This window comes from Castor canadensis, chromosome 1, assembly GCF_047511655.1.
Source record: "Castor canadensis chromosome 1, mCasCan1.hap1v2, whole genome shotgun sequence".
NCBI lineage: Eukaryota > Metazoa > Chordata > Mammalia > Rodentia > Castoridae > Castor > Castor canadensis.
Genome location: NC_133386.1, coordinates 188287176 through 188359264, shown reverse-complemented (window position 1 = coordinate 188359264; position 72089 = coordinate 188287176). Strand labels below are relative to the sequence as shown.

Below are 72089 nucleotides of genomic sequence, written 5' to 3'. Positions count from 1 at the left end.
CAGTTTATTAAGTTATAACGTAGGAAATAATCAAGGTTGTCTTTGATTGGATCAGTTCTTTATTGTCATCTCTGTCCCTGTGGAATATAGTCTGAGGACATTAGCCTCCTGGCCATTCCTCCTTGATTTCTCCCCATCCTATCCTCCTTCAGAGACTAGAGAAGTTCCCCAATTGGGAAACATTTTATGTCACATTCAAAAATCACAAAATTGGTCTGTGTCTAATATGAGATCTGGGGATATTGGCTGAAACTAAAGCAATGTATCAAAAAATTTATTTTTCATAAAAAATTGAATATATTAATTTTGTACAACTGATGTTTTGATATACATACACTGTAGAATGGCTAAACAGAGTTAATTAGCAAAAGCCTTACCTCACATATTTATCATTTCCTGTGAAGAGAACACTTAAACTCCATATTCTCAACAGTTTTCAAAAATATAGTCTCTGGGCTGAGGCTGTAGCTCAGCAGTAAAGTGCTTGCCTAGCATGTGCTAAGTCCTAAGTTATATTCCCAGTACAAGAATATAACCCTTATTGTTAACTGTAACCACCATGTTGTACAAGAAATTCCTTGAGATTATTCCTCCTATCAATGTGTACTTTGGTATTTTTTTTCAAGTAGCTTTCTAACTTTTGCTTCTGGTAGCTGCCATTTAAAAATATCAGCTCTCAACATCAAAGAATGCAATGTAGAAAATATTTTCTAAGAATTCATATATAATCTAGGTTGTTTATGTATTAAAGGCCTCTATTCATGCTTTGCAGAGACTTTTTATAGATAGTTAAGTAAGGAAAATACCTGAGTTTAGGAAAGAGAACATGGTAGACTGAGATTCTTTTCTGTAGATGATGGTGGGGAAATGATGTATCTAAAACTAACAGGAGCAGCCTGGCATACACCTGTAATCCAATCACTTATAGGACTGATATAAGAACACCACAAGTTCAAAGCCAGTCTGTTCTACATACTGATTTCTAGGCTAGTCTGAGTTAGAAAGTGAGAACCTGCCTCAAAATACCAAACCAGTCAACAATCCATCCACCAGTCATTCAAACACACCAACCTAAAAGTAGAGTGAATATTTTTGCTGCAATGAATTTTTGGTAATCTTTTGTAAACAGTGATTATGACTTCACACTTTCAATGTTTTTTTATTTATCATTTAGTAAATGTGTTACAATATAAAGTGTTATGCTACACTGCTCTGAAGACAAAGAAATGTTTTCATCTGTAGACGGATTACAACTTCCGCCTGCCAAACTCCTGCTTATCTTCTAGACTCAGCTAGTGTGTCATCGTATGAAAAGTGACCCATTATTCATGCAGGAATCATTAACTATTCCAAATGCATACCCCCAAATCTCCCAATATCACTTCCTTTTGATCCTCAGTGTAAAGTTGTTACTTGACAATATATCTTTTCTCCTTGAATCCTAGTCATTGGTCTTTTAACTGGTGTACATCCTAGTTTCAAGTAACAAAACATGAACAAAGAACATGGAAGTTTTTCTCAGTAAGTTATATCTGTATAATTTAAATTTTCAAATTACTAATCATGTATATGTGTTTCCCTCCATCCTGAGTAGTAAAATGTCAGAGAAAGGCTATATGAAATAAGAACATAATATCTAATACTGAAAACAAGAATGGAAGCCCAGAAACTAGTTAGGAAGATATTGCAATCATCTATGTAGGAGAAGAGGAGATAATGCCTTATGCTCTATTTGAGTCCTGGCTTCAATTCGTTCTCTCAGTTCAGACGCTCAACTCAGACCCATGTATCTCCTGTGGGCTCTGTGAGGTATCTCGTTATTCACACTGGGTATCTGCATCTTGATTGGGTGGGACTGGCTTATATTTTTGTACTTGTCACAATGTGCCTCCCACACCTGGCCTCCGTGAATTAGATGTTGACATTAATGGGATGTGCAAAATATGACACTAGAAACATGGACACTGAAATGCAGCAGAGATTTTACAGAAGAACCATCTTCCTCCACGCAGGGAAGAGAATTTATTGTCATTGAAAGTACTCACCATCACTGCATAATAGCGATACAGAGGTGTTATGAGGATTTCATATCCTTGCTTACAGCTGTTCTGGGCTCTTTATCTGATGGATTGACTCCTTTGGAAACATTTTAAAATCTAATAGAGTGTGAATAAAGTTTCCAAACACCAAGTCTTGTAAGCAGATTGTAGGTGCAGGATATAAAAGAAAACATGCAATTAAAAAAATTTCACCTTTTTCTGTTTTTAATTTTTAATTTATTTTAACTAATAAAGGAAAATATAAGATGTATATATCCTAACGTGTTACCATATAATGCTCCACACATTAAATAATATTTAAATCAGATTAAAGATATTATCTCCTAAAATTGTTATAATGCCTTTATGGTGAAACTTTCCAATCACTTTCTTCTAGCATTTTGAAATGTGATTGTTATCTATAATCACCCTACTGTGCACAACAGAGCTTCTTGCTTCTATAATATTGTAATTCAATGCCATGATCAACCTTTCCCATGCCTTGCTGTAGTGCCAGGCCTCTGAAAAATGTTGTACATACACACATGTACGTAGTTTTCTCTTCAGAATTCATTCATGCTACTTATCTTAGAGTTTCTTGTTCTTCCTTTTTGTTTTTTAATTGAGGCAAATACATACATAACCTATATTAATCACATCTTGTTTAATATTAACAGCATGTTAACTTCTTTTGCAGCATTTCTAACAATTTTTAAATAATGTTCTTTTAAGCTATGCTATCCTTTAAAAGCTTATCCTTTTGCCTCAGAAATTCCTTTTTCTGACTTTTCATGTCTACACAAATTGTAATTTTTCATTATTATGAATATATTTTATAAATGTGATCCAATTTAAATTCTATATTTTTCTTATGATTTACATAATATACATATGATCACATTTTACTTAAATAATAACTTATTTGTTGTCAGTGTCACATGAATTAATTTTTGTCTTAAATGACTTGTTATATCTATAAATTATTCAAAAAATTTCTGTATTTTAATGGATCTTATAAATATTTATTTTAACCTCTTTAGTATATAATAGTTTGCAAGAATCCATTAACCCATTCAGCACACATATTTTAGTTTTTGAAACACTTCTCTCATTAGAATCCTTGGTCTTTTCCTTGTCTGACAAAATATTCCCATATACTATCTGTGAATTCTTCCATCACTTGTAATATTCCTAAAGAATTCAGCTTCTTGATTTTGGGTTCTTAAAATGTGCTTCCTACTCATTAGTACAGAATAAATATAGGAGAAGAAACTTTTTCAGATTTTCCAGAACTGCTTCTAATTTTTCACTCATATTATGAACTTAGAATTCTAGGCTCTTTGTTCTTTCATATATATAACCCTGAGGGTCATCAGAAGGATTCATGTTTTAATTACAATGTGCACTTGTGCTATTAGCTGTGGTCATGACAAGGAACGGCCTGATAACTCAGCTTCTCTGGAGCTTACATCCCAGTGAGGAAAGGTATTTGATGAAGACAAATGAAGTAGACAGTTGGTGACACAAAATAAACACAAAACATGTTATACCAAGATTGATAACAAAATGGAAAAGTCATACAAAGTGTACTGAATATCTCTTTTTGCCACTTTTTCCTCTTCATTCTCCTGCTCTGTATCCAAATCATTTTGTTGTATTTATACTTTTCTGTTATATTTCCTGTAAGGGAATGAGGTTGAACAATGAATCCTCTATGATCATTTTCTATCTATCTTTTCAGATGCTATTCTCCATGCTGGAAGGGATTAACACTGATCTGTGACAGGATATGGTGATATAATATCTTAATCTATTTCCAATGATGGCTAATGGCAATGTGTGGAGTTTGAGAGTTCAAATGTAAGATTAATTATGGATCTTTCTGATCACCCTCAGGAATTTATACAAAGAGAAGTATATAATATATTATATAATATATACTTTATATTTTATATATTTTATACACACAAAAAGAACTAGAATTCCAAGTCCACACAGTGAACAGAAAATAAATCAAAGTAGATCTCTTAAATCTTTGAATTTTTTCTTAATCTTCTCTACTCATGGTAAATATACCATTAAAAACCTGATTATAAGGTTCAAAAAATGATTTAAAAAATTAGCAGTAGTGGAATAGTTGTGAGACATATTATATGGAGATTTGGACCCACAAGTGTGAGACTGGAACTTGGATTTCCTAAACCCTCCAGGACTTCTAAAAATTCAAAAGATATTTATATCCTTGACAAGGAGGGCCTTGAGTGAATGTATTTGCCAATCTTCATCTGGATAAGTTTCCATCCTCTGCACAGACTGTGTCAGATATGGAGTCCTAAACAAGAGTTCCATATATTGTTCTGTCATAAAGCACAGGTTGGTTACTTGTTTCATAATGTCCTATATTACTGATCTCCATGTCTGATTGAGGCTTCTTTGGTCCCCTCTATAATCATCTCCATCAGAAGGAAAAAGCCCTGGGTGACTATGGACACATGTATGGCAGACTACCCTTCTCCTTTTCTATATGGAGATCTTTCTGTTTTGCTTTCTTGCTCTGCACTACTGTACTTCAAATCCTGCCTGATAATGGTAGGTGATAGAATTCAGGACATTTACCACCTGAAACTTTTGTCCAAAAACCAGAACTTACTCAGGCCCTCAAATTGGAAAAAAAAAAGGCAAAAAGATAAATGTTTATACTGACTCTAAACATGACTTCCTACTGCTATTTTCCCATCTGGTGTTCTTGGAGGTAATGAGGATTTTTAGCTTGTAAAAAACCTCTCATTAGATATGGCCCTAAAATTCTGGACTTACATCAGGAAATCCAGGATCCTATGGAAGTAGTAGTCATCCACTGTCAGGGACACTGAAGAAGTAACTCAGAAGTCATACAGGGGAGCTCTAATGCTGAAAAAGCTATACCAAAAAATAGGGAAATGGCCCTTTTCCTTCCAACCTGAACTTGCCTATAAAACCTTCACACATATGTGTGTAAATTCATACAAATGAACATTAATACAAAAATGATACCCTTTGAAAATGTTCCAGGAATTGGGGGAGTGTGATGAAAGAGAATGGTGGAGGGGGAGAATTCAACTCTGATATATTCAATACATTGTAAGAACCTTTGTAAATGCCAGAATGTACCCTACCAAGCACAACAATAAATGAAGAAAAATGAAAAAAACAAAAAGTACCTACATACACTGCTCAGGAACATAACCAGGTTTAAAACAGATTCTTACAAATCCAGCATGAGACTAGAAAGATAGAAGGATTTTTTGAATTCCTCAATGCTTCCATTAATTCCATTAAAGGTTTACATGATTCTTGCAATCATTGGATGGAGACACTTTCAACTGGCCAGAAGTCTCTTTCCTGGACTTTTGTAGCTTCCTGAGTATATCCAGAGCTGAGTGACAAAGTGAATTCAAAGAATTATTTGGCTTTTTTGAGAGTCAAGATCTATGCCCAGCCCACTTTGCTTTAGTTATTATTATTATTATTATTATTGCTCCGGTGTTATGTTTTTGCCCAGGCCAGCCTGAACCACAATCCTCTTATTTACACTTTCCACATAACTAGAATATCAGGTATGAGCCACCAGATCGAGCTTCTTGGTTGAGCTGGGGTCTGGCTAATTTTACCTGTTCTATCCTCAAACCACAATTTTCTTGATCTTTGCCTTCCAAGTACTTGCGATTACATGTATGAGCTACTGCACCCACCCTGTGTTAATATATTTTTAAGAGCTTTAGTAAGACTGTCCTTATGGAAGACCAGGTTTTCATTTGGCCCTCAAGTTACCCTCTTTATCCTGTCAAAATTAACCTGCTTGTTAGCACATCTTTCCATTACTTCCTGGAAATATTGAATTGTTGTTAGAACCCATTGCACCACCTGGCTGACAAGGGTGTTAATTGTAGGGTAGTTCAGTGCTGGGCATAGCATTTGCTCCTAAGGGAAACTTGATATTAAGAGAATGTTGGTCATCAGCATATTGCTGAACTGTGGACCAAATGTGAATCCTTTCAGAAGAAGAAGGGGGAAAAAAAAAAAAAGTGTTCTTTCCAGGTAAAATCAAAAGTAAGAACTTTGTCTCTAAATACCTATAGAAATCTAATTGGGTCCTAAGAGAATCTGCCTATTTTCGCTCTGCATTGTTTTAGATCCCCAATTGTAAAGGAACCATTCACTCTTAAAAGCCTTTGTCCTTTAGCTGATATTTCTACAGGGGGCACATCAGATATTCAAGGATGGTGGGAGGTGGAGTAGCCACCCTAGGAAAATTTGTAGACCTAGGAGTCTAACACAGGATTCTCTCCTGTGGACTTAGCTTGACATGTCTTCCATTTTCTTGTGACCATACAGGCCAAAAGGGGGTTGTGTGTGATCCCTGTTAGCATCAGACATTCCCAAGTAAGCAAGACTTAAAGATATCTGATTTATCTCTCAATTGCATAAAGATCTGAGGAATCTTACACCACTTCTCTTCTCTTATACAAAATAAACTAGGGGATGGATGTTAGTGTAATTTAAAATTCCCTTCCCAGGCCAAATCTCTATTATCTAATTGTTATTGAGTTTAAGACTCAATATAAAATTACACTAAGGTCTTCCTAGTAAGAGAGCCCTTAGATAACCATTTTCAGGGTTAAAGGATATATTCCAGGGGGAATCAACCAGAATTGAAGGGGAGCTTCTTATGGTCTTTATTGAAAAAGAGAAGGGGACAATAGAAGGGACTTGCTCCCTCCCAGAGGAATCACTGACAGGAAAGAAGCTGGTATCCAAGTGAACAGCACTTTGCTAAGTTTGACATCTTACAGTACATTCTGTAACCTAGAAATGGTACTACCTGGAGTGTAGAGTCTTCTTCTTACTCTAGAAAGGGTGACTAGTAATTACTACAGAGTCTAGGCTGGAGTGCCCTGCTTTTGACATCCTTTTGGATGTGCACACAGTCAAGGTCCCAATTTCCTCTATAGGAAGTTGTTTCAGCTAATTTAAGGCAGGAAAAACCTGTGAGATTAAGGATTTGGCCCTGGAGTAGCTGTATTTGTTCCATTTGTGAACCTAGCAAAAGGTTCATGTAAGACTCAAGGTTAGACTACTATTGTGGCCCCATTGGGTATGGAAACAATAGATCAAAGGCCTGACATGTGTTACCAAGAAATAGAAATGAAGGTTCAGAGATTCCAGAATGAGGTTATAGAAAGGTCTCCCAATTTGTTTAAATGATCTTGATAAATTAAGCAATATTTGCCCAGGGAAAGGGAGAGTGACAAAAGTGGGAACACATATCCTCCCCCCATGGTAACTGAAAGAAAATTCCAAAAGAATTATGAGAAGTACTTGCAAGTGCCAGGCAAGGATATAGTCAGGATTTATTTAGAAAAAATAGATTGGGGCTCAATAAAAACATGGAAGGTTTTATAGCAGGATTTAGTGCGAATCTTTAAGAGAATGACTATAAGCTCTACAGACATTTTGCTTTTAGTGAGCAGGTGGGCCTAAGTCAATCTGTCTGGGTCCATGTCCCAGTTAACCTGGCATGGAGCTCTAAATGGTGATGAGTGACTCATAGCCACAAAGAACAATAAGAGTGCCTTTCATCATCAAAACAGAACTGGAGACAGAGAGAGAAAGAGAAAGAGAGAGAGAGAGAGAGAGAGAGAGACTGCTATGGAATGAACAGAGGAACAGTGTGCCCCTGCATGGTTAGAGTCTTGAAACTCTCCTAAACCAGAGAAGATGATGTGAGCCACAGCCTGACTGTCACTTGACTCTGTATGGCATGGAGAATTTTCCTGCCACCATAGAAGGGAAGCCATGACAAGCCATGTGGACTGAATTTATGCATTTGTTCCATTATAAAGCAGTGAGAACAATAAAAAGAAAGTGAGGAGGACAGAAGCAATCAAGCTCAGGAAAGAAAGACTTGAAATTTACTGACTGTCCAGGAAAGAATTTCACCTTAAGTTTGCTGTGGAGTTCTCTTGACTATCATGTTGGGTAAAACTGTCAGCAGAAGTGTTGTGTAAGTAGGCCCTTGATCATGGGTTCTTCATTCTCAGCAAATATTTCAGGTGCAGACACACAGAGGAGTTCCACAGAGCAAAGTTTGTTAGAAGCAAGTAAAAGCAAAAGAAAGCATACCTTCAGTGGAAACTGTTGGTAGGATGCTAAATCAAATAGTCAAGTGCCTGAACACTGGGGGTGTCCGTTTTTTTTTTTTTTTCTTTCTACAATACTGCTTAATGATTATGCTAATGGGTTGTACATGACTGTGGAGTTTAGGAACAAAATGGAAGGCTGTTTTTAGAAAAGGTTGGCTAGGGAGGATACTACCTTACAAGATCCATTCAGAACCAATATGGAGACTTGTAAGCAGCAAAGACCTGTGTCTTTGCTTGATCTTTTTACAGTGTTTTTAGGCTTTCTGAAGAATTGGAGTGAAAGCCACAGGGCGAGGGATTCACACAAATGACAAGGTGAAAGAGAGGTATAAAAATCTGGGTCAGAAGACTAGAGAGGGGCTGCCATATTTTTGTTTGCCTGTTGTGGTTTTTCCTGTTCCTAGTGGGTGGCAGTAGTTGCTGGGGCCACTCAGTCTGACCTTATCTCCTTACCTAAAAGACCTTCAGAATGATATGGAATGTTTGGTGTCTTTTTCTTTTCTGTTAACCTGATAATGAAGTTCATGTGTATTGTAGCATTTATTGCTGTGTTATTCTCTTTGTGATTGAATAATACTCCCTTTTGTGAACATTTTGCATGTGGTCATCTATTCCTAGACACTGGGATTGTTTTCAGTGTTTCAAATAGTATTGTTACAAACACTCAAGTGCAATTCCTTGTCTGACCATCTTGATTCTTTCAGTTTTATACCAAGGGTAGAGTTCCTGGGATATATATTAGGTTGATGTTCAAATATTGCAAAACAGCCAACTGCTTCCCTTATAGCTACATCATTTGTCATAACCAATAGCAAGGCATGAGGGATTCAGTTTTTCTATATCCTTGACAATGTGGTGTGTTCAAATTATTTAAAAATAATGAGCCTAATTGTGCCAAAAGTGTCATGTCTTTGTGGTTTAAATTTCCATTTCCCTAATAGCTGTCTGTGTTAAACATCTTTCATGTGCTTATTGGTCATTTGTATGTCCTTTTTGAGGAAATGTTTATTCAAGTCCTATGCCTGCTTTAAAATTGAGTAGTTTATATTTTTGGTATTGAATTATAATTTCTTTTTTAACTGACCAACAATTTTATCTTATAAAAAGCATTTCTTAGATAGTTTTTACTTCTTATTAAACAATGAATAAAATTGTGATATATAAGCATACATTTAAAACATGGAAATTCAAGCAATATCTTGATGTGCATGAACATAAACATCAGGAAAAAAACATTACAGCATCCAATATAACTAAAAGGACCTGGACTTCATTTGCAAATTCCTTAATTAGAAGGGGATACTTTTATTGATGGAAAATAAATCTAATAAAACTAATATATGAAAACATGATTTACAAAGCTAAAATACTTATTCAATTCTTCTACACCCTAATGAGGTTCATATTAAATGAAAATAAAATATTAGATGTCCATCAATGTGTAAAAAAGGAAAACAATTACTCAAATATGATATACAGATTTGTATTCTTTAAATCTGTTCCCAGAATAGTAAATTGATTTAAAAAAAATACATTTCAACTACTCTCTAAGGTCACTAACAATACCAGGTTTATCACTGGAAATGTCATTTATTTCTCCTGTTACTTCTATCACTATAGTACAATATAATCCTTGCATTCCAATGCTTTATTTTCAAATTAAGTAAAAAGAGAAGAACTTAAAAGGTAAAGTTCTAGATATAAAGTTGGTATAAGGCTCAGTAAATACTAACCAAACATGTGACATTTTTCCTCACAGAAAGAATGAACATCAAATAATTTATTTTGTTTTCTTTTGTAAACTTGCTTTATATTACTCTGATCTTTCCAATTTTTTTTCCAATAAGGAAAACTCAGATAAATATAAAAGGGTGGAAGATTCCAAGATGGTGACTAGAGGGAGGAGGCAGAAAGCATGCTTCCTAAAGTAAAATCTTGGAAAGATGCTGGAGATACACCTTACAGGAAAAACCACCAAGGGGTGGTTTATTTTTGAAAAAATAAACAAGATTGACAGACCCCGGGCAAATGTGACTACAATGAGGAGAGAAAAAACCCAAATTAGTAGAATCAGGAATGCAAAAGAAGAGATAACAACAAACACCATGAAAGTCCAAGAAATCATCAGAGACTGCTTCAAGAACATATATTCAAATGAATTTGAAAATCTTAAAGAAATGGACAGATTTCTAGATACATATGGTCATCCAAAACTGAACCAAGAGGAAATTAATCACCTGAATAGATCTATAACACAAAATGAAATTGAAGCAGCAATCAAGAGTCTCCCCAAAAAGAAAAGTCCAGGACTTGATGGATTCTCTGCTGAATTCTATCAGACCTTTAAAGAAGAACTGATACAACACTCCTTAAACTGTTCCATGAAATAGAAATGGAAGGAAAACTGCCTAACACATTTTATGAAGCCAGAATTACACTTATACCAAAACCAGGCAAAGACACCTCCAAGAAGGAGAACTATAGGCCAATCTCCTTAATGAACATTGGTGCAAAAATCCTCAACAAAGTAGTGGCAAACCGAATTCAACAACATATCAAAAAGATTATTCACCATGACCAAGTAGGCTTCATCCCAGGGATGCAGGGGTAGTTCAACATACAAAAATCAATAAACGTAATAAACCACATTAACAGAAGTGAAGACAAAAACCACTTGATCATCTCAATAGATGCAGAAAAAGCCTTTGATAAGATCCAACACCATTTCATGATAAAAGCTCTAAGAAAACTAGGAATAGAAGGAAAGTTCCTCAACATTATAAAAGCTATATATGACAAACCTACAGCCAGCCTTATACTTAACGGAGAAAAGCTGAAACCATTTCCTCTAAAATCAGGAACCAGACAAGGATGTCCACTATCTCCACTCCTATTCAACATAGTATTGGAATTCCTAGCCTGAGCAATTAGGCAAGAAGAAGGAATAAAAGGAATACAAATAGGTAAAGAAACTGCCAAAATATCCCTATGTGCAGACGACAAGACGGTATACCTTAAAGACCCCAAAAGCTCTACTCAGACGCTTCTAGACATCATCAATAGCTACAGCAAGGTAGCAGGATATAAAATCAACATAGAAAAATCATTAGCGTTTCTATACACTAACAATGAGCAAACTGAAAAAGAATGTATGAAAACAATTCCATCTACAATAGCCTCAAAAAAAAATCAAATACCTAGGTGTAAACCTAAGAAAAGATGTGAATGACCTCTACTAGGAAAACTATACACTTCTGAAGAAAGAGATTGAGGAAGACTATAGAAAGTGGAGAGATCTCCCATGCTCATGGATTGGTAGAATCAACATAGTAAAAATGTCTATACTCCCAAAAGTAATCTACATGTTTAATCCAATTCCCATCAAAATTCCAATGACATTCATTAAAGAGATTGAAAAATCTACCATTAAATTTATATGGAAACAAAAGAGGCCATGAATAGGCAAGGCAATACTCAGTCAAAAGAACAATGATGGAGGTATCACAATACCTGACTTCAAACTATATTACAAAGCAATAACAATAAAAACAGCATGGTACTGGCACAAAAAGAGACATGAAGACCAGTGGAACAGAACAGATGACCCAGATATGAAACCACACAACTATAACCAACTTGTCTTTGACAAAGGTGCTAAAAATATGCGATGGAGAAAAAGCAGCCTCTTCAACAAAAACTGCTGGAAATACTAGTTAGCAGTCTACAAAAAACTGAAACTAGATCCGTGTATATCACCCTATACCAATATTAACTCAAAATGGATCAAGGATCTTAATATCAGACCACAAACTCTAAATTTGATACAGGAAAGAGTAGGAAAGACTCTGGAATTAGTAGGTATAGGTAAGAACTTTCTCAATGAAACCCCAGCAGCACAGCAACTAAGAGATAGCATAGATAAATGGGACTTCATAAAACTAAAAAGCTTCTGCTCAACAAAAGATATGGTCTCAAAACCGAAGAGAACACCCACAGAGTGGGAGAAAATATTTGCCAGCTACACATCAGACAAAGGACTGATAACCAGAATATATAGGGAACTTAAAAAACTAAATTCTCCCAAAACTAATGAACCAATAAAGAAATGGGCAAGTGAACTAAACAGAACTTTCTCAAAAGAAGAAATTCAAATGGCAAAAAAACACATGAAAAAATGTTCAACATCTGTAGCAATAAAGGAAATGCAAATTAAAACCACGCTAAGATTCCACCTCACCCCTGTTAGAATAGCCATCATTAGCAACACCACTAACAACAGGTGTTGGCGAGGATGCGGGGAAAAAGGAACCCTCTTACACTGTTGGTGGGAATGTAAACTAGTACAACCACTCTGGAAAAAAATTTGGAGGCTACTTAAAAAGCTAAACATTGATCTACCATTTGATCCAGGAATACCACTCTTGGGGATATACCCAAAAGACTGTTACTCCAGAGGCAACTGCACATCCATGTTTATTGCGGCACTATTCACAATAGCCAAGTTATGGAAACAGCCAAGATGCCTCAGCACTGACGAATGGATTAAGAAAATGTGGTATCTATACACAATGGAATTTTATGCAGCCATGAAGAAGAACGAAATGTTATCATTCGCTGGTAAATGGATGGAATTGGAGAACATCATTCTGAGTGAGGTTAGCCTGGCTCAAAAAACCAAAAATCATATGTTCTCCCTCATATGTGGACATTAGATCTAGGGCAAACACAACAAGGGGATTGGACTATGAGCACATGATAAAAGAGAGAGCACACAAGGGAGGGGTGAGGATAGGTAAGACACCTAAAATCTAGGTAGCATTTGTTGCCCTTATTGTAGAGAAACTAAAGCAGATACCTTAAAAGCAACTGAGGCCAAAAGGAAAAGGGGACCAGGAACTAGAGAAAAGGTTAGATCAAAAAGAATTAACCTAGAAGGTAACACCCACGCACAGGAAATCAATGTGAGTCAATGTCCTGTATAGCTATCCTTATCTCAACCAGCAAAAACCCTTGTTCCTTCCTATTATTGCTTATACTCTCTCTACAACAAAATTAGAAATAAGGGCAAAATAATTTCTGCTGGGTATTGGGGGGGGAGAGGGCGGGGGCGGAGTGGGTGGTAAGGGAGGGGGTGGGGGCAGTGGGTAGAAATGAACCAAGCATTGTATGCTCATATGAATAATAAAAGAAAAATGAAAAAAAAAAAGGCAAAGCTTCATACTGGGAGGAGCAGGTAAAGGACAGTAGAGTCCGCACAACATCCAGTGTCCCATCATAGAATAACATGTCACTCCGGAGAAGTGGAAACTTACATAATTTTCTAGATAACATGGAGAAATCCTTGTCTATGTTTGTTGCAAAAAAATTGGTAATTTTGGTGCAGACCAAGTATTAATTGTTCTGAACAAGTTCTAAAACTATGTGATCAAAGTTTCAAGCAAAAGCTATTATGAGCAATGACAAAGCAATCAGAAGTTTGATGGAATAAAAATAGCCAAGAAGAACCTTCTTAAAACACAATGAATCCTGAAAATGGGTATTTTCGTGCACATGGAGAAAAATGAAATCTGAGCAGATGTTAGGAATTCTGGAATACATTCTCTAGGAAGCATTAAAGACAGGCTTCATCCAAGAAGTGTACACCTCTGCCTGTGAGACTGTTGACTGGAAGCTAAAAGGGAATCGGGTGGCATTCTGATTCTTTTGGGGATCTGCTGTGGCTTGGAGGCAGCAGGCCTGTCAATGTGGCAAACCTAGGAATTCTCCATCCATGTCCTGTGTGAGCAAAGACATTGTGGGACCTCAGTAGAGCTAAGTAACTTAAAAAAATTATAGAGAACCACAAATAAATCACAAATAAACTATAGCAAACACAAGAAAGATTTTCAGTGAATGAAGATATGGTTCAGGAAATTTTATATTTAAATAAAGAAAAAGTATGTGACAAAGCATGACTAGAACTTTAAAAAATTCTGACATTTGATGATCAAGAGACTAAACCTAAGAGTCCATTGGACAGAAGAAGGAGATCAGATACAAACTAAAGCATAGAAAACATACTCCATGATAGGTAGTGCTGAAACTTTGCCAAATCTAGCAAAAGATATAGATCTCCAAGTACAACAGGCATTTAGAATCCAAAATACACATAAACAGAAATGAACTTATCAATGTTATATTAGAGTGATGAGGAAAAACCTGTAGAATAAAGAAAATACTGAAAGCTGTAAGAAAAAAAATTACTAACTTGCTGACAAAGGAAAACTCACCAGAATTAAAGACCTCTCAACAGAACTCTAAAAAGTAAAGATTGTAGAATGTTATACTTCAAGCCCCTGAGAGTAAATAATGACCAACAAAGACTACTATACCTAGCAAAGTTGTCCTTTAAAGTTGTTGGAGAAATAAAGTCCTTTCAAAATGAGCATAAAGTACTTCATGATTACAGACTAAGCACTGAAGAAGACACTTAAAGGAATCCTACAAACAGTTAAGGAAGAATGAGTCACACAGAGCACTCAGGAAAGAACAAATTTACAAGCAAGACATTGCAAATGAGAATTAGGAAAGTATCAAGCATATTTATCTCAACTGGCCAACTCTTCAGACAAACAATGAGAAAAAAATTGAGGAATCAGAAAATAATTTTTAACAATGACTCAAAATATAAATAATCTTACATTTCTAATTAAAGGAGGCAGACTGGCTCATTGGATTAAAAAATGTGAATCAAATATTTGGTGCCTTTGGGAAACACTTTAGTGGCAAAGACACACAGACTGAAAGTAAAAGGATGGAAAATGATATACGAAGTAATGGAAAAGTAGAAGTGGTTATGTTTATATTGCACAAAGTGGAGTACAAGTCACAATTAATAGGGAGAGAAAGAGAAGGTCACTACATATTAACAAATGGCGCAATCAATCAAGAAGGTATCTTGATTGTAAGTACATATGTACTGAACAATACCCAATTTCATAAAACAAATACTGCTGGACATAAAGGGTAAGGCAAGCCTGGAAGCAACAGTAGTGACTGACTTCAATGTTCTACTCTCATCATGAGATACAGGATCCAAACAAAAAAATCAAAAAGGGAACTTCAGATTAAAAATGAACCTTAGATAAAATATCCACAGCAGAAATCTATTGACTGTTCCATCCAAAGCTGCAGAATACACATTCTTTTCAACAGCCCCTGAAACCTGCTCCAGTATAGATTACATTGTAAATCCTAAAGCAAATCAGAACACATACAAAAAAAGAAATGGTTTATTATAATTTATCAGATTATAATTAGCTAAAATTAGAAAGAACATCTATAGAAAGTACACAGACATAGGAATTGAACAATACAAGTTTGAATTAGCAGAAGGTCATCGAATAAATCATGGAGGAAATTTTAAAAATTCTGTAATGAAATGAAAATAAAATCAAAACTTTCCAGAACCTTTGGGATACGACAAATGCAATTCTAAAGAAAAGAGTTTATAGTGATGAGTGTCTACATCAAAAAAGCATAAATATCTCAAATGTGGTAACCAAAGATGTACTTCAGTATCTTAGAAAACCAAGACCACACCAACGTCAAAATAAACAGAAAGACATACCAGATATCAGAGTATAAATTAATGAACTGAAAACTAAAAGAAAAATGTATTGAATCAATGAAACAAAATGTTAGTTCTTTGAAAGGATAAATGAGGTTGACAGACCCTTATCCAAACTAACTAAAAGAAAGAGAAACAAAGTTAGACATGAAGTATAACAAATGAACCATGAAATAATAAAAATAACATTATATGTCAATATTTAGTAGAATATGACTTGGGTCTTAAATGTTTGACCTAATTCTGTCAATGTTTGTTTTTATAACTTCGTTTATGTTACTGAAATGTATGATCTTAGGTTTTGTCAGATAACTGAAACATTACACAAATTGCACATGTAAATAAAGCTTTAAAAGTAAATTTATAATGATTGGGAGTAGAAATCATGGATTTTATTTAAAATAAACATAAATAATTGAAAATTTCCCAAAATTAGAAGTTGGATACATGATAGATGAGAGGTAACAGATAAAGCTGTGAATACCCAGAAAATATATGTCAATACAATGGAGAAATCAGTCCCTCAGATATGTAACACCTAAAATCTATTTGGAATGAATGTTTAATTGATTCATCATATGAAATGTACATAAAATACACTCTATAAAAATGACTATAAGCCCAAACTATTTTCAACATGCAAGTAATTTTATTCAGCCTTCATTTAATTGTTCTTCAAGTTGTATTCTAACTCCTTTAAGAAAATATAGAAAAAATATTTATTCCACCATATTTATGCTCATTTAAAATTTTATCTGGACTCCTTGAGTAATGAGAAGAAAAATGGTGAACAAGATATTTCAACAAATCTGAGTTACTGAAGTAATATCTGGTAAGTTTAATTGCCCATGTGATGTGAAGTTTTCATCCCATTTTGAGGGATTCTCTGTACCTCAACAGCTTTCAACATTTAAGACAACTCCAAACCCTCTTCTAAAGTGAGTGAGATTATTCTTGAGAAAGTTTCATAGGTTATACCCAAGTTCTGAAAAAGGAGTTATTAAAGAATTGTTATCATTTCTGATATTTTCATAAATAGAATAATAGCATGAAATACTACACTGGTGTACATTAAGTCAAATGTTTCATTTCTAAAAATTTTTGTATCTTATCTTTGATTACAAACTGTCATACTGGAGGTTTTCGAAAAACGTATTAAGGATGTAGATCAAATCTTATTCAGATTGCTATTCGTGTCAAATAATATGTATATATTACAAAACACATACACACAAATACAGACAAAGTATTCAATATTTTATCACATTATCATAGCAAAATATTCACTGCATTTTTGACTCAGTATAACATTCTTTAAATCATTGATTTCATTTATGATGATTTCCCCCCACATAAAGGTCCTTCTTCAAAGAAATGTATCTCTACATATTCAGATCTTTCTCTTTTCCAGGGCCAAATTCATATACTTTCTTTTCTCAAGTCAAAGTTTATGTCAAAAGCTCTATAGTGGAATTGAATTTTCTTATTCTGTGGTCATTATTTCCCATCTTAGCAATGACCACATACTTCATTGGCATGATGTCAACATTAATTTTTCAACATTGTGGGCAAAAATCATGTCATATCTTAAGTGATATCTGTTCTCTTATAATACAAGTTCATGGGTTTTAGAAGCCTAATCAAATTCAGGTATCTTATAAGACAGAGGTATAGAATATTTACAGAATTACTTAAGGTATTCAGCATGATTATCTTCCAATTTTTACAATCGGATTCTAAACTAAAGTATGTTATTTGGATTTTTAGATTAAATGTTAAAGATCAGAGATATTGCTGATACTCAAGGTTAATGTCTTAAAAATAGCATGCACAACTATTCTATGATAAAATATTAACTCTATTACTTTACATCAAACTTAATGAAATGCTTTGAAAGACAAACACCATCATAATGATGCTCAAAATATATTTTAATATCAAATATTTTGCTGACTATATCCTTGACATACTTATTTCTTAGACTATAGATCAGAGAGTTCAAAGTGGGAATCACCACTGTGTAAAACACAGAAGCCACCTTCATTATGAGCCTGGAGGTTTTGGAGTTGGGCACACAGTATAAGAACAGGATGGTGGCATGTAAGATTAAGGTAATGGTAGACAGGTGTGAACCATTCGGATGATGGTAACAAAAACGACAACATATGAGAAGAGAAGGATGAGCAGTGTACCGAAAGCATTTAATGTGGCAAAAATGAACAGTAAGTGTTTGACAAAAGTATCAGAGCAAGAGAGGGAGAGCTGTGAGGAGAACTCACAGAAAAAGTGATCGATGGCATTGATACCATGGAAAGATAACTGTAGAGCAGAGCATGTCAAAATCAAGGAACACACCTCCCCCCATGTGACACATGCACCAGCATGACACAGAACTTCTGGGACATGACAACTGTGTAGAACCGAGGGTTGCAGATGGCCACCACATGGTCATAGGATACTTTTACTAATAAAAAGGCTTAAGTTACCACAAAGGTACAAAAGAAAAGGTATAGTACAATGCATCCTATAAAGGAAACAATTCTGTCTTTTGCAATTAGATTCAATTAGATTCACCAGCATCCTGGGAACAATGGTGGAGAAATAGCAGAAATCCACAAGGCAGAGGTGGCTGAGTAGTATATAAGGTGTACAGTTTGGGGTTAATTTTGATTGTGACAATCATCAAAATATTCCCCAACACAGTGATACTGTTAGATGGCCAGAAAAATTAAGAAGAGTGGGACTTACAGTTTTGAGTAATCTGAGGAGCCCAGCATGATGAATCTGGCACCACTATTATTTGTATCTAACAGCAACATAGTTTCAGATTGTCAGAATACGAAAACCCTGAAAATAAAGACAATAAAGATCTGAGAACACATGAATCTATGATTTTTGTCTCTCTGTATACCTTGGAGGATGAAATTTATATCACCCTCAGAAGTGAGAAACTTATTATCTCACAAAAAGTGCATGTCTAAAGTCATAAAATATAAATATCGTGAAATTTTCACAAGAACAATATAATTATTGAGCTAAAATTTAAGTTTTCATAAGTTAATTTTAGTGCTTTCAGGTATAAGAAAATGAGAATGTAGATTTATGTTTGTTTTAAATTAATTCTTCACTTATATTTTCAGCTCTTATTTTACAACATCAGTTCATTAAGTATTACCTGAATGTTATGCCAGATTATGACAGCCATGTAGTCAGTAACAAAAATCAGAAATGTCTAAAGCAAATAATGTTTATATTATATATTCACTCAGTGCCCTTAAATGTCAAAAACTGTGCACAATATTTTCCTACATAATTAATTATATTCTGGACTTTAATATCTGTTTCTTTGTCTTACCCAGTCAGTTTGATTTCAAATTAAACCTTAATTTTTTTCCAGACAAGATTGCCTTCAACTCAGGTATTTCTTCTTTACAGTCTTTTCAAATTTCCCAAAGGAATAAAAACATAGAGATATTATAAAGCTATTTTACTTTCCCTTCTTTTTCTAGCGATGAAAAATGAAGATGGGGACATTTTGTATTTTCTAGTGAACTGAAGTTGCAAAACATTCTACACATCCAGGTTTAGAGCCCTGATCCCTACACTTCTAGCACTGCATCAGTTGTTGCACAATAACACTAGTTCTGAAGAAGTAAGCTACCTTTCTCCCAAGTTGTTTTCTGACGTTAATGATGATCTTTCTTTAGACTCTGGAAACTAATCTGCTGATGATAAAGTTAGGATCTCTTCTGGCTGGGAGGCATTCTTACATGGATACTTACAATCTTGTACACTGGAACCCTAGACTGTCTACTGCTCCATTCTCTAGAGATCACAAAATTAGCAATTGAAATTATCACATTTCTCTCATGCAATACTATTTAAGATTATATGTGTATATATTTTAATTGACCAACAGCAATTATATGCTCTTATCATATAATTTGTGACATTTCAATATGACTGTGGAACCTACAATGACCAGATTAGGATAATTGGTGTGCATTACCTCAGATATTTGAATTTTATTTTTGTTGGAAACATTCAAAATCCTTTCCACTAGCTACTGTGAAATATTCATTAATTATTTTTAGGTATATTTGTACTACTATGCTACGTAACATTAAAAATTATTCCTTTGGAATGGGTGGCATACTTCAATCATAATTCACTTGCCTAGAAAGCATGAGTCTCTGGGTTTTATACCTATTCTCACAAAAAAAGTCATTCTTATTATTCAATTGTACTCCTGTGTGCCATCCAATCCCCACTTCTCTACACTGTTCTTAGACTCTGGTAACCACTGTTCTATACTAGCAAAGGATCACATTTTTTTCTTCCCTGTACAGATAATAGCCTAATGTATTTTTCTTTCTGTTCCAGGCTTACTTAACTTAATATAATTTCTTACAGTTCCATTCATATTACTAAAAATGACAATTCCATTCTTTTTATAGCTAAATAACAATCCATTTATATATATATGTATATACACACATATACATGATCTCACATTTCTTTACCTACTCATCCATCAATGGATGAAGGTTGATTCCATATCTTGAATATTATGAATATGCTGCAAAAAATGAGTATAGATGTCACTTTACACATTGATTTCTCGTTTTTGTATATATATCTATCTATATGTAGATATATGTAGACATATATAATCTTATAGTGGGATTGCCGTTCATATGGTTGTTCTACTTTTAGTGCCTTTTTTTGAGACAGAGTTAATGTAGTTCAGGTTAACCTTGAACTCACTATCATGTCTCCTCCTAGTAAGTGCTGGAGTTATAGGTCTTTACCATCATTACTACCTTATTTTTGAGTAAGTTCTTTACTGTTTTAATAATAGTTGTATTATTATACCTTCACAAGAGTTTATCAGAGTACCCCATTCTAAAGTAAATGATAAAATAGAGCAAGTTGCCTTTACAAACTTTTCCAGAATATTTAATAAACCAACTGAATAGTGAACATTCTTCTTGTCAGCACAAGGAATATTCTCCAGAACAGACCATACATTTTTCAACAAAGCAACTCTCAAAAGTTTCAGAAAGAAGTGAAATAGCAAATGTGATTCCATAGTACATAAAAAAGATTATATACCATGGTCAAGTTGGATTTATTCCAGGGAAGCAATGTTGGGTCAACATAAAAAGTCTAACAGCACATCAGCAGAAAAGGAACAGAAATGTGTATGTCTCTACAGATGTTGAGAAAGCATTTGACATAATTCAATGCTCTTTCATGATAAAAAATACCTCGAAGTTGGTGTAGAAGGAATATATATCAACATGGTGAAGTGCACTTATGAGATATCCAGCACACTTGATGCTATAAAGGGTAAAACGGAAATAATTTTCTCTAAAATCATGAACATAGTTTGATATAATGCTGAAATCTTATTCAAATCATGGACAAAAGAATGAAATCAAAGGCATCAAAATAGGAAAGGAGAAGCTCAAGCTATCTATTTCTAGATAGCATGTGTTTTTTTTAATAGAAAAACCAGAAGAATCCACATACAAAAGTTAGAACATATAAAGGAATTCAATAATTTTCATAATACAAAGTCTATATACACAAATCAATGATTATCTTGAGTACTAGTAATGAACAAATAAAAAAGTATCCTTACTTGAAATAGCTAGAAGTAATGAATGACTTGTATAACAAGAATTACAAAATACAAATAAAGAGGAAACAGAAAATGTGAAGACATCCAATTTATATGGATTGGATTAATTAATATATTGATACAAATGTCCATCCTTCTAATTGAGATCTATGGGTTCAGTGCAATCCTCATTAAAATAAAAATGACATTCCTCACAGAAATAAGGAAACAAAATCTTACTGCAATTTGTATCAATCACAGAAGATGTGAAGTAGTCAATGCAGTTCTTACTGAAAGAGCAAAACCGTAAGCATTACAATACTTGTCTTAAAAACATTCTCCAAAGTCAGAGAAACTAAAGCAGAATAGTACTGAAAGCAAAAATAATACCTAAGCAAATTGGCTACAAGAGAGTACATATTAATAAACAACCATATTTATAACCATTGATTTTGTGCAAGGACAGCAAGAAGAAAAGGAAGGCCTGTTTAATAAATGTCCTTGAGGAACGAGAAATGCACCTCTAGAATTAAAAAAAATAACTAGGCTGATATCTCTCCATATATAAATTCAAGAAAATTCATGAAAAACTTAAATTTAAGAATTAAAACTATGAAATTCATAGAAGAAAATGTAATGGACAAGCTTTATCATAATGACATGAGTAACATTTCTATTACCCAAAAGCACAGGAAACAAAAGAAAAAATGACAAATGTGATTAAATAAAAAGTAAAAATCACACACGACAAAGGCAATGAAAAACAGAGTGAAGAGACAACATTCTGAATGAGAGAAAAATTTGCAAACCACTCATCCAATTAAGGATAATTATCAATAATAAAACCAACTTAACAGCAGGAAAAATTTTTAAAAATCTGATTTTGAGAAATGAGCAAATGATTTGAATACAGGTTTTCCAGAAGACTATAAAATGGCCAGCAATGTGTAGATGCCAAAGTCCCTCAGTATCAGAAAATTTCTAATCAAAGCCACAATGAAATATTTCTTCAACCATTTAGAATGGCTATTATCAAAAAGACAAAAAGTAACAAGTGCTGGAGAGGCCAGAAGTAAGTAGAATTCTCAGGCCATTGATGGCAATGTAAATTAATAAAGCATTGTGAGTTAAGTGATGGACCGTACTTAAAGGAAGTACCATGCTGTGTTTCCTATTATGACTCTGTGGTGTAATTTAAGGTGATATCTCCCGTCTTCCTCCTTTTGCTCATGATTTCTTTGGATGATAGGGTTCTTTATGGTTTAATTATTGTATTACTTTTTCTATTTTTGTGAGAAATTTCATTGAAGTTTTGATGAGGATTTCATTTAAATCAGAAAATTTCTCTCTGTAGGATAGCCATTTTGACAATATCAAATTTGCAGATCTATGAACAAGGAAGTCTTTCCATCTTCTAGTGTGTTCTTTAATTTATTTCTTCATTGTTTTATAGTTTTCATTGTAGAGGTCTTTCACCTCCATAATTAGGATCAGTTATAATTATATATGTACTATAAAATTATATATCATGTCATAATCCATAATTAGTATTAAAATATACATTAATTATAAAATACCATATTTTACATATAACTTGCTATTATATTATATATTATACAAAATGGATTACTATGATGCCACAAAAGTAAAAGTCTTCTGTTGGCATCAATGATGTTAAATCTAGTAATCCACTGACAGAAAAAAATATTGCAGGTTCCTTCCTGTATGTGGAAACTAAAATGTTGACCTTGTAGTAGTAGAGAACATAAGAGTGAGTAACAGAGCCTGGACAGTGTGTGGGGAACATGGAATTGGAGAGAGGATGGGTAATAGGCAAAGGAATGTATTTGGATAATATAAATTCCTCTTGTAGTTCTCTAGCCAGATTGAATAACTATGGTTGATAAGAATTAATTTAATATTTCAAAATAATTATTACAGTGTATGTTGAATGTTTCTAACACAAAGGATTGATAAATATATATGATGATACAGATGCCGGTTACCCTAATCTTATTTTTACACCTTGTATGCATGAATTAAAATGTCACAAAGCGTCCATGAGATTTACATTTTATCTATTTTAATTAAAATATATGTGATTACCAGAATGGTTGTATTAGATATGGTGATTTAATTTTAATTGTTCTCTTTGTGACCCCTAGAGAATGGTGCAATAGGCTAGTCCCTAGTGTTCTCTCCCCAAGGTGGTAATTATAGACAAAAGAATGCAAGTATCACTCTAATCCAGGAGAGACCCTAAACTTAATATTAACAAATTTATTTTATGGTTCACAAGAAAGATTGACATTAATTTCAGTTGGAAAAAAAACTTGACAGTGAAGATACTGATCTTTTGAAACTATAAAATTCCTAAAGAATAGATATGAACAAGCAAGGAACAGGAATGATACTTTCTCTAAAGGGTTGTGCTAAAGAGCCTGGTTCAGCTAAACTCCTAAGCAACGGTACCATGCAAAACAGGAAGAGAAAAGCACTAAGCATTTGGGTAATATCTATTGTTTGGGTTCTGCAAGTTTTTGGAAGCACATGATATGGAACAGAATAATGTATGAAACATATTGACATAAGATAAACTAATGAAAAAAATAAAAGTTAACAAGTTTTTATTAAGACCATAAAACAGGAAGCAAAATTGCAAGGAATTTTGAGGGAAAAAATGCAAAGTTATATAACCTTATACAAACAACTCACTAATAACATTTGGATCACAAGACCCATTATATTAACATAAACTTACTTTAATATTCATTTTAAATGAGTTAGGTTAATAGTATATGTTATTATAAAATATGATTAATAGAATTTCTGACTTCCTGATGAATTTTCTTTCAAAGTTGCTCTTAAACCCAAATTTATGAATATTAGAACATAGAGGGCCATAGAATTTCTTAGTTTTGCATATATTTTAGCAATTTTAATGACAGACTATTTGAAAATGATTTGCTAGGTTGCATGACCAGAGACAGTTTTAACAGAAAAAAAACAGAAAAACATTCCTGGTAAGGTAGGATCTGAGAGGTTTGGGGTAGGTAACAATGAGAGGAATATAACAATTCTTTTTTATTGCTATTTTCTTAGGAAATATTTCACAATGCTGTATATCATAAAATGTTCACTCTTTTCCCTCACAAGTAATATATAGACATGTTGAATATCTTAGTGTTATGAAGAAAAACAAAAGAGGTATTTAGAGATTAATACAGGCAAAGAGAAAAAAAGAGTGAGATAGAGACCAAGGCAGAAAGACAGACAAATAGAAAAACTATCTTAGGAACAGGAAGTTTCTGTTATAGACTTCACTATAGTTTGTTTCTTCCTGGTTAGGAAATTTCCCTAAATTCTATTCTATAGTGTTTCCCTTAATGCTACCTTTTAGAATCTCTCTGTAGCACATATATTGCCATTGTATTATTTCTAATAATTTAGAATTCCTAGTTTGGTTATTGAAAGTATGATCATTAATAAAGGACACACGTTAGTACATGCCACAGCATGAATCAGGGTCAAGGTTAGAGGAAAGGAAATATGGTTAGAAGTGTGAGGATAAGAGGTATAGACATAAATATGTGGATTGGTATTTATCTAACATGCAATTTTAAGCTTCTCTGACTTTTTGGGCAACACTAGAATAAAGAAGTAAACTAGAATATCTTTATTATCTGTTTGAATTTTATCATCTGCATGACAATGTGCTAAATTAATACTTAGAACAGCCTATGGTGATATGAATAACCTCTGAAAAAAGTAATTATGATATATTTGGAATCAGATTTATTAGTACAGACAGCAGTTAAAAGTGCCTCTCCTTCACAATGAAAATTTGGACAGAAAAAATATACTAGATGTCTTGAAGGAAGAGATAAGAGATATATAGGGAGAGGAAGAGAGAAAGAAAGAGAGAGAGCGAGAGAGAGAGAGGGAGCGAGAAATGTAGTCAAGGCTTTACTATAGTTAGATACTCTTGAGTGGGGTATACAGGAATTAAGAATAAAGGCAGAATATCATAATAAAAAATGTAGTTTGGAAATTTTGGACATTACTGATTACAGGACTGAGAGAATCAGTTATTGTATAAGTTTGACTAATCATTTTGCAACTTCTACTCTTTGATGATAGCTGAAAAGAATTTTGGCAAATAATTTAAAAATAAATACATTAGTCATAGTTTCCTATTTTTCAATATTAATTAAACTGGTTAAAACTACCACAAGAAAGGGACTAAGGTAGAAAGAAGAAAAATAGAGGAGATGAACCAAATTGGGCCATAATACATATATACATGGGAGCATCACGAGGAAACTCCCTGTATAGCTATCTTAAACACACAACAGTGTCATTTTGTTTTTCTTTTACAAAATAGGAGAACAAGAGGGCAGAACATGTCCTGCCTGGGGTTGGTACCAGTGGGAGAGGGAAGGAGATAGGAGGGTGAATATGGTGCAAATATTGTGTACACATGTATGTAAATGGAAAAATGAGAACTGTTGAAACTTTTCCAGAAATAGGGGGAGAAGGGGATAAAGGAGAATGGTGCAGGGGGTAAATTCAAGTTTTATATATTTGACACATTGTAAGAACTTTTGTAAATGCCTCAGTGTACCCCCACCCGGTATAACAATAAAAAATTGTATTTGAGAATTTAAAAGTTAACTCAGTAATTGAATTTTTCATTAAAAAAATTAAAAGTTACAGTACTTCAAGATTTTAGACAATTATCTCATATCATATACATCAAGTTCCTGAAAGTGAAGTTTTATTTAATCTACTGTGCTCTGTGAGGGAAATGAACCAAAGTTACGATGTCCTAACTTTCCTTATTGTATTCATTTTCAGGACTAACTTTCATATTCTGACAAAGTGAAACCCTGGTACTGTCAGGTAGAAACAGAGTATTGTTCAATGCCATGGGCTTCTCACACTTCTCCAAGCTCCAAGCCCCACTTTCTTGATTTTCCTGACCATTTACAATGTCACTGTGGTAGTGAATATTGGGACGACTCTCATAATTAAAAGTAACCCCAAATTGCACTTCCCCATGTACTTTTTCCACGGTCACTTCTCTTTTTTAGTTTTCTGATGTGCAAACCTTGCTCTTAAGATGCTGGTGAATCAAGTTGTAAAAGACAAAACTGTTTCCTTTTCAAAATGATTAGCACAATACATTTTCTTTTTTATCTTTGTGGTAACTGAAGCTTTTTCATTAATAGTGATGTGCTCTGACATCTCTGTTTGTTATTGGTATATAGAAAATATACTGATTTTGTATGTTGATTTTTGATCTTGACAATTGACTGAAACTTTTTTTATCAGAGCCAAGAGGGTTTTGTGTATGTGTGTGTGTGTGTGTGTGTATGCATGTGTGTGTTTGTGTATGGAGTCTTCAGGGTCATTTAAGTATAGTGTTATATCATCTGTAAATAGGGATAATTTGACTTCTTCCTTCCCTATTTATATCCCTTTCAGTTCTTTCTCATGCTCTATTGCTGTTGATAAGAATTCAGTTAATATACTGAGTGGAAGGAATGGATATGCTTGTCTTGTTCCTGACATTAAAGGGAATCGTTTTAGGTTTTCTGTGTTTGGTATAATGCATGATATGTTTGTCATATGTATTTCTTATGTTTGGATAAAATCTTTCTTTAGTGTTTTGATCATGAAGAATGACTAATTTTTCATTTCTGTTTGAATCTAGGAATATTTTTACTACTCACCACATTTCTTCAATGACCCACTGGTCATTCAAATGGGAATTGCTCCATCTCCACATGTTTGAACTTGTCTGTCATTTCCCTTGATGGTTGATTTCTAGGTTTATTCTGATGTGATCTGATAATATACAGGAAATTATTTCAATTCTATTGTATTTTGTAGACTTGTTTTATGTCCTAAATACTGTCTGTATTGAAGAAAGTTCTTTGGGGTGCTAAGAAGAATGTGTATTCTGTGACTGATGGCTAGAATATTCTTTAGATGTCTGTTAAGTACATTTGATCTATAGTGTCTTTTAATTCTGAATCACTCTGCATACTCACTAAATGATGAATGGATAAAAAATTTGGATAAAGAAAATGGAATATTGTTCAGCTATCAAAAATGAAATTACATTTTATGCAGGAAAATAGATGGAACTGAAGATGATCATGTTACTAGAAATAGGCCAGACTCAGACAGACTAATGTCACATGTTTGCTCTCAAATGTGTACTCTAGACCTAAAAAAATTCTAAAACGATATGAATGCTAAAAGGGACAATTTGGAGGTGGAGGAAAGCCAGTCAGAGTAGGGAGGGTGAAATGAGAAGATGATGTAAGAGAATATGTCAAAGTATGTTACATGAATGTATGAAAAGAGAATAGTGAAACTCATTGAAATTATAAATATAAAATGTACAGTAGGAAGCATAAGAATTAAAGAGTATTACTGAGGGTAAAAATGATCCAAATATATTACATAAAGAATGTATGAAAATATCACAATGAAAATAAATTTTGCAGATATTAATCTACTAAGAAATAAATGAAACAGATTACCTTGTGGATTCAATGCTGACTGGTAAATGTACTGTACCACAGATTTGCATGTAAATTAGTGTGTTTCACTTGCAGATTCACACAAACTAATATATTGTACCACGAAAGCCCAGCTAATAACGACACAAGCTACATGGAAAGAGAGGAGCTGTTTTGTACTTGGCCATGTTCGTAATTTTACACACATTCAGGATTTTCAAATGCATTTTAATGGTATTGCTGACAATTCAAGGACTTTCTGCAGTACATTAATTGTAGAAAATAGTGGATTTCATTGTGACATTTTCATGCGTGTATATAAGGTATTTGATAGTGTTTATCCCTCCTACTACTGACACATATCCTCTTCCACACACACACTGATCCCCTTCCCAATTTTATTTTGGACTGTTAAGCATTTCATATAATGGCTCTAGTTTCTCTAATTTCATAATTCTTTTAGAATTCACCAATGATAGAAAACCTGTGATACTTGTCCTTCCGTCTTAATTATTTTAATTAATATGATGACCTCCATTTGGGAGAAAATCTTTGCCAGCTATTCCTCAGCCTGGGATTAATATTTAGACTATAAAAATAACTTGAAAATAACATACCAAAACAATAAATGGTCCATCAGTAAATGAGTAACTGAGCAAAGAACTGAAGAAATGTCTTCAAGTATTTAATACAAATGGCCAATAAATACATAAAAACGTTCAATATCATTGGGGAAATGGAAGGACTTTAGTCATGCTGGTTTTAAAGGACACCTAGCTAATACTCAACAGGGTTATTGTCAATGTATTTTTTGTCTAAAAACGCATTAATAGTTGTAATAGAAATATTGCTAATGTTCATTTGAGTAAGCATTTTTTGATTTCTTTTTTAATGGGGTTCTTTATATGATAACTTACTATAGTGAAACCCTTCATTCTGGAGGTTCTTGGAAAATAGTTCATGGAAGCAACACTAGGAATCTCTCTGTACAGCTCTCTTTATCTCAAACTAGCAAAAATGCAATGTCTTTCTTATTATCTCTCATATTTACTCTTCAACAAAATCTGAGAACAAGAGGGGAGGACCGGTTCTGCCCAGAAACAGGACAGGGTGTGAGAGGTGGCTCAAAGAATGTATACACATGTAAGTAAATATAAAAATTAAAAAGAAAATAGTTAAAATAATTAAAATTGTAACTCTTGATATTTCAATTATTTTAAGATTCACATGGAAGATCAAAAGTAAAACTCATCTTCATCAACGATATTTTGGAATAATTGAAGGATGAGCTCAGTGAATTTTCCTACGGAACTTGGTGCTCTTAGAAAAGACTGAAAGATTTATTCAAAATCATTTTATACCAAAGATCTTTCTGATAATGGCACAGTCTTGCCCGTTAGTAATACAAGTTCTCATCATTAACTCAACTTCCTGAAATATACTATACGCAGTATGCAAACATATATGGAATACAGATATTATATATAATATGAATTGCATATAATACTATCATATTAATTTCATGAATAAGATCTATTCGTAGTCATTGTCAATGTGATAATGGAGGCTAGAAAATCATGTATTCCTTAGTGTTCATAGGTAGCTGGGATCAAGGAGAGCAAATTGTTTCACCCCAACAGAATGTCCAAGGCCTCAGAATCTAAATAACTGAAGGTGTATTTGTGTTCAAATTTCAACAGGCTTGAGACTCAACACATGTTCATGCCTCAGTGCAGATGCAAAGTTAAAAACAAAGCTAAGGTTCTGATTTACAGGGATTCAGTCAGCCAGTTCCTCAGTCATTCAGTGGAGGTTTAGACACATTCTATAGAGACCTTGAATTGACTGGATAAGGCTCTCAAAGCCTTCCTATACTAGGGTCTGAGGTGTGCTTCTCAGTTTGTTAACTTGAATATTTTCTTCTGACCATCCACACACAAGCAACCATAATAATGTTTGACAAAATATCTGAGCACACACTATAAAGGCAAGTTGACATATAAATCTTACTAAGCCAGCTGAGTATTTCCTGTGCTTGTTTGCGGCTTTTATTGCTGTTCCAACCCACCCTTATTTCTTGCTGTCTCTTTTAATGGTTGAGGTGATAAGACAAAGCACCTGAATAATCTTCTTATCCCAAGTTTTAAAATCAAATAAGTTAATGTAGTTAAAGTTTTCTGAAATTAGGAGGTGGGCATCTCTGGGTGACACTCATCTTTTCTGTTGCAGTATTTCAATGAAATGTGATGACTTTTTTATGATGTTCATTTGATGGAACTCCAACTAACATAAATTATTCACTAATGCTCCATATGAGATTAGATCCCATGTAAAAAGTAGTTAAGAGGTATTTAACTACTCAACATCCTTCTTAAGGTAAAATGAAAATTCAGTTACATGTCTCATGGAACACCAGTATATTCATGAAATGGTATTATTGTTATTCATGTTTCACAAAATTTCATATAATACCATTAACACAAGCTTTTCCACTATAATTATCACGTTTATTTTTCAAATAATCATTAGCACAGTCTTTCTCATACAACATATGCCAAATTCAGAAAAAATATGAGTAATTGATAAAGGATATATAAATATTTATTTTAAAGAATAAGATACAGAAATACACATACATTCATTAATAAATATTATACATTATTTTACATGTTGGAGGAAGCAAATGGGTTGATGAAAAACATCACCTTGGATACAAGTATACTCTTTCACCTGAAGCTGGAGAATGGAATAATTTTTAGAGGAATGAAAATGTAACTCAGTACAAGTCAAAATGAGTTGCTGATTTGAGAACTTTGTAATGTAGATGTGGACATTTGTGATTCTTTTGATGGATGCTCATTTTCCATGATAATGCCACTAAAAAGATTTTGCAATTTTAAATGCTTTAGAAAAATTTAACAAATTATATTAATGAATGCAATGCAGTTGTATGGACTTCAGGCAATCCTGAAAAAACTTCAAACACCTTCCTTCGATTTGACTCAGAGTTTTTATGAATAGGAGGATGCGTACAAATAGCTGTTTGGAATGAAATTAAGATAGAGACAAAATATTTAAAAGTAAACTAATTTGGTTTCACAACACCAAATGAGGAAGAAATCTGTGTAAAATGTAACAATTAGAACCATATAAGAATGTCGTGTTATACCATGGGCTATCACGGGGAATTATTATGAAAACAACTCTAAGCATACTTACTTCCTCTTTGGTTATTATAGAAGCATCCACATGCTTTCCAGGTAAAATTTCAGGCTAGTATTTAAATGTAACAAAGTGCATTAAACAATGAAAATAATTGCTTCCTCAAAGTGAAAATGTATACAGATGAAATGTTGCTATGGTAACTACAAGATGAGAAGATAAAACAATTCCAATTGAAAACATGCTACTATGTTTTAAATAATAATTTTCTCAATGCTGCAATCACATCCTTGTTCCTAAAACTGTATATCATTGGATTGAACATGGGAGTCATGATTGTGTAGAAAAGAGAGAACAGTCTGTTAATTCCTGCAGAATGATTAGATTTTGGTCTTAAATATGTAATGGTTGCTGATCCATAAAATAAAACCACAACCAGGAAGTGGGAAGAACATGTGGAGAATGCCTTACCACGCCCTGTGGCTGTTGGCAGCCTCAGAATGGTGGAAATGATTTTGCTGTAAGAAGCAAGTACCAACATAAAAAGAATTGCAGCAAACAACATAGATACTATAAACACAGAAAGCTCATGCACAGAAGTGTCCCCACAGGCTAGTTTGATAACCGGGGGTATGTCACAGAAGAAGTGGTCAGTTTGGTTTGAATTACAGAAATGCAGAGAGAATATTTGAGAGGTCTGCCCTATTTGGATTGGCATTCCACTGATCCAGGAGCCAGCAGCCAGCTGGATGCATTTTTGGGGATTCATGACTAAAAGATAGTGCAGAAGGTTGCAGATGGCCATGTAGTGGTCATGGGACATCACAGCCAGGAGGAAACACTCAGTGGCTCCCACTACAAGGAAGAAGCACATTTGAATAGCACAGTCCAGCAGAGAAATGCTCCTATTCCGAGTGCAAATACTGAACAGAATTCTTGGGAGAGTGACTGATACATAGCAGATTTCTAGGGAAGAAAAATTTGCCAGGAAAAAATACATGGGTTTCTGTAGTGTAGGGTCAAGTCTTGTTATTATGGCTATGAGGCTGTTTCCAATTAGGATAATTATATACACAATAGAGAATACCCCAAATAGAAACCCTTGGAGGTATGGAAAGTCAGAGAATCCCAGCAAGACAAATTGCTTCACTGTGGAAACATTGTCTTCTGCATTTATCTGTTCATATTTCATCTGTGGGAACGATTTAACCAGAAGTACAAATCACTTAACTGTGTTAAATATTTGTTTTTCTCCATGTAATCCAAGGAATGTTCACATTCTTCTTTTTCCCATTCCCAGAATAATATATACTACATTACAGGTATTCTTAAATTATAATTACATGTACTTTTCATTATTAATAAATATTCATGCGAATTTTTGTTGGTTTCATTCTTCTAAGAGAAAATATACTTCCTTGTATATTTGAGGAGACAGATTATTTGAAGTTTTGTTCTTCATATAAATATCCCAAACCTCAAATTCTGTACTTATGCTATAATAACAATGATTCCTTTCTTTATGTTCCCATGTTTTATGATCTGTATTCCTAAACCCGTTTTCTATTGTTGTCAGTTCAAAATTTATTTCGTTTGTAAGGTAAATATTGTATATGCATCTTACGTATTGTAGAGACAAATATAGTTAATATTTTAAGTATAGTTTTACTGTGGTATTTAAGAATTCTTCCTCAGTTGGACTATTCCATGTAACTATGCAATTCTTTGTAAAATACTAATAATCCATCAATGTTTTGGCATATTTAATCTTAAAATTTTGTTTACGTTTCAATGTAAGTTATTCAGACTTTACAATGATGAGAAAAGGAATACAAAGCTTTTTTTTGTATGAACACTCAGCATGTAGCACTAACTAGAAGGTTCACATTGATTTGTTTATTATACGAAGGAGCTTCAACCGCTCCTCATCTCTGTGAGTGTCTTAAATCACTCACTTCATAAATTGTTGCTTTTGGCTGAGAATTTAATCCATTTAACTCATTTAATCCATTGAGTTATTTACCTTATGTGTGTTTTTGTTTTCTTACACATGTGGTTGTTAGCATATTTTCCCCAAAATTTTATTTACTAACATTCTGAATAAATTACTAATAAATCAAGTTAATTCCTTCATTGGAATACTCCCTAAGGGTAACAATGGTTTGCAACCACAGTACTGACCTCACCCCCTAAGCATGCATTAGGTGTCTGTCTGTGATGTTCATAAGGTCGGTGAATGGGATTGAAGGTGTGCAGGAACATTGCAGTTTATTCACTCTTGCAGGAGTAGTATTTCACCTTCCTGCTTTGAGTATCACATCCATACTATGTGGTACGTATTTTGAAATCAAAAGAGAATAATTCACTGCAAGGAAGACAAGTCTATAACTATATGTTAAGACTAGTAAATCTGGATGGTAAAGAAGGTGGGAGCTTCTTTGTGACACAAATGGGGTAAGTAGAAACAGCGTACACACAGTGAGGACCTTCTAAGGATTTTCTTGATAAAAACTATAAACTTTTGTCATGTATAATATTCTAGACAAAAATCAATTACTTAAAATATTGAGTCTTCCATAGCTTTATAATTCTTTTGATTAAAATTTTATATTGTATATCATAAAATGCTATAGCATGATCTCACAGAGGTGAAGGTGAAATGCACATGAGCAGAGGGTGGAGTGGCCAGGAACCAGCGAGGGATGGGGAAAGGTTAATTAATGTGAACTAAATTCTAATTAGTCAGAAGTAAGATTTTTAAGATGCTGCTATATAGTATGACTACACAAAACAATATTCTCCTATTATTTCAATCACAAAATCTATAGAAAGGATTTTGAATACATTAAGCATAAAGAAATGACAGATATTTCAGTAATCCAGAAATATATTTCCCTCATCAAAAAGGGCTGCGTGTGACTTTCTAAGATGGTCACAAATCAGTAGTGTGGTTCAAGACTATACCACAATGCCTTTTTTCATTGTGCTATGCTATAATACTTTTTTTCACGTACATGAGTGTACAAATTCATATTTATTTATGTAATCATTTCAATTAAATTCAATATAGACACTAATGTAGGAACAATGATCTAAACAAACAAGAAGCCTTTTGGCATAAGTAAGAGAGAAAGCAAACCCAATTGAATACTATGCATTCAGTACCTTGCTCATTAGTTATAAAAATAATACTATGATGAGACACTATCCCCCAAACTGATAAATGTTTAATATGTAAATATATGCATACCACATAATAATCACTTAATAAATGTTAACATTTAAATAATGATGATATTGAAAGTTACAACATCTTTAATATATGTGTTCACTATGTAGTAAATTACTTTGCATTTTGTGATTATGTGGTTTTTGTAATAATTAAATCCATAGAATTGCAAAGTCTATGTGAATCACTATTTGGAAATTTAAAAAATATACATATTTAAAATATTTTCTATAATTAGATGCTGTTTGCTGATGCTTAATGTACAGATACTTGTAAAATATATATATTTATATTAGACAAAAGTTGTTCATGCTTACCTATTTGGATTGAGGTTAAGTATTGTACTTACCTTTTCATCTGTATTAAAAATGAGAAAGGAGAAATATTTTATTAAGGGGCTAGTCTGTTTGAGACAGAAGCTAAGTATCTCTCAAACATAATATATAGTCTAAACTAGTAACATTCTTGTTGTACAAACCTCTCTACCCTGGGGAACAACTCCTTTCCCATGTAACCTAATTGAAGTAAATTGTTCTACCTGGTACTCAAGGAATTTGGTAAAGCAACAAAAACTGTCTGGCTATACTATTTCCTTTATAAATTCTAAGGTACACTTGCTTTTTGCTGGTCATTGAGAAATATGAGCCTTGAAAATATCAGAACATTATAATCACATGTTACTTATGATGTAAACTGAGATTTTCTTTAACAATAGGCATTGTCCTAAATTGAAAATTGAGATACCAGACTCCTAGTGATCCATACTCACACTGGCTTGGCAAGCCTCATCATTCCCCAGAATAACGATGAAGGGGTGAAGAATAGGAGCTCTCACCTATTCCTTTATAGGTGTGCAAACTGGAAAAGAAGTGCAGAATTTTGTCAAAAGAGGAGATCAAGGTGGAAAAGAGGCTAGAAAATTTGATTTCCATGTGAGCAACTAAGTCTCAGTTTCTATCACTAATGACTCTCAATTGTAAGAATGTAAAAAATCTAAAATTCCAATCAGGAACAGTAGTTAGTGAACAGTTGAAGACCAGTTCATGTGAATGACGGCCTGTTTCATTGCAAAGATTAAGAAACAAAGAATATGCCTCTGTACCAACTGTGTAAACAAACACACATAGATACATACTGAGAAAATGCAATAGAGGAAAATGTTTGGCCTACTTTTAGAATGCAAGAACAGATTTCTTCAAGTGAAAATGATCAATGAAAAGTTACAGAGAAACACTTATTTTATAACCATCATTACCACACTTGAAAAGTGTCGGTAACCAATTTTGAATTATATCATTTCATGATGCATTTTATTTCAGCATGTGTATCACTTTCTGATTTTGTGGTTAATTTGAATTTTAATAGCACTTATTGATGTTAAAGAACTTTCATGTGATTATTTGACTTCTGTGCATCAGCTTGGGTAGCATATACATTCAATAGATTTTTCAATTTTTTTCCTTTATTGTTGTGCTGAGTGGGGGCACATTATGGCATCTACATTCACAAAGCCTCTTACAATGTATCAAATATATTATCTTTGAATTTACCCCCTCCACCTGTCTCCTTTTTCCCCCTCCCTCAATTCCTGACAGTTTCAACAGGTATCATAACATCTTTGTTTGTCTGAGATAGGGTTTTCACAATATATCCCAGGCTGACCTCCACCTTGTTATCCTCATGCCTCAGTGTGCCAACTGTTCAGATTACAGGCTTTGGCTACCATGCCCAGCTACATTCCTTTCTTTTATGCATCCATTCATTAATTTTTTTCTTCTCTTTCTTTCAAGTTTTGGAACTTCTTTGCATATGCTGTATACATTTACCTATTTCATAAGTGATTTGCTGCTGTTTAACGAGTCTGTATTTTCTTTTACCAAAATTTCATCATCAGAACAAACTTTTTCAGTATTTATTATGTCTAATTTATGAATATTTTATTTTGTAAAGTATGCCTTGTATATTATTCTTTAGAAATCTTGCTTAATCAAGTCACAAATATTTACCCCTATGTTTTGTTCTCATAATTCTATATTTTAAGCTATTCCTTTTGTACATATTGTTTATTTCAAGTCATTTTTGTATAAAGGTTAATTTTTAGTAATGAGTGTGCATGTGTAAGTATATGTAATTGTTTCCAGGTCATGTTTCAACAAATATACCTTTCTTTTAAAGGAAAGAAGATATGCCAAGGTTTAAAATTAACTTGGTCACTTCATCAATGGATGAATGAGTTTATAAAATTGATGAAAATAGACAAAATTTTGAATAATATCCATTAAAAATTATGAAATAACCAAAGCATGCAGCAAACTGTTAAGTGTTAATAAGAGGAAACTCATATGCATCAGAACATTTAAAATCTGTTAGATTTAAGAATGCAGCGACATCTACCACCCACTCTCAGCTACAGGGAATAAAAAGTCTCCCAGATCTGTGTAGGCCATGAAGACTAGCAGCTCTGTTATCACTATTAGAAGAGGCTCACATTACTTAAAGCAAAGTATGGAACACTCATTTCCAACATCATTGCCAAAAGTCCTAACAACCTCTTTAAAAAAATAATAAGACAGAACAATACTGAAGCTTGGGAATGAGAAAAAGTGAGAATTGTTAAATTTCTACTTTTCCTAGAAATGTGAAGGACTAGGAGCAAAAAGGAAAGGCTGCACACACTCCAGATGGTCCAGAGAGGAATCCAGCAAGCAAGTATTTCATGGGTGAATATGAAATTGTAATACAGAAAAAAAAGTAAAATCCAATGAAAACTCATAACGATACTAAAATTTGAAAATGTTCTCTTCTCAGCCATAGATATATCAGCAAAATTTAGACTACTTCCTGATTTAAAATGTTAAGCACAATTTTATTTATTGACTGCTGAATTTCATTGATCAAAGGAGGATGTATATTAAGTCAGTATTAATTATACACAACAAAAATTAAAAATTAAGTCAGGAAGTGCAAAGATATCTGAGAAAATGTACCACAAGGAAAACACACTCCCTAAATTGGTCTAAGTTAGCTATTTTTTGGAAAACAATAGCAGCCATCATTAGAGAGTGGTACAATCCAGAATTGTTACAGTATTTCACTAAATTCTTCATTTTTAATAAAAGTTTACAATATATGCCAAGTAACAGAGAAGTATGACATGTATAGCAAGCAAAATGAAAATTGCAGTGAAAGGAAACTATGATTCTGGGCAGACATAATTGAGAGAAACAGAACTTCCACTCTTCATCACGGCCTTTATTTCTGAGACAGAGGTGTTTTCCAGGTGCAATAGTTGGAGGATAGTGAGATATGTTTGTCTCTGCTAGAGGTTTATGGTAGAAAGAGTAAGAAAAGGAGCATAGGGGCCTCAAAATACCAAGTTTCATCATAGAGCAAGGTGTTACTCTGGAAAAGTAGGCTTTTATCCCCATCGTCAAGTTGTGTTCAGTGGTGCAAAATTCTCCTAGTAGAGATAGCTGTGGAAAGGGGTGTGTAGTGAGATGGCTTTAACAATGGAATATTAGGAAGACATTTTTCCTGCCTATCAAATCTGATATAATTTGATGGAGCATAGAAAATTAAATGTCTAAGGTTGCTGTGAAAAAACATGGTGATCTGCTTTACATGTGTAAAGCAAGCTACTTGGGAGGCTGAGATCTAGAGGATCCCAGTTAGAGGCCAGTCTGGGGAAATAGTTCACAAGACCCCATCTGTAAAATAATTTGAACAAAATTTATTGGAGGAGTAGTTCAAGTGGTAAAACTCCTTCTTTACAAACACAAAGCAATGACTTCACACACCATCCCACCAAAAAAAAAAAAAGTGATCTTGGTGGAGACCAATTATTAACTGTTCACTAAATGTTTAAAAATATCTAGTCAAACATCAAAGAACAAGAACCTGTCAGTATGCAAAATGGCAAACAATCAGAAGTTAACAGAACAGTAGAAAGAAAAAAAAAAAAGAACAGAAAAGACTCCCAAGATTACATGCAACATATCTATACCTACTAGACTAGTCAGAGCAGATGGTGGGAATACTTATATACATCTCCAGTGTGGGCACATGGTAATAAACAATGTGTAGAAACTTCAGTGATTCTAGACATAAGCATTGATAATGGGTAAAGAATAAGATACCCTGACACAGGGGATGGCTTAAGAAATGATGTTTACACATCCAAAACAGCTCTGGCTTTTGGGAAGGCTATGTGGTAGCCCAAGGCTGGTCAACAGTACTCAAGAAAGGACAATCCAGACTAAAGCATCCTGGCTAAAAGTGAGTCAATAATTTAAACTCACTAATCTGTGATGGCAGTCTATAGTTACATATGCTTTCAATGGTAAATTTTTAAATTCTCATTGATTTAGATGGCTTATATAGAGCATTGGCTGACAAATGACTTATTTCCCCACTCGTGATTCATAAATGCCAGGCTAAGTGATGACAAAAGAAATAAAATATCTCAGCAAGATCATCAGAAATTGAATAATGTGGTAGAAAATAGAATTCAAAGTTAATTCAGATGAGCCTATAAACAAATGTTTCACAAAATATTGACAATCAGTAAAACTATTAATAATAAAATTAACTGATGCAAATAATAGGTTTAGAAGTATAAAAAGAAAAATAATATTATAGATAGTGTATTTCCTATTAGTGACATCATAAAGATGATACAATGTAGTATTTCACATATGTTTCAAAAATGTTCTATGTAATTAAACATTTCTTGTAATATAATAACATGAAATTCATCATAAAGAAAATGATGATTTATCTTTCATGATTTATCTTTCATGATTCAGACATTACATACTTATTTCCCAGAAAAGTTTATATTAAGAAGTGACTGCCCAGAAAATGGGAGAAAATATTTGCCAGTATACAACTGAGAATGGATAAATTATCAGAATTAACCAAGAGTTCAAAAATTAAATTCCACCTAAAATGAATGACTATAAGGAATGGGCAAAAGAATGGAACAGAGGTTTTTCAAAGGAAGAAGTCCAAATGGAGGATAAACACATTAAGAAATGCTCAACATTCTTGGCCATAAAGGAATACAAATAAAAACCACATTAATATTTCATCTCACTCCTGTTAGAATGGCTACCATCAAGAATACATGCAACAACAAATGTTGGCAAGGATGTAGGGGACAAGAAAGACTCATATACTGCTGGTGGGAACATAAATCAGTATAACTACTATGGAAAAAAATATGGAGGCTCCTTAAAAAACTAAAAATAGATCTGCTGTATGATCCAGCATATTCACTCCTGGGGAAATACACAAAGAAATGCTACTTAAGTTATTATAGAGGCACTTGTACACCCATGTTTACTGAATATTATTTAAAATGGCTAAAAGCTATAGAAACAGTCAAGATGCCAAACTAGTGATGAATGGATTAAGAAAATGTATTTGGATACAATGGAATTTTATACAGCCACAAAGGAAAATGAAATTTTGTTGTTTTCAGGTAAATAAATAGAACTGGAGAACATCATCTTAAGTGAAGTAAGCCATGTTCAGAAGGCTAAAAGCCACACATTTTTTTTCTCATATATGGAATGTAGGGTTAATACAAATACAAGCAATATAATGAAAAACAGGTCACGCTAAGGGAAGGTCACATAGGATGGGGGAGGGAAAATGAAGGAAGTTAAGGGGAATATGGTTGATGTGGTTTCTATACAAGAGTGAATATAAAATTTTTAAACCTGTTGAAACCACCATAAGAGGGGGACTAAAGAAGAAAGAAGAGAAACAGAGTAGATGAACCAATTTGGGTTATAACACATATATGCATGGAAATGTCACAAGAAAACTCCCCATATAGCTTTCTTAAGCAAAAATGTCATTTTGTTTTCCTTTTACAAAATCAGACAACAGTAGGGCAGCAGGTCTTGCCTGGGAGTTGGCACTGGTGGGAGGAGGGATGAGGTGGGGATAGGGCTTGAGGGTGAAATATAGTGCAAATACTGTGTGCACATATATGAAAATGGAAAAATGGCATCTGTTGAAAGTGTTCCAGGAATGGGGGAAGAGATAAAAGAGAATGGTGTAGGAGTTGAATTCAAGTAGGATATATATGATAAATTGTAAGAACTTTTGTAAATGCCACAATGTACCCCCACCCAGCACAACAGTAAAAAATAAAGAAATTAAAACAAGAAATGTCATTTCTTACAGTATATCATCCAATAGTTGCCCTTTTCTAAATTAAGTTTTCAAAATACTTGATTCATGAAAACTATTCCATTTAAAAAATTGTTTTGGTTTCATTAATATAGTTCATTTGAAACAAAAAAGAATTCTTTTTTGTGTTTTTATTAACAGTGATCATTATTTGTATTAATTAAATTCTTTTGCCAATTTTATAAGTAAAATTCTTGAGATTAATGTGCACTCAAATTTTTATTAAGTATGCATAATTTTAAATTTATAGAATGTTCCTGACCTACTAATGCCCTCCCAATTTTCTTAATTCCCAAGTCTAAATTAATTCAGCACCTCATTTTCTGAACATAAACTCTACTAATATAGACCAACATTTTGTATAGAAAGTAAATAATGAGCTAAATGCAAAAATAAGGTAAAATATTGTGTGAGAGGATGAATTAAGGAGGAAAGCATTCTAGCAGTGAAAATACATAGTGTGATGCGTCACACATTAAACGGAGAACACTCTTGTGAGGAATAGGGAAAGGAAAGGAAACCTAAAACTTGAATTTGGTTGATATGCTCACTGTAATCTTAAACTGGTAGAGGCCACTATGGCAAAGGGACTAGGAAGTAGTGAAGAGGTCTGGTAGAGATGAACTAATATGGGCTACAATACACATGTACATGGTAAGAACACTAGTAATCTCTCTGTATAGCTATCTTTATCTCAAACTAGCAAAAAACAGTATGTTTTTCTTATTATGTCTTCAATGCTTTACCTTCAACAAAATTGGAGAACAGGAGGGTGGAACAGATTCTGCCTGGAAATGGGGGGTTGAGTCTCTACAGTGTGAGGAGTGATGGCTTAAATAATGTATACATATGTAAGCAAATGTAAAAATGATAAAATAAAACTAAAAAATTTTGAGAAAAAAAGAAAATACATAGTGTGTTTTAAATCTAGGCTATAGTTGCATTGACTGTACTAAGATTCATTTTTATAAACAATGATTTTTATCTATACAGAATGGGACACCGTCTAATGTAGACTTTCAATAGTGAAGACAGGAATGGCATATTGAGATTGAAGAAAAATTAGTACCTCAGTATGAGTAGGTAGCAGAAAATATTTTCCAAAATTCATGGGTTCAGTAAAATAGAAGGATATATATATATTTATCTAAGTGTGCTCTTTCAGCCATGGTCTTTAGGACAGTGCCACAAAATGAGGGGCTCTGGGATTAATTATCTAATTTTACTTCATGGAAATGTGAAGTCTGGGATGTAGATCAATAGTATAGTTTCCGGCATCTGATATGAGCATGTGGTGATGCATCCAGTGAGGAGGGTAGCTCTAATCAGGAGCGAAGGCATAGGCAGGAGAAACAAGACCTTATGTGTCTGCACAGAAATCTACCACAAGGCCTGAGCCTAAAGTCTGCAGGTGTATTTTGGCCAACTATATGTGAAGAGGTTCTAAAGAGCACAGGAGACGTACTCTGGCACCTGACTTTCAGGACATGAACAGTACCATCTTTTCTTTTGTCACTAGAGTGTTAGTTCCTGATAATGACTTATTATCATGGTAGAGACCGTCTTGTAACAGATGAATATAGTTACATAGATGGTATCAAATAATATCTATGTTAAACTCTTGTTTAAGTGGTGATAATGCTGAGAAATTACTATGTTTATGCAACTAATAAATAAATGATGGAACACAGAATTGTTAATGAGTCTATTTCACTTCAAGTGCTAGTTCCCTCCATAAACCTTCTTCTTTATGTATGATTTTCTTTATTAATTCTTTGATGCATAATTGTAGGACCCATTCATCCTTAGGCACATTTTCTGATTCCTTTCAAGCCCATTATTTCATTCTCAAGTGCTTCCCTGTCTCCAGGGTCCCTCCTGTCTTTCTGCTATACTTTGTTTAAGCAGAATCCACATTTTAACCTCATAAACACAGCTTTCTTTCCATGCCATGTGGTCCAACTCTCACACCAACCTTAATACTGGAGTATAGTAGAAATAAGTTGCTGAAATTAGTTTAAATTATCTTCCAACTTGATTTGCATTTAAATGATGGTGATATTTTTATAATCATAGGGTAAAATATATCAGATAAACTTTCAGATATTACAAACAAAAAAGTAAGCAAAATACGGATACAAAGACATTTTTGTTTGTTTAATGTTGATGCAGGATCTTGTTATGGAGTACAGGCTGGCCTTTAATTTCTTATCCTGTTGCTTCACTCTCCTGAGTGGTAGGATTAAAGGCATTGGTCACCACAACCAACTCAAAACCAACTCTATCTAAATGTATTTCCTACTGCCATTTGTAGTAGTAAATGTAACAATCTTAAACAACTGACTACTTGTGAAATCTTTCCTTTATAAGATGATTGGAAGGCACTGAGTTATAAACAATTATAAAATAGGATCAAAGCAAACACTGGTACCAAAAAAACCCAGGTGTACTAATATCTCTATAAGTGAAAACAAGAAGGAATGCTATGAATGGTCTGTTGTATAGGCAAGGCAGCATATTTTTAGTGTCATAAAGGAAATTTATTTTATGGGATATTAAATGAAAGTTTTATGCTTTATTAATTTTCAAGAAATATGTTTTGTGTACAAGAAAACAATAGAAGTTTAAAAAGTAAAAATGGATTCCTACTCTAATAATAAGTTGCATTTGAGGAATTTTAAAAATATGTATGTAAGTCTTTTTAAACATGTGTATATGAAAAGTAATCCAGGTTATTTTTGAGTGACAAAATTTTTTTTTAAATAAACAGCAAATGAATTTTCTGGAATGAAAACACTCCTGCACTCAGAAAGTAGGACAAAACAAAGAACATAACCTCCATTTCAGGTATTATTTTGTGGGCTTCAACAAAAATTGACAGACAACATGATAGGGTAGTTTTTCATATTTTTTTAACATCTAAGTGTAATCAGTTTTTATTTCTTCTTAAAACTCATTTTTTGGCTTTTTTTTCATTTTGAATAAAAGGTGCTTTTTTATTGTTTATTCATATGTGCATACATTGTTTGAGTCATCTTTCCTCCTTGCCCCCTACCTCCTTCCTTTCCCTCTCACCCCTTTGCTTCTGGGCAGAACTGGTTCTGCCCTCTTCTCCAATTTTTTTGAAGAGAAAACATAAGAGATAATAAGAAAGACATAGCACCTTTGCTAGTTTGAGATGAAGGTAGCTATACAGGAGGATTCCTAGCATTGCTTCTATGCACATGTGTATTACAACCCCGATTGGTTCATCTCCACCATATTACTTTATTTGCTCTTCTGCAGTAGGCACATCAAACACTGTCAAGTTTTGGGTTTCCTCCCTTTCCCTATCCTTCCTGTACACATTCTCTCCTTAGTGTGTGACCCATGTCCAATAATATTACAGCATTTGTTTTAGGTCTAAAGTCCATATATGAGAGAGAATATAGTATTTTTGGCCTTCTGAGCCTGTCTAACTTTGCTTAAGATGATGGTCTCCAGTTTTACCCATTTATTTGAGAATGACAAAATTTCATTCTTCTTTGTGGCTGAGTAAAATTCCATTTTCTTAATCCAATGATTGGTAATGGGGCAACTTGGCTGTTTCCATAACTTGGCTATTGTGAATAGCGCTTCAATAAACATGGCTGTGTAGGTGCCTCTGGAGTAACCTGAGTTACATTCCTTTGGGTATATCCCTAGGAGTGGGATTGCTGGATCCTATGTCAGAACTATGCTTAGTTTTTGAAGAAGCCTCCATATTGTTTTCCAGAGTGATTGTACTAGCTTACATTCCCACCAGCAATGTATGAGGTTTCCTTTTTCCCCACATTCTCATTAACATTTGTTTTTGGGGGTAAAACTTTCATTTTATAATGTAAAATTTTTTACCACTATTTTATGTGATGAAACATTTTCACTAATGTATATAACCTAATAAACAAATATACCATATGCCATTTATAAGACAGCTAATGCTATTGTAATTATTTTTACTAACTTGAGGTATACTTATGCAGTTATTTCACTTGAGTGTAAAATAAGGAAAGAATTTTTGTGTCATAAAGAATAATACCTACTCCCAAATCCTTTCCCGATTAAGTGCCAATTCAGCCTTCTATACCCAATGTGTAAGAGCTATCATTGCTATACACACACAATAGTGCTTGAAAATAGTGTAATCATTTTCATTTCAGTCTTTCTTTAGTAGATTTCTGGAACTGCTTTGAAATGCTGGTGGTATCACAATACATGACCTCAAACTATATTACAAAGCAATAACAATAAAAAAATATGGTACTGGCACAAAAACAGATATGAACACCAGTGGATCAGAATAGAGGACCGAGATATGAATCCACACAGATATGCCCACCTTGTATTTGACAAAGGCATCAAAGACATACAATGGAGAAAAGGCAGCCTCTTCAACAAATGTTGCTGGGAAAAGTGGTTATCTGCCTCCAAAAAACTGAAACTAGGTCCATACTTATCACCCTGTACTAGTATCAACTAAAAATGGATCAAGGACCTTAATATCAGACCCAAAACTCTGAAGTTAGTAGTTAGGAAAGAGCAAGGAATACTCTGGAAATCAATAAGTTCTGTTGACTTCCTCAATAGAACCTTGGCAGCTCATTAACTAAGAAAAAGGATGGAAAAATGGGACTATATAAAATTAAAAAGCTTCTGCACAACAACAACAAAATTGGTCTCTAAACTGGAGACCACCCACAGAGTGGGAGAAAATGTTTGCCAGAAGCACATCAGACAAAGGACTGATAACCAGAATATACAGGGAGCTCAAAAAACTAAACTCTCCTAAAATCAATGAACCAATAAAGAAATGGGCAACTGGACCTAAACAGAACGTTTTCAAAAGAAGAAATCCAAATTGCCAAAAGACACATGAAAAAACGCTCACCATCTCTAGCCATAAAGGAAATGCAAATCAAAACCACACTAAGATTCCACGTCACCCCGGTTAGAATTGCTATCATCAAAAACACCACCACCAACAGGTGTTGTCGAGGATGTGAGGAAAAAGAAACCCTCATATCCTGGTGGTGGGAATGCAAACTAGAGCAACCACTCTGGAAAATAATATGGAGGCTTCTTCAAAAACTAAGCATAGATCTGCCATATGATCCAACAATCCCACTCCTAGGGATATACCCAAAGGAATGTGACTCAGGTTACCCCAGAGGGACCTGCACACCCAAGTTTATTGCAGCACTATTCACAATAGCCAAGTTATGGAAACAACCAAGATGCCCCACTACTGACAAATGGATTAAGAAAATGTGGTATCTATACACAATGGAATTTTACTCAGCCATGAAGAAGAATGAAATCTTATCATTCACAAGTAAATGGAACATCATCCTGAGCAAGGTTAACCAGGTTCAGAAAAACAAAAATCATATGATCTCCCTTATATTTGGACTTTAAATCTAGGACAAAGGCAGCAATATTGTTGGACTTGGGTCACATGCTTAGGGGAGAGCACATATGAGAGGAATGGGGATAGGTCGGAAATCCAAAACTTGAAAGTGTTTGATGTCCCCACCGCAGAGGAACTAATACAGTAACCTTAAAGTGAAAGAGGTCAATATGGGAAGGTAATCGGGAAGTAGTGAAGAGTTCAGGTCGAGATGAATCAATGTGGGTTGTAATACAATTGTGCATGGAAGCAATGCTAGGAATCTATCTGTATAGCTATCTTTATCTCAACTAGGAAAAATGCTCTGACTTATTATTGCTTACATCTTCTCTTCAACAAAATTGGAGAAAAGGGCACAACAGGCTCTGCCTATAATTAAGGGGGGTTAAATAATGTAATACAATTGGAAGGACCTCAGAAAATACTGAAATAACTAATAATATTTCACGTTACACTCATAGATTTATTTATTAATATAAGTACCTATAGGGGTAGCTGTTTGGAATGAAATAAAAACCAGTTGAAATAATTGAAAGCAAATTACTTTTTTGAAATAATTGCAATGGAAAAAGAAATGTCTGCAATATGAACCCAAATGAGCCATGTAGGAGTGTAGTTACATACCACGTGTTCTTATAGGAAGTTAGTAGGAAAAGAGCTAAGAACGTGTTATGTCTTTTTATAATTCTTTTGAAAGAATTCCAGATTAGTGCAAGCAGTGAAATAAATCTAACATAATTTTTACTGATACTATTAACTCTCTAGCTTTTGACAGGATTTTATAGTAGTGCACAGAAACATTTATCAATTCTGTCAATTCACTTATTTAAACATCTACTCAATAAAGCACATATTAATTAATTACTACAAGAAACCATATATACTGTAGTGTACATACATATACCATCGAATTAAATACAAATGTCAGAAAATATAGATGTGGACATCTGGGTAAAGAATTTTCTGTTAGTCTGGGTTTGGTAGCAGACTCTTGTAGCTCTAGCTTCTGTCCTAGGGAGTTGAAGGCATTAGGATACCAAACTCAAGGACAGCATAGGCTAAAACAAAACAAAATAAAAGTGCTGTGGGGCATAGTTAAAGTGGAGAGTGCTTGCCTAGCATGTCAAAGACGCTGAGTTCAATAATCCACACTGTAAAATAAATAAATAAATTCACCTAAGTTTAAGCAACAAGATTTAACATTGAATTCTGCTTATCTATTTACAGAGAAAAGATGAAACATTAATATTATACTCATGGAAAAATATTTTCCTCTGGTACTTTCTTTGATGGTACATGATTTACCTAGTACACATCCAAAACAGACTAAATTTCATACTAAAATTTAAATGGAATGTAACTGTATCACAAGTGGGAAATAATTCCCTTCCCAAGGTGAGTAAGTAGAAAGTCAAAATGTTTCTTTGATAACTATAAAAATAAAACAATTCCAAGTAAACATGTCACAATGTTTTAAGTAGCAATTTTCTCAGAGCTGCAATCATCTGCTTGTTCCTAAGGCTATATATCATCGGATTAAACATTGGAGTTAAGATAGTATAAAAAAGAGAGAGCAATTTGTCAGTTATTGCAGAATGAGTGGATTTTGGCCATAAGTAGGAAATGCTAACAGATCCATAAAATAGAACCACAACCAGGAGGTGGGAAGAACACGTGGAGAATGCTTTAGCACGTCCTGTGGCTGTTGGCAACCTCAGAATGGTGGAAATGATTTTGCTGTATGAAGCAAGTATCAGCATAGAAGGGATTACAGCAAACAACGTAGCTACTGCATATACAAACAGCTCATTTATAAACGTATCCCCACAGGCTAACTTGAGAATGGGGGGTATGTCACAGAAGAAGTGGTCAATTTGGTTAGAATTACGGAAATGCAGCGAGAATATTTTACACGATTGCCCTATCTGTACAGGCATTCCGCCAAGCCAGGAGCCAGCTGCCAGGTGGATGCATTTCCTTGGGTGCATGACCAGAAGACAGTGCAGAGGGTTACAGATGGCCACATAGCGGTCATACGACATCACAGCCAGTAACAAACTTTCAGTGGCTGCCAATATAAGGAAGAAGCACGTTTGAGTGTCACAGTGTAGTAGAGAAATGCTTCTGTCTTGAATTGAAATACTGACCAGAATCCTGGGGACAGTGACTGACACATAACAAATTTCCAATGAAGAAAAATTTGCTAGGAAAAAATACATGGGTTTCTTCAGTGCAGGGTCAAAACTTGTTATTATGATTATGAGGCTGTTTCCAATTAGGATAACTATGTAAATGATAGAGAACACTCCAGATAGGAATCCTTGAAGGTTTGGAAGGTCACAGAATCCCAGCAGGACAAACTGCTTCACTGTGGATGTGTTGTTTTCTCTTCTGATCTTTTCACGGTTCATCTGTGGGAATTATTTCATCAGAAGTACAAGTCACTTCACTATTCTCAGTATTTTATTTCCTGTGTATAAACCAAGGACAGCAAATATTCTTGTGTGCCAAATGAGTAAAAAGAACAAAAACTGTACACTTCACTTATAGAAAAAAGCAGAGTTAAGTATATTTTTCATTATCACTAAGTATTCATATGACATTTTAAGCCTTTTTAATATTTCTAAGAGTTATTCGACTTATATATTTGTAATGATGTGATACTGTTTTTAATCGTGCTATTAATTTGAACACCCAGATTTCAAAATCTAAGTCTATGATCAATATAGTAATGATTCTGAATTTGCCACATGTGGCTTTCCTTACTTCTCCAAACTGTTTTCTGTAATTATTAATTCAGAGATTTCATGGTACAAGTTAATATTTTGTATGCTATCTTAAATATTTTCAGAAAAAAATACAGTTATTTTTGTCACAATCTTATGCTATTTTGAATATCTCACTTAGTTTTGATGTCCCTCATAACTAGATAATTTGTTACCAACAAATTTATTCAATCATCAAACATTCTAGAATAGTACTCAATTTAAATTTGAATATCATGTAAGATCTATGATATCAGCAGAAAAATATATTCAAGTTTTGGGCAAAAATGAAATATAAAATATAATCTGTCTCTGAAAGCTCAGAAGGCATCTGTACACGTGAATTACGTGTATTATTTTAAAAAGGAGTATCAAACACAACTCACAAAATTTAATAATTTGTTGAGCACATTACTAAAAAATGAACTTTGTTTTTTAATTGGAGTATTCCCTAGGGTATTATTTTTTCAAGCCAAAGTGCAGATCTGATTGCCCTGTATCTGAGTAAGAATGTATTGCCTGCATGTCTGTGTACATGTCCATAGGGTGAGTGGGTGGCTGGAAGTGAGGGTGTGCAACAATTGTACTTTCAGTCTCTCTAATAGAAGTACCATTTCATCTCCTTGCTTCTGTTACGAGCTACATCACATTCCTATTATGTGATAAGTAATAATTAGCTGCAAGGAAGAAACACACCTAAAACCATGCGCTATGAAAGCTAAGTCTGTACAGTGTTCAAGATATAAGTTTCAAATGTATAGTAAAGCCCAGACAGAACTTAAAAAAGAAACAAGCAAAGGGAAGCGTAATAGAGTGTAAGAAATGAATGAGAAAGGGTAATAGAGGGGATGACTTTGATTATTTGCATAGAAATATAACAATGGAATACCATTGCATAATTTTTATAGAATAATAAAAGGTAAAGGCATGCAGATACAAATGAGAGGGTAACAACAATGTACACAAAACATGGACGTTCTAAGACTTTCCCATGACTTAAAAAAGAAAAGTTAAATATAAATTTATTCTGTCATCTACAATATTCTAGACCAAACAATAAATAAATATTTAAACTCTTCCACTGCTTTGGAAATTTCACGATCACCATTTTATTTTAGAGATTGTAAAAATGCTGTATTTAGTTTTACACAAGTTAAAGTAGTGTGGAGTTGAACAGAGCCTGGGGTTGGATGGGGAAGGAGGAGTGGGGCAAGTTGGCTGGTGGGTACTAAGTTCTAGTTAGTTAGATATAAGAAGGCCTACTCTGGTCTGCTATTGCACTCTAGGGCAGACTATAGAAAATGATATTATATTGTGATTTTAAAAATAAAATGTCCAAGAGAGGATTTTGGGCACATTCAGCATAAAAAATGATAAATGGTTGAGGAGGCAAGTTTACCTTTATTTTAACATTACACAATTCATACATCCCTGAATGAAACATCACAGGGTACCTTATTAAATATGCATAATTATTAATATCAGGTGAAAGTAAAAAGAAAGAGAGAAAGATAAATCGGTATCCCCACAAGAAATGCTATGTCACTTCACAAGATGGCGATTAATCAGTGTCAAATAAATTACATTACTTGGATATGATTTTAGGATAAGACTACACAACAATGCTTTTTACACTTTATTATCCTATATTTTAATCATATTTCACTCATGTATTGTTTCAGTTTAATTCAATCTACAGACTAATAGGGGAACAACGCTAAAAACAAATATGATACTAGTAGGATGCAATGCAAACATTTCAAAACCATCCATCCATTAATTATTCTTTTTATTAATTATAACATTTATATGAAGTATTTTCACATATGAAAAATACTACATAAACTTAATATATATGAATCAATGAATAAATGTAAACTTTTAAATTATGATTATGGAAATAATAGTAATTATAATATGTGGACTTACTATGTACTAAAGCACTTTGCATTTTTATCTCTTGTGACCTTATAATAATTAATTCCTAAAACATATAAGCTCTATCTAAAGTACAGTTTTTAAACTAAAAAAATGAAAAATTTATTTTTTAATTTTCTAGAATTAGATATTATTTGGTGATGGTTAAAATGTTACTTGCAAAAATGCATTCATATTATACAAAGGAAGAGCATTATTTCCTACTTAGATCAAGATTAAAAATTATACTTACATTTACTACCTGTATAAAAAGTGAATAAAAGGAGAAATAAGATTTTTTTTAGGTAATTCACTTTATTTGAAACAGAAGCTAGGTACGTTCTCAAATATATTCTATCGTCAGAGCTAATAATGTTTTTTACATACTAACAGTTCTTCTCCCTGAGGATCAACTCCTTTCCCATGTAGCCTTCTAATTGAAATACACTATTTTCCCTGTCACTTAAGAAGTTTGGTTCAAACACCAAAAAACATTGTGGCCAATCTATTTTTCTTTAAATTCTCAACATCATTGTGGATGAGAAGGAGAATTAATGGGTAACCTCATCCATTCCTTTTTAGTTGTAGAACTGGAAATGATGGGTATAATTTAGAGGCACTATTCATTTAAAATATAGTCACAACTGTTCACCAAGCTGGAAGATATGTTAGAATATCAATTTCTAGTTCAACTGCTGTGAGACCAGGTAAGACTAATTCTAGTTTTCATGGCTCTCAATTGCCAAAAACTAAAATTCCAAGCAGTAATTGTATTAAGTACAAAAAAAACAATCAGTGAAGCTTGGTGGTATACTCTCTCATTGGAATGACTACAAAATCATAGAATACATATCTATTATTACAAAATAATTACATGCATATAAACAAACACAGGTAGACAGAGTCTCACAAATAATAGAGAAGATATCTGCTCTAGATTAAGATGCAGTAATATATTTATACAAGTTAAAAGATTATTGAAACATAGAAAATCATATTTATTCATCAAATTTGAGTGATATTATTTTATGTTAAATTTTGTTTCATCATACTTCTAGGTACTGAAATACAAGTGTAGCACTGTCTTATTCTTGGTTTAATTTGAATTTTATTAATTTGTAAACATTTTAGTCAACTTTCATGTGATTATTTGACTTCCCCATATTGCGTTAGGTAGAGTATTCATTTAGTACTATATTGCTGTTGGTTTTTTCTTTGTTTATTTATCCATTTGGAACAGGGATTGAATATAGCCTTGCTTTTCTCCACCTTGTGATGCCCCTGACTCAGCCTCTTGATTGCTCAGATTATAAGTACTGGTCTCCACACTCAGCTTATTTACCTTTTTTTTTAATTTCCATTCCATAAATTGACTTTTCTCTTAATGTTCAGTTTTGGAAAATTTTTCTATATTGTGCACATTTCATTTCATACACAACTCATTTGGTAGAGTTTCCCCAGTCTGTATCCTTATTCTCTTCACAATGTTATCAAACTATTTCAATTTTGATGAAGTCTAATTTATAAATATTTTATTTTGTAGCTAGTTCCTCAGGTAAAATATTTTGAGAATCTTGTCTAGTCCAAGTCACAAAGACTTACTCCCATATTTTCCTTTAATAATTCCACAGTGAAGACATTTAAATCAATATATTGTTAATTTTGGAATTATTTATGTGTATTACTTAATCTTTAGATTAATTGTGTGTGTGCGTATTTGAGTTCTGACATGTCTAAAAGGTCTAGGGCTTCCTACCTCAATGTATTCCTGTATCCTGGGTAGAGTTCTATCTAGCTGTAATAATGCAGGATACTGAGATCTGCTTGTTTCTGCCAGAGTTTACTTAAAAGGGCAGACGTTTACAGTTGCGAGGGCAGACAAAGTGATCAAAGATCATTCTGTGTCCCATGATAGAGCAATATGTAATTCTGGAAGGTGAGATGTTGTCCCAATAATCAGGTTTTGTGCAGTGTTACAAAAATTCTATGTGTGAAGGGAGCGGTGGGACAGGGTGCTGGAAGATTGGAATGTTCATAGTTTTTGTTTTCCTAAGGAAACTGATATAATTTGATTGAGAACATGGAGAATACCATATCATTGTTTGCTGCCAATAGCAATCTGATCTTGATGGAGATTAATTATTGTGTGTCCAATAAAAAGTTTAAAAAATATGTGATCAGAGCTCTAAAGAAAAACTATCAATAATTCAACATGTAAAAGCAATCCAAAGTTCAAAAGAATAGCACACAAAACACCTTCAAGAAATGCTTTTTTGAGACTAAAATCAATCCTGAGGTTTACAATTCTGTACCCATTGAGGAATAATCAGATCAGATATAGAGTATATTTGAATGCACCCTCCAAGGTGGCCATGAATAAATCAACATTGCAAAGAATATCTCTGATTTGGTGGCCTAAGACCTACTGACACATGGAGCTTAATAGGGCCTATCACAAAGTAATCACTTGCTGTCTGGAAGACTATTTGCCCATACTGCTCAAGAATGCTCATAGAGAGATGACTGATCATAAAATTTCTTGCTTGAAATGAGCCAAAAACGTAACATCAATGTTCTGTGATGGCACTCTCTAAGCCACATACATTTTTAATCATAATTTTTAAAATCCTGATTTAGCGGATGATACAGAATTTTGGCTATGTAACTATTTCCCAGGGATTATTTCTTACATAGTCAGGCTTATTGATAAAAACATAGGCTGCACACTATGGGAAAGTAGATTATAGCTTGAAAGGTTAAAAAGTAACCTGTGGTTCCATTTTATGATCTGGTATGGAGTAAGTGTTTGAAAATCTGGTGTTACTAAAATATGGACCACTATGAATCTGCTTAGGTAGCCAAAATTGTTCCCAAACAATAGCAGAGAAGTTAAAGACCTGAAATTCATTTCTACTTTGGGATCTAATGTAGAGGAGATATTGAGAAGTCTGGTTCAGTGACACAAAGAAGTTTATCTCCAAACATTTCACTGCGTAGTTAGAATAATTCTTAGGTCAAGGCAGAGGGGCTGGAGTCATGATAGGGCCTCTTTGTGACATGCTTTAGGCCAGAGACTGGCATGCCTATCTCATTGGGTTCAGATAAACTTTATGCTAGAATTTTCCTTTGTGTTCAGTAGTGTTTACATGGACGTTGTGAGGAACAAGAGTGAAGCATCAGACACCCTGCAGAGCCTGTTGCATGGAGAAGGCTGGCGAGCCTGTCACTGTGGCACAGGTGGGCAGGTCTCCTTCTGGGTCCTGTGTGAGCAATACTGTTTTGGCAGGCTCTTGGAGTCTCTGTTCAGAAGTTTCCCAAATTCTTTTTGTCCCACGTGGAAGCATCCAGGCATGACACATAGGTGTAGTAAGGGAGGAAATAGAGTTTATTAAAGGTAAAGAAAGGAGTGACAAAAGGTCACAGTGGGGCCAGAGAGATGCTGGAACCAGAGAGAACATCTTCTGTCCAGGTGCTTTTAAAAACCTACGCTAACCTATGGGAAGGGACGAATCTGGTGATTCCTAGTCAATAATCGATAAGTGGGGAGAGGCATTGGTTGTCCTGGGGCCAAGAAGGGATGGTTTGAGTTGTCCCCAGGTTAGGATGTGAATTACCTACACACATTTTCAATAGAAAAGAAGGCTCAGAGAAAGAAGAATGTTAACCTAAATATAATTTTAAGTCAAATATGTTTTAAGAGTCCCAAACTTTTCCTGCCTAATAAGGATCTCTTACTTGAGTGTCTGTTCCCATCTTAATCAGGCAGGTGAATGCTGGGAATGATGGTGTGTTGAAAATACTATAGTTTTCTTCACTATTGCAGTAGTAGCATTTCATTTCATTACTTTTAGTATAAGCTAGATTACATCTATATTTTGTGGTATAGGCATTTGAAAGCCAAAAAAGGTTAATTCAGTGCAAGGGGAAGATACACCTATAACAATATGCTCAAAGTGGTAAATCTAGTCAGTGATCAAAATGTGAGCTTCAAAAACATGTTGAAATAGTACCACAGATGGGATGAATTTTTATCAAAGTACACTATATGCAAGTCATAAATATCAAAATGAACCACCTTTGTAGAATTAATTTATGTTAATACAATCCTTAAATAAAGCATATTGACACAAATGGAGAAGTAGCAACATTGAACACCAAATGTAGGCATCTTAAGAATTTCCTTTGGTTAAAAACATAAAGTCAAATGTAAATTTATCTTGTCAGCTAAAATATTCTAGATAAAAGGAAAAACTGCTTCAACAATTTAGGGGTTCACATAATTTAACATATCTGTTGATTAACATTTGATTTTAGAGATTGAACATATGTGACAGCATGATCTCACTGTGGTGAGTGTAGAGTGGAGTTGAGCAGAGCATGGAGGGCTGGAGGTCAGGAAGAGGTGGGGCCAAGCTGGCAAATGTTTACTGAGTTTTAGTTAGAGGCAAGAAGGTCTGGCAAGTCATTGCACTGTCATGTGACTATAAGAAATGATACTGTACTGTTACTTAAAAAGGAAAAGCTGAGGCCAGGTGAAATGGCTCACACTTGTAAACCCATCTACTTAGGAAGCAGAGATAGCGGGATAAGTAATGTGAAGCCAGCACAGGCAAAAAAGTTAGGGAGATCCCAATTCAGTAAACAGAGGAATATGGTGACACATATTTGTAATCCTAGCTGCAGGTGAGCCATAAGGAGGACTACGCCAGAGGGCAGCTGCAAGCAAAAGAATTAGACACGCTATAAAAAAAAAAAACTTAAAATTTTTCTTCTTTCGAAGAAAAATTTTTCTTCTTTCGAAGAAAGTAGACAATGTAGACTGTGGTTGGCATCTAGAAGCTAAGCTTGGCCCCCATTAGACATCCAACCAGGAAATTGGACCTCAGCATTATAACCTCTAGGAACTGGATTCTTCTAACAACCTAAATGAGATGGAATTTATATTCTTCTCTAGAGACTCCAGACAAGTAGTTGGCCCAGCTGGCACCTTTGAAACCCAAAGTAGAGAAACCAAACACCATGTGTAGAATTAGGCCTACAAAAACTGTGGGAAGATAAATTTGTGTGATCTTGGCTTCTTGTTCAACATAGTACTCTCCAGTTCAATCCATTTTCCTACAAATGACATAATTTCATTATTCTTGTGTTCTCTTAAGTATGTAAATTTTTGACTATTTGTTATGCTACATCAAAAAAGACTTACAATAACTTAAAAGGAATGAATTCATTCATTATCATTGAGCAAGTACAGTTCACTCACCCTCAACCCGCAAAAGCTCTTTTTCCCTGAGAATGCCTAGACACCTAGTTCTTTATTCTTAATTTAACTAAGATAAGTGGGTTTTCTGACATTCCTTGTAAGGTTTACAGTACTCTGGTGATGTTAGTCACTTTATTTATTGGGATTTCAGAACTGTTCTAATGGGTTTGACAACGTGGCTTAGTTAAATGACCAAAAGTGATTAGATACTTATTATCTTAGTCTTCCAGATGTCCTTGTTTCTTGCATAATTCATAAGAACGTGATCTTTTATGTGGGACAAAAGCAATCCCAGATTACCTTGGTACTGATTGTCTCTCAGGCCTCTCATGCAGGCTTCCCTTTTTGTCTTTATTGAACCACATTTTTTGCCTTTAAATAAAATTCTTTGTGAGCATACACTGTGTAGTTTAATGAATCCTTTCAAATAACCAACCACAGTAAACATTGCAGCCAATTATTTTCAATCAGGTTTATATTTTTGTGGATAGAAAAATCTTATTAATCAATGATCTGACAATTTCAGACATTCTCAATAGGATTGTATAGTGAATCAACATTTTTCTTACATTTTGAGACAGTGGGAATTCCCTCAATAGAGTTGCTCTAAACCACTGTCTCCAGTGGCTGAATAATATTATAGAGTAGAGATGTCCTTATATATTCTAACTCAGAGTGCATTCCCTTAGTTTTGAACTTTGCTTTGCATTTCTAGAAAAAAAACTAAAATACTGAAAACATTCTGAAGCAAAAAATGTCTAATAATCTTAGTCATATGTTATTTCTTTGAAGAGACATTTCTTAGACTCAGTTTGTACAATAAATTATGTGTTTTTTTATTTTTCATCAAAAGAAAGAAATACCACATTTTTACAACACGGATGAAGCAATAGTAGCAGCAGCTTTTATAATGTGTCAGCTGTGATCTGGGAGGACACAGAATTAATTCCATATGGTTAAAATAAGAAAATATTGGTAAAAGTGTTATTTTCATGTTGTATTGCTTTCTTAGGAATACTTTAACTAATTACCCCAAATTGGGTGACTAAATCAACAGAAAATTAGTCTTTCATATTGTCCAGGCCAGCATCCAAAATCAGTGTTGGTAGGGCCTCACTTTCTCCAAAAAGTTTATGAAATGACGACTCTTTCTCTCCTCCAGCATTTGAGGCTCTTGACTTTGCTTGATTTGTGGCTGAATCACTCTAATGTTTACCTCCTTCTTCCCACCATGTTCTTCTCTGTTTCTCTGCTTTTTCCAAGGATAATAACCACTGGACTTGGTGCCAAGACTAACCCTGGTGATCTCATTTCAAAATCCTTAACTATCTAAAATAATAAAATTATAAAGACCCTGTTTTTTGCAAATAAAGTTACATTTTTAATTGTTAGGTGGAGATATTTTTAGGGAGGATGACTCAACTCTCTACACATTCATATAGATATATTACAGTGAAATTCTAGATATTCTGAAAATTAAATACATATTACCCAAGTAAGATCATAAATTGCCATAGGAGACACTGAGTTTAGCAAAGAACAAAGAAGTCTAGTACTTTAGAGAAGAAACCACATTGACAATTTGTTCTTTCTAAAAGATATGAACACAGACAGTTAGAAATCAGAAGCTATAAAAAATAAAAGCTAAAATAAACAACTTATAGATTTCACCAGTTCCATCACCTTAACCGGTTCTTTTGTTTTCCTTAGGATGGTCAAACCATACTATCAGAGAAGGGCATGTAATACAACTAGCGGAAGATGAACAAGAAAGAAAATCCATCTGATAACATAAGTCCAACTAGTTATATCTTTGTGCTGCTCACACTGTCTCCCATATCAAGAGTTAATCATGAGAAGCAAGACTGATTTTAAAAATGGTATCTTCACAATTGGGTTAATTTATACTCTGACTACACAGAAGCACCGAACAAAGCTCTGTAAAATGAAAGTTCCTTGACAAAACATGGATTTTTACCATAATATTAATTATCTATAGACAGGAACATAAGAACAAAGGTAAATATACTTTTCGGGCAAACCTATAAACAAATACATTTTGTAATTTTAGATATTTGCCTCATGCTACTAATTTTGTTTATAGTTTTTCTCAGTGACACAGTGATATCCTTGTTCCTCAGAGTATATATAATGGGATTCAAAGTTGGGGTCAAAATGGTATAGAAAAGGGACAGCAGTTTTCCTATTCCTTCAGATTGATTTGTTTTGGGTTGTAAATAAGTGATACTTGCTGATCCATAGAATAAGACTACAACTATCAGGTGAGATGAGCAAGTGGAGAAAGCCTTAGCCCTCCCTGTGGCTGATATTAATTTCAGAATATTGGGGATAATTTTGCCATATTAGACAGTGATCAACAGAAATGGAATCATAAGAAAAACTACCACTGCAACATATACTCCTATCTTATTTGCAAATGTGTCTCCACAAACAAGCATCGGTACTGGGGGAATATCACAGAAAAAGTGATTAATTCTGTTAGATCCACAAAAATGTAAAAAGAAAATCTGGTATGTTTGTCTAATTGCAGCTGGAATAACAATGATCCAGCAGGCAGCCACCAGCTGCGTGCAGACCTTGTGGTTCATGACTAGAGCATAGTGCAGAGGGTTACAGATGGCCACATAGCGGTCATAGGCCATCAGTGTCAGCAGGAAGAACTCCACGCCTCCCAGCATAAGGACAAAATACATTTGTGCAGCACAGGCAAAAAAAGAAATATTTCCTTTTTGGGTACAAAGGTCCACAAGCATTCTTGGGATAGTGACTGTTACATAGCAGATTTCCAGAAATGAAAAATTTCCAAGGAAAAAATACATAGGTGTCTGAAGAGCAGGGTCAATGTTTGTTATTAGTACTATAATGCTGTTGCACATCAGAATAATCAAATATATGGATGAAAATATCCCAAAAAGTGTCCACTGGAGCTGGGGAGTATCAGAGAACCCCAAGAGGACAAATTCCATCATTGCAGTGCGGTTTGATTTTTCTGTTTTAATCTGTTGTCCAGCTGCTGATATAATAAAGTCATTATAATTAATTCATTCACTTTTTAAAACAATTTGTTTGGTTTTTACAAGTATTAGATACATGGCTACATGTACTTGCTATCTTAAATTGTATCCAGCATTACCTCATTTGTGCAAGATGAGATTGGAACTTCAAAAGTGAACTGATATATATTAAAATGATGCCAAGAACTCAAATTTAACATAACTTAATAGACTTGGTTTTACTTTTACCAAGATTACTGGGAAGTTCAGATTATTATGTAGACCGTATTGTGGAGAAATAACATTTTTCTCTTGAGACTGAAATTTTACACAGACCTTTTGTCTTGTTTCTGGGATCATTATTTTCTCAGTACACATGCACATCTCCATCTTCTTTGAATCTACACCTTTTCTGTTAAAGCTTTTATGTGCTTCTTATTCAAGACTTAAAGTCCCCTCTTATATTCCAGGGAGAATCATTTATTAAATCCATTCTTTTTGTGGTGAAATAAGTAGTTGCATTATTATTGCTCTATTTAATTTCTTTCACATATGCCAGATATGAAAAACAATGATCTCACAATGCTGTTCATTAAATCTTTCACTAACACCTATTATACAACATACTAAAATATGAATTAATATTTTAGTTTGTTAATAAATATGACCTTTTGCTCACACATTTCCCTTTGTATTTATGTGAGTTTCTCCTCCATCATGTAATTCCCTTGCAAGTGAACACAGTTCCCTTTTTTCTCCTCACATGATGAATGATAAAAGTGCACCTTTAAGTAAATCTAGCCAGCTGTGCCTTACTCTTACCATGAATGTCTCTAGAGCAAATGAGTGTGATTAAAACTCCAGACAAAACAAGACAAATGTAATACAATTGCTTTTTATTTTTAGCACTAATATTAAAAAAGTCAACACTACTTGATAATTCCACTTAAACTTTTAAAATTCTTGTTCTCCAACTTTTCAAAAGAAATAGGTATATATTTGCTTATTAGCTGAAATCAATTACACCTGTGTACCATTCTAGCCACATCAGATGATGCTTTTCAATTAGTATATTGATACATAAAATAATTTGCTAAACAGTTCTGATATTTTCCTTTGTATTCATTTTTAATATTTTTTGAAATATATATTGCTGTTTTATTATCACTATTTGATTTTATTCATCTAATTTATTTAATTTCATAATTCAGCAAGTTAAGTGATACATAATAGTAATGATCATATTTTCAGATAAAGATCTCAAAATTTCATACATTTATGCTTTATCAACTGAATCTTGATACTTAAATTTAGAGTTATACCTAAAGAAATAGTTTGACCTTATAATTACAGCTTACCTTTAGTGATTTGCATGAAATAGTCTGGAAAGTACATGTACTTTTTTTAACCAATAAACTTTATAGGCCCTCCTTTTTTTCAAGAGGTCACTTTAGTTCTACAATATTTTTTTCTTGCTTCAAACATCAACTGCTCTTAAGCAGGAAGAGTCCTGCACACCCTGGGGAACATCATCCCTTGTGTATCAATTTAATTTCTAGAAGATTGTTTCTGTTTCTAATGAGAAATATGAATTAATCAAATTTGTGAACTTTCATCACTGTGTGACATTTTCTCTAGCTTCTATTGTGTTATTTACCACTAGTTTTACATTGTTCCCATAATATATATTATTGTTACAATTGTATACATATATTTTGCCATTTATACAGCTTATTTAATTTTAGGGTATACACTTTTGCTCAAATTTTTGAATACACATTTCATGTATGTCTCACACACTTTCTTCTAAGACATGATATACTTGAAAATCTTAATAATTTGCCACAAGTTTTCTCAATCTCTATTCGTGTCATTAAAGCTATTTCTGCCTGCCCTACCTTGTACTTCATTCTGAATTGCATTTATTTCCCAACCTATTGAAAAGATCAGATGACTTTTCATTTTTATTTATTTGATATGATGGATTACATTGATCAATTTTAAATGTTAAACCAACTTTGCATATCAGGGATAAATCCTACTTGGTCATGGTGTATAATTCTAGTTATACATATTGTGGTTAATTTGGCAGCTTTCCCAGAGTCTGGGTTTTATATTATTTGAGCTTGTAGTTATTTCTGCTGATATAATATAGAAGGAGAGCTCTAACATCAGGCTTCTCATAGACTTGGAGGCATATAAATAGGAGTTTATTAGGTAGGGTCTGGGAGGACAGGAAGGTGACAATGTAAGAGTTAGGAAGAGTCCAGATGATACTTCTTCAAGAATTACTAACCCAGCCAGGTAGATGCAACCCTCTTTTGTCATCTACTGCTCTGTAAGTAACTCTTTTTAAAACTTATTTTAAAGCCCTGTGCCAGTGGCTCACTCTTGTAATCCTAGCTACTCAGGAGGCAGAAGTCAGGAAGATCATGGTTCAAAGACAGCCTGGGCAAATAGTTTAAAAGATGCTACCTTGAAAAAAACCTATCACCAAAAATGGCTAGTGGAGGAGTGGCTCAAGGTGTAGGCCCTGAGTTCAAACCCCAGTACTAAAAAAAAAAAAAAAAAAAGAATTTATTTTACCATTCATGTGTACTTATTTCCTCTTACTCAAATTATTTTATAATATACTGGGCAGTTTCCCTGAATATTTGTATTGGAATTTCTCTTAACTATTTGATAATTTTTACCTATTTCTCAGAGTATTTTTGATGGCATGTTTGCTTTATTTGCTTTTACATGAAAATATATGTGATTTAATTTATTGACTACATAGAGTATAATGATTTTATTAATTATTGACTCTAGTAATTTTACTGTAGATTCTATTTTCTCTAAATATTCATTATCATTTATAACAAATAGGTAGAATTACTCATTTTCTTTTTTTTTACATTTTAAAACATGTAACTTTATTCTTTTTTTTCTCTTTATTGTTGTGCTGGGAGGAGGAACATTGTGACATTTACAAAAGTTCTTACAATGCATCAAATGTATCATTTTTGAATTCCCCCCGCTACCATTCTCCTCAATTCTCACTATTTTACTGTGATTTTTACATGTAGAGACTATTTTCTCTAACAAAATAGTAACTAACATCAGTGAAAACATACTTTTTGGTCTCAATTACAGAAAGGCATATATCAATATAATACCACTTAATAAATTGTTATGTTTATCAGCACATATTACAGATATTCTCCTTATTGCCGTCAGTAACTGCTTTACTCTATATGGATGAGTGAGTGTAAAAACTCTTCATCTTTTATTTAGTTTTCTATGTTCTTTGTCTGTACTTAATCTTTTTTTGGCTATTTTCCAATGTGCATTTTTTATTATATTTTATTAGCATACATTAGTAGTAGAAGGGATTTTACTATAATACTTTCATAAATGTGTACACTACACTTGGGTTGTTAACCCCCATACTATTTTCCTTTAACCTCCCTTCCTTCTCCCTCAGTTTTAAATGGTGTTTGGTGGACTTCATTTTGCTATCTTCACATGGAACAGATTAATCACTCAAATGAGCCCTGCATTAATTACCAACCCAAATGTTTTTGAGCTATTGGGAAAGGACAGTGTCTTAAGCTACAAGCTTTGAATTTTAATTTGTTATGAAACAAGAGGGAATTAGAACAAGGCACTTCAAAAAGTTTATGATACCAAATGCTTTACCTTTGTTTCAATTGCTCACATAGATGTCAAATTATCTCTTGTCAGTCTTCTGACTATTCCGTCTTCTGAAATGACTGTCTTTTTTTGTGTGTTTTTCAGATGATCTTTTCTGAACCTTGACACGTTCTTATGCAATAAGAGAATGAGCTGATGGATACACTATGACTAGATATGAAGTAAATGTTTTGTAAATATTGTGATATTGTAAATATTAGGACAAATTAGGAACAGTAATAAAAGGCAAACAAGTCAAGAAAACTGTTTTCTACCCCACCTACATGATAAAAGTGGTATAGAAAAATAGATTGCACTCCTTCTAAATAATCCATTTTGACTTAATTCAAATAAGGCCATGACTATCAGGCGATAGTCATAGGCTTGTACCACAAGTACAGAAGGCTATTGCCTAACTTGCAGCTGAGGACATTTTCAGGATGTTGATGACAATTTTTCCTTAAGAGACACTAATCAGCAATAACGCAAACATGAGAAACACTACTGTGACTACACAGAACACGATCTTATTCACAAAATTGTCCTCACAGGCAAAGCCAAGTACTTCGGAGATGTCAGAGAATTAACGTTAGGCTCAAAAAAGCCAAAGAGAAAATATGGCATACTTGCACAAGTTTGACTGGAATTTTGTTGATCCCATAGGCAGTTGCCAGCTGTGTAGTTCATAATTCGAGCATAGTGCAGAAGTTTACAGATGGCCACATAGTCTTCATAGGCCATCACTATCAGGAAAAAGCACTTGTGACTCCAAGCTTGACAAAATACATTTATGTAGAACAGGAAAAGAAAGAAATCCCTCCTTTCTGGATGCAAAAGTTTGTAATCATTCTTTGCATGTGACTTATACAACAGTATTCATAAACAAGAAACTTCTAAGGAAAAAAAAGCACATGCAGGTCTGGAGAACAAGGTCAATTCTAGTTATCAGAATTGTGACACTATTGCCCATCACAGAGATTATTAAATATATCACCAAAAGTATCCATTGGCATTTGGAAATATCAGAAATCCACAAGAGAATGATTTTCATTTTCATAGTGATATTTGATTCTTTTAGTCTTAATTTGTTTTCCATCTGCAGATTGGTAAATTCATGATAGCTGTTAAAAAATAAAGACCAAGAAGGTGAAACAGGTCTTGCCCAGGAGTAGGTACTAGTGGGAGAAGGAAGGTAAATGAGAGGGTGAAGGAGGGCAAATATGGTCAGTGTACTGTGTAAATATGTATGAAAACAGAGTAATGAAACCAGTTGAAATTGTTCTAAGAAAGGGGGAGGAGGAATGAGAGAGAATTATGGGTGATTTGAATATAATTAAGATACATTGTAAACACATGTAAATGTTATAATGAATCTCCCCCATACAGCTAATACATGATAATGATAAAGTTAATAAATATTTTTAAAAGATGGCTAGATCATTCAATATTTTGAGCCATATTTTTGTCTTTATTTACTACACTGAATGCACGATTGAACTTCTATAACTTCTTAAGTTATTCTATCCATCAACTTTCTTTTTACTAGGAAATGAAGTTAGAAATTTAGCAATGACTTTGCATGCAATTAAAATCAACAAATAAATCCTGTTATATTTAATAGACCTTTGTTTTAATGATACAAATAATAACAAGTCATGCATATTTCTTACAGCTTATTTTGAATGAATAATATCTAATTATTAGGCTCTTTTATTTGGTGATCTGGAATTTTAACTTAGGGCTTCATGCTGGCTAGCAGATTCTGTCTTTGAACAGAATTATATAACTGAAATTTTACAATATGTAATATTAGTTTATTCTCTCTTCTGTGTAGGTAATCCTACTCAAATTTCTGTCAATAGAAAACCTTTCCCTTAATGCTTTTACTCCATGTTCAAAGTGAGTTTTGAGACCTCTTACTTATACCCCAGTTGCTATCTCTTTTATATATTCAAACCTTTGACACTGAAAGAGTAAATGCATTCATGATTCCTGTTCTGTTTTATGCCTCTCTTCCCCACTTACACTAAAAAGGAAATCATTAATCCCTACATGTTGTTCAAAAAACTTCCTCAATAACACTCTCTTCCACTATATGATGATTACTATCTTTAATACAGCCGACAAAATAACTTACCTATTGCTATATTTTTTCATATTTTCTCCTTATCTAAGTGAGACTCTATAAAGTCTTTGTTATATTATTTCCATGCAGACAAATCCAACTTTCTCTTAGGCTATACAAAATACATTTTTTTTGTCATTACTGGCTCTTGAATTCAGGGCTTATACCTTGAGCCACTTCACCAGCACTATTTTGTGAAGGGTTTTTTTGAGATAGAGTCTTGCAAACTATTTTGCTCAGGCTGGCTTCGAAACTCCATCCTCCTGATCTCTGCTTCCTGAGTAGCTATAGCTAGGATTACAGGCATGAGCCACCAGTTCCTGGCTTACAATAAACTTTGATTAAAAGCGATTATTAGTTTTGCTAGTCATGCCCATAGTCATAGCATATGATTGGGAGTGAATAAGAACACAGTTGTCTTGTGTCACTTGATATTACTGTCCACAAGTATCAAGAACTCAACTCTACTTTGAAAATATTATTCTACTTTCTTTTTCTGAGACATATTAAATATTCTTTACTTGATACAACACATAAACCACACTAAATGCCTTTCAATAAGTAAAAGTCAGGATTTTAAATGCAGGGAATTCTATTTAAATTGGTGGTAGCCAAGACCCAAAATATAGACATTGCTTCCTTATCTTCAGTATTGCCTGTAATAAGCCAATGATCACAAACAGAAACACAGGCAAATTTGAGTGGTTTTGAGACAGTGAAGGGATTTTCCAGTATTTAAACACATTCACATAAAAGTTACATAACACTAAGTATTAAACCAGTCCTCACCAGGTTTTGTGGGATGTCATTCCCCAACTTTGTGAAATGTTGAACATTACTAATTAAGTCCCAATCACCTTTAGAGAGGAAAGCATTGACAATAGTTACTTAATTGGGATTATTTTTTAAAAGACCGTATTCACTTAACTGTAAGCCAATTTTACTTAATTCATGACGGTTCAACAAAATATTCTGTCAGTCATTCATGAGATAAGATGTATTAAATTATGGTACACATAAAAAAGCCATAAGACATTTCTATTTTGTAATAAATAAAGCAGTGGCTATTACTCATTAGTAGATTTTTTTTGAGATAAGCCATCAAGTCTTCCCTTTTTCCCTTCTTCTTAAAGACAGAAAAGATCATTTTTGTTCCAGAGATGTATGTTTTGGGATTAGTGTATCCTCTTCCAAAGTGATGCCTTTAGCATCAGTGCAAGAGAATCTGGTCCAGCCTGCAAGAGTAGGTTGGTACTGGTGGGAGGGGAGAGGTGGCAGGGAAAGGGTGTAGGAGGGTGAATATGGTGCAAATACTGTGTACACATGTATGTAAATGGAAAAATGTTGCCTATTCAAACTATTCCAGATATAGAGTGAGAAATAAAGAATAATGTTTGGGGGGGTGAGTTCAGGTATGATGTATTTGATATATTATAAGAACCTTTGTAAATACCACACTGTGGCCTCACCCACCACAACAACCAAAAATACTGAAGAATTTATAAATCCACATATGATTGAGTTCATGTAAAAATAGTGGGTGTTAAAATATACCATAATTATAAAATGGTCCATTTCATTTTTTTTAAGTTTTACTTATTTTGGGGGCACAGATTTTATGTGCATACAAATTTGTGATAATTACATATATCTACCGAATTAAACCTTTTATCTCTATGTATGCTTTTCCTATCATATCTCACTAATCATTTTGACTATGCTGGCCATAAACCACATTCCTTTCAATCTCAGCCTTAGTTGCAGAAATTACAGGGATGAGTCACCATGCACAGCCAATGTTTTATACATTTAAAGGTTTCTTATTTTTATTGCTAACTCATTAATACTTTTGTGAGCACAGAAGATACTCTGGCAAATATTAAAACTTTAAATGTTGTGAACATTTTCTCTGAGATGGACTATGTTAGTAAACACTTTAAGTGCACTAAAAACAATGTACTTCTGCAGTTGTACATAATGTTCTCCAGGTTACTTTATCAGTTCAATGGTGCTTTTTCAGTGTTCCACAGATGAATGAAACTTGAACATGAAGATTTCCTAATATGATTTTCTTTTTCTTTTTTTTTTTTTTTTTGCCTTGTGTCTGCAACTTCTTTCATTGTTATGCTGGTTGGGGGTACATTGCGGCATTTACCAAGGTTCTCTTTTAATGTTTATTCATTTATTCATATGTGCGTACATTGTTTGGGCCATCTCTTCCCCCTGCCCCAACCCCCTCCTCCTCTGTCCCATGCCCTTGCTTTCAGGCAGAACTTTTTCCTCCCTCTTCTTTTCCAATTTTGTTGAAGAGAAGACATAAGCAATAATAAGAAAGACATTTTTTTGCTAACTTGAGATAAAGATGGCTATACAGAGAGATTCCTAACATTACTTCCATGTACATGTGTATTACAACCTGAATTGGTTCATCTCTGCCAGACCTAATCACTACTTCCCAGTTACCTTCACATAGTGGCCTCTGTCAGTTTAAGATTATTTCATTAGCTCCTCTACAGTGCGCACACCAAACACTTTCAAGTTTTAGGTTTCCTTCCCTTTTCCTATGCATTCTCCTCCTGTATGCATTCTTCTCTTAGCATGTGACCCATGTCCAATAATATTACTGCAATTGTTTTATGTCCAAAGTCCACATGAGGGAGAACATATGATTTTTTGCCTTCTGAACCTGGCTATCTTCACTTAAGATGATGATCTCCGGTTCCATCCATTTTCTTGCAAATGACAAAATTTCATTCTTCTTTGTGGCTGAATAAAATTCCTTTGTGTATAAATACTACATTTTCTTAATCCATTGGTCAGTGGTGGGGCACCTTGCCTCTTTCCATAATTTGGCTATTGTGAATAGTGCTGCAATAAACATGGGCATGACGATAGCTATTCTAACAGGAGTGAGGTGGAATTTTAGTGTGGTTTTGATTTGCATTTCCTTTATGTTCAGGGGTCATAAGTATTCTTTCATGTGTTTTTTGGCCATTTGGGTTTCTTCCTTTGAAAAAGTTCTGTTTTGTTCAGTTGCCCACTTATTTATTAGTTCATTGATTAGGGGGAGTTTAGATTTTGAACTCCCTGTATATTCTGGTTATCAGTCCTTTGTGTGATGTGTAGCTGGAAAATATTTTCTCCTACTCTGTGTGTGGTCTGTTTTGTTTTGAAAGCATCTTTTTTTGTTGTGCAGAATCTTTTTAATTTCATGTAGTCTCATTTATCTATTCTTTCTCTTAGTTGCTGGGTTCCTGGAGTTCTATTGAAGAAGTACTTCCCTATACCTATTGCTTCAAGAGTATTCCCTGCTCTTTCCTGTACTAACTTTAGAGTTTTGTGCCTGATATTAAAGTCCTTAATCTACCTTGAGATGATACTAGTGCAGGGTGATAAAAATGGATCAAGTTTCAGTTTTCTGCAGGCAGATAACCACTTTTCCCAGCAACATTTGTTGAAGAGGCTGCTTATTCTCCATCATATGTTTTTAGTGCCTCTGTCAAAAATAAGGTATACATAGCTGTATAGATTCATATCTGGGTCCTCCATTCTGTTCCACTGGCCTTCACATCTGTCTTTGTGCCAGTACCATGCTTTTTTTTTCATTGCTATGGTTCTGTAATATAGTTTGAAGTAAAGTATTGTGATACCTCCAACATTGCTCTTTTTACTGAGTATAGACTTGGCTATTCATGGTCTCTTGTGTTTCCAAATGAACTTCTGTGTACTTTTTTCAATCTCTGTGATGAACGTCATTTGGATTTTAATGGGATTTGAATTGAACATGTAGACTTTTTTTAGTAGTATAGCCATTTTTACTATGTTGATTCTACAAATCCATGAGCACATCTTTCCATGTGCGCTCCATGTTCTGTAGTCTTCCTCGATCTCTTTCTTCAGGGGTTTGTAGTTCTCCTTGTAGAGGTCATTCACATCCTTTGTTAAGTTTACTCCTAGGTATTTCATTTTTTTTTGAGGTTATTGTAAATGGAATTGTTTCCATATATCCTTTCTCAATTTGTTCATTGTGGGTGTATAGAAAAGCTAATGAATTTTGTAAGCTGATTTTGTATCCTGCCACATTGCTGAAGCTGTTTATGATATCTAGGAGTTTTGGGGTAGAGTTTTTTTGGTCTTTGAGTATAGGATCATGTCATCTGCAAACAGGGATACTTTGACAGTTTCTTTACCTATTTCTATACCTTTTATTACTGCTTCTTGCCTTATTGCTCCTGCTAGGAATTCCAGTACTATGTTCAATAGGAGTGGAGAGAGTGGGCACCCTTGTCTCATTCCTGATTTTAGGGGAAATCGTTTCAGTTTTTCTCCATTATGTATGATGTTGGGAATAGGTTTGTCATTTACAGCCTTTATAATGTTGAGATACATTCCTTCTATTCCTAGTTTTCTTAGAATTTTATTATGAAGTGGTGATGAATCTTATCAAAGGCCTTTTCTGCGTCTATTGAGATGATCAGTGGTTTTTGTGTTTGCTTCTATTAATGTGCCATATTACATTTATAGATTTGTGTATATTGAACCACCCCTGTATCCCTGGGATGCAGCCGACTGGTCGTGGTGAATGATCTTTCTTATATGTTGTTGAATTCGGTTTGCCATTATATTACTGTGGATTTTTGCATTGATGTTGATTAAGGACATTGACCTATAGTTCTCCTTTTTGGAGGTGTCTTTGGTTTTGGGATGAGTTAGGCAGTGCTCCTTCCCCTTCTATTTCATGGAAGAGTTTATGGAGAGTTGGCATTATTTCTTCTTTAAAAGTCTGTTAGAATTCAGCAGAGAATCCATCAGGTCTTGGACTTTTCTTTTTTGGGAGACTACTGCTGCTTCAATTTCATTTTGTATTAGAGATCTATGTGGGTGGTTAAAATACTCTTGGTTCTGTTTTGGATAGTCATAAATATCTAGAAATTTGTCCATTTCTTCAAGATTTTCAAATGTATTGGAATATTTTCTCGAAGTAGTCTCTGATAATTCCCTGGATTTCCTTGGTGTTTGTTGTTATCATCCATTTTTGCATTTCTGATTTTACTGATTTGGGTCTTTTCCCTCCTCATTTTAGTTAGTTTTTCCAGGGATTTGTCAATCTGCTTTATTTTTTTCAAAGAACTACCTTTTTTTGTTGTTGATTCTTTGTAATATTTTTTGGGGGGACTCTCATTAATTTTGACCCTTATTTTTATGTTTTTTTCTCCTTCTGCTTGATTTGGGTTTTAGTTTTTCTTATTTATCTAGGAATTTGAGATGCAGCATTAGATCATTTATTTACGATCTTTCTGTCCTTTTAATATATGTGCTCATGGCTATAAACTTTCCTCTTAGGACTGTCTTTGCTGTGTCCCATAGGTTCTGGTAGGTTGTGTTTTCATTTCCATTAACTTCCAGGAACCTTTAACTTCCTCTTTTATTTCATCAATGACCAACTGATCATTGAGCAATGTGTTGTTCATTGTTTCTGCATTTTCTGCTGTTGTTTTTGTTGTACAGTTCTAGTCTTAATGCATTGTAGTCAGATAAAATGCATGGGATTATTTCTATTTTTTTTTTATATTTGTGAGGCTTGCTTTGTGCTCTAAGATATGATCAACTTTGGAGATTGTTGCATGGGCTGCTGAGAAGAATGTATATTGTGTGTATTTTGGATGGAATATTCTGTAGACTTCAGCTAGGTCTGTTTGATCTATGGTGTGATTTAGTTCTAGAATTTCTTTCTTGATTTTTTGTTTCAATGACCTATCTATTGGTGATGGGGGGGGCATTAAAGTCTCTCACTACCACCATGTTGGAGTCTATATGTACTTTTAAGTCCTTTAAATCATGTTTGATGAAATTGGGTGCACTGGCATTTGGTGCATATAGGCTGATAATTGTTACTTACTTTTGATGTATTTCCCCTTTCATTAGTATGAGGTCTCCTTCTTTATCTCATTTGATCAATGTAAATTTTAATTCTATTTTGTCTGAGATAAGTATTGATACTCCTGCTTGTTTTCTGGGGCCATTGGCTTGGTAACTCCTCTTCCTGCTTTTCATTCTAAGCCAGTGTTTGTTCTGTCAATGAGATGGGTCTCCTGTATACAACAGATTGTTGGATCTTTCTTTTTATCCCAGTTTACTGAATGGTGCCTAGGGAAGTTGAGTCTGCTGACATTCATTGTTACTATTCATAGTTATGTGGTGATTCTTGCCATTTAGTTGTTTTTGTTGTTTAAGGATTTGATTGTGTGCAGCTTAATTATTGCTACTCTCTGATTCCTTGTCTTTTGTTATGTGGTTTGATATTGATCATCCTCTTGTGGTTTTGTTTGCTTTCATCTTCTGTGTGCAGAATTCCTTGGAGAATCTTTTGTAGTGGAGGCTTGGTGGTCATATATTGTTTTAGTTGCAGCTTATCTTGGAAGATTTTTATTGTTCCATCTATTTTGAATGATAGTTTTGCTGTGTAGAGTATCCTAGGATTGAAGTTACTTTGATTCGATTCCTAAATTACCTCACTCTATGCCCTTCTTTCTTTTAAGATTTCTGTTGAGAAATCTCCTGTGATTTTGATGGGTTTACCTTGATATGTTTTTTGTTTTTCTATTACAATTTACAATATTCTTTCTCTAGTCTCTGTGCCTGTTGTTTTAATGATGATATGCCACAAGTCTGTTTGGCATCCTGGAGGCTTCTTGTACCTGTATGGGCAAAACTTTCTTGAGATTTGGGGATTTTTCTGTTACCACTTTTTTTTAATATAATATGAATCCTTTTCGCTTGGACCTCTTCTCCTTCAATGCACATGATTTTCAGGTTTGGTCTTTTGATGAAGTCAGTGAGTTCTTGCATATTTCTTTCACAGCTCTTGAGTTGTTTGACTAACACTTCTTTAATTTTTCCTTCAACTTTTATTTTATCTTTGAGTTCTGAATTTCTGTCTTCCACTTGTTCTACTCTGCTTGAATGGCCTGCCACTCTGTTTTGTGTTTTTGTTTGATTATTTTTTCTGAGGTTGTCCATATCTTGGGTCACTTCCTCTTTAATATTTTTTATTTTCATCTTTAATTCATGTGTTTCTCTACTTATGGTCTTTACTGTTTCATTTTTGTGTTCACTTAGAGCTCCTCTGATTTCATTGATTTATTTCTGTGTCTTCTCATATTCTTTATTTTTAGAGTCTTGAAACTTTTTTAGTGCATCTGTACACATTTGGTTAACTATGTCTAGTATCTTCTCCATGAAATCCTCAGTGATTTCTTGCAAGATTTCTTCTTTAAAGGTGTTTTGTGGGCATCACTGGGTTCCTTAGTGTCATATACCGCTGTTT

The 72089-nt window shown here is 33.8% G+C and overlaps 2 protein-coding genes and 1 pseudogene across 2 annotated transcripts; all 3 read right to left on the bottom strand.

Moving 5' to 3' along the window:
• Positions 1–31398: 31398 nt before the first annotated feature.
• LOC109677029 (olfactory receptor 10AG1-like) lies at positions 31399–32343 on the bottom strand. The gene has a single exon (XM_020153201.2). The coding sequence runs from the start codon at positions 32341–32343 to the stop codon at positions 31399–31401; it is 945 nt and encodes a 314-aa protein (XP_020008790.1).
• Positions 32344–47469: 15126 nt separating this feature from the next.
• Positions 47470–48417, bottom strand: LOC109677028 (olfactory receptor 10AG1-like). The gene has a single exon (XM_020153200.2). The coding sequence runs from the start codon at positions 48415–48417 to the stop codon at positions 47470–47472; it is 948 nt and encodes a 315-aa protein (XP_020008789.1).
• Positions 48418–57990: 9573 nt separating this feature from the next.
• Positions 57991–58992, bottom strand: LOC141415431 (olfactory receptor 10AG1-like; annotated as a pseudogene).
• Between the last annotated feature and the right edge of the window lie 13097 nt (positions 58993–72089).

Bases quoted from the DNA above. Each gene is read 5' to 3' on its own strand.
- LOC109677029 (XM_020153201.2), bottom strand. From the start codon at position 32,343: ATGAAATATGAACAGATAAATGCAGAAGACAATGTTTCCACAGTGAAG.
- LOC109677028 (XM_020153200.2), bottom strand. From the start codon at position 48,417: ATGAACCGTGAAAAGATCAGAAGAGAAAACAACACATCCACAGTGAAG.